Source organism: Melopsittacus undulatus, chromosome 1 (genome assembly GCF_012275295.1).
Source record: "Melopsittacus undulatus isolate bMelUnd1 chromosome 1, bMelUnd1.mat.Z, whole genome shotgun sequence".
Lineage (NCBI taxonomy): Eukaryota > Metazoa > Chordata > Aves > Psittaciformes > Psittaculidae > Melopsittacus > Melopsittacus undulatus.
Genome location: NC_047527.1, coordinates 113589629 through 113661717, shown reverse-complemented (window position 1 = coordinate 113661717; position 72089 = coordinate 113589629). Strand labels below are relative to the sequence as shown.

Genomic DNA, 72089 nt, shown 5'->3' with positions numbered 1-72089 from the left:
CTTGCCTGCAGGTCCTCAGTGCTCATCTGGAGGGAGTTGCCTCCAGGACTGCAGGATCCATGTTATCGGACAGATTTTATCCCCACCCATTCCTTCTCCCCTTTGAGTGAGAACAAGTGTATCGGCTGTATCATGGCTTTTGTTGCTTGGCTGCTTGCCCTCCAGGCATCACACCTTTCCCCAGCTACTTCTAGGTTGTCATCAAATGGGGCACAGTCATTTCTGAGCCAGGCTGGACTTACACAGCTAAAGCAGAGAGGTTCCATAGGTCAGTGCCATTTCTACCCAGGGGCAGACCTTCACCAGCTTTGGCCTAACCTGAATGCCAATAGCTGAATTTGGATCTGCTGGCCAAGGCTTTGATGTAATGTTTACTGTGCAATAAAGCTTCTCTGATATAAACCAAGTGAAAGTATCATGCTTGGCTGAGTATAACAGGACATGTTCTCTGCACAAGGAGTGTTAAGCTTTGTATTAGAGTCTAACAGCTCTTAATGTCTCTCCTAAGTGTTGCTGTTGAATGTTTGACTCATTTTAGGAGAACATTAAAAATTATTTAACTGAAATAGCATTGAGAGATTTGAAGGCTCCAAAGATCAGCTGACTTTTAAAGGGAAAAGAGAGTATTTACAACCAAACCAAGGGTTACGCTGAAGGTTCATTCTTTATTTGAAGACAGCTTAAGAATGATTTAACAGGGTTAACTTCAGAAAGAAATATCCTGAAGTCCTCTAGGAGACATATTCTTGCAAGACTGCCAGCTAGTTTATAACTGAGATTCCTCATGCTCCATGGGGGTAATTATTGCAGCTGGGTTGGAAAGGTTTTGGTATTAAAACAGCAGTCAATGTGCTACTGAATACAGGCTCAAATCCACAAGGAGATTCTCGAAGCCTGGGCTGATTAGAGCAGAATAAATCTTGGACTGGATTGCTTGTCCTTACCTTAATGTCTCACACTAAGGGGGATACTGTACAAAATGGGGTAGGCTGGTGTAAGCAGGTCATGCATTTCATCTGAGAAATGAGTTTTCCTTTTTCTGGGAGGTTGACTGGAAGAGTCACAGTGAAAGCCAGAGGTAAGGAATTCAGCACCAAGTTGGGTAATATCCAGCAGCAACATACAAAAAAAAAGGAAAAAGGAAGAAAAACCTTTCTATCTCCACCAGCCATGGATTCATTAAAACACATACAATGTCCTCCGAGCCACAGGAGCCAAGTGACTTCTTTCTAGCAAGGCTTCTTGGACAGTTTCTTATCTTCAGCAAACCCAGAGTAAAATCCCCATGGTTTAAAGCCTGTGAGTGCTCCCACTGTCTTGCTGGGTGCTTCATACAAGGGGTTGCTGCAACACTCTGCTCCTACTCTCAGTTGGATTCTTGTACTGTGGTTTTCCCAGCCCTTCACCTCTCTTGCTGACAGGCATCCCTGTCACAGGCACAGAGGTATTTTCTCCATCCTTCTAATTCAGAGGAGCTACAGGGTGTGAAAAGGAAAGTGGGAAGCTATGGCATCTGCTGACATCCCTGCTGTGCTCAAGGACCAACCCTGATTCACAAGCTGGCTCCAACCCATCATTCAGGTCACCTTAATCATTCAGGTCACCTTCTGCCACTGACCTCAGCAGCCACTGCTGTGAGTGGTGAGGACCCCGTGTCTCATGTGCTCCTGCTACCTGGCTCTGCAGTACTTGGATAAATAAAGCACTGTTTCATCAGCCGTGACCTCCTGGGTGGTTTGGCAGTTCTCAACATATTTTGTCTTGCACATGAAAGAAAGAATGATCTCTTGGGGATGTATACAGCCCTATCACTGTGGCAACCAAACACTTCACCAGGATCTTGAACTTCTTTATCCTTGTAGACCTGTCGTAAGGACAGAAGTGCTATTATCCCTTGTTTGAGGAGGGGGAATTTAGGAACAGCACAGAGAAGCCAGGAGTTGAGCTGCAGGGTCTGGGGACCCTGGCTGTAGTTGGAAATGCATTTAGTAAATATGTTTCCACATTAGAGCTGGCACCCAGCTGGCAGAGTTATTGCATTCATGTTGGGATTTGAACTCGGAATGGTCTGCAGACATGTGAGTCATGACACTTTTTCTTCAAACCTTGCTGCAGTGCTGGGTGCTGGTACACGTGCAATTCAATAAAACCTGCTCACAGAAATCAGAAAGGACATACTCAGAACCTGCGGCCTTTTTTCCCCCATCTCAGTCTTGCTCATTGATTAGCCTTGAGTGTGATTGGTTTATCTGGCATAGAAACCAAAAAAGGGTATTTTTACAGGCAGATGTATTTTACCAATCATATTCTGAAGCAAACAGTTAAAAGAATCTATTTCCCTTCTTTCTTTAGAGAGACAACTGGGAAATGATTGTTTGTGAGGGAAGACAAAATATCAGTTTGGAGATTTACGAGTAACAGTTTGTCTGGATGTGATCATTGTCCTTTCAAAGCTCATTTGAAGCTTTTTGCTTGGGAATATTGGTGAGTTATGCCATTTCCATCTTTCCCTAGACCAATAAAAGGCATTAGGCTGTGACTGCAGGGCATGTGCTCTGCCAAGGAGTCCTTTCATTCAGGTCCTTCTGGTTTTTAAAAACATTGTCCCTCAAACAACAAGAAATAGAAGCCAAAGGTAAAGCAATAAATGTTTCTGACAGAGGCAGTGTGGTGATCAGTCGGGAGTTTGGAGGGTGTGTGTCCATGCTCATCCCACTGTGGCCATAGGGAAGCATGAAGGATTTACAACCTGATGTGTCCTTAGAGCTTGTTTGAGAGTCCTCACCTCTACTTCCCATCCTTGCCCCCCCAAAAAGGTGTTTTCCATATCTGAAGGTGTTGGCTATGTCCTTGGAAAAGCCCTGCAGACCCTGGCTACGTGGAACCAGACCAGCAGGTAGGGCTCTAATGGTGGCTTCTAAGAGGCTTCCTGGAGTTTTCAACTATTGAATAGTTCATTCCCTTGCTCTTACCATGGGATCGGGAAGCAAGTCATAACAAACATGAGTGTTTCAGCAACCATTCAGTTTCAAAAGCTGGAGCAATTATGATTACTTGAATTTGTTGGCTAGTGGATGTCAGGCAATCCTTGTGGAAGGGAAAGGGTTTTTTCCCTCCTAGGTTTTGGACAAGCTGGGAATGCAGTGCCCTCCAGAATAGCTGCCATTTTTATTCTTCTGCTATTAGGTTTGATGAGACCTTGCAGCATTAGGTCAGGTTTGGGATCTTAACCCCAGAGTGAGAGCCTGGTCCTTCCCTTAAACCGCAGCCAGATCTGGTGTGGAGTATTTGGACAGAAGGGCTTTGTTATTCCTTTGTCATGGTTTGAGCATGTTTTGAGGGTGTTTTTTGTTCAAGGTTTTTTTTTTCCAGCCAGGTGGAGGAGGGGAGTCCGGGAGGAAGGAGAGACAGGGCACCTGACCCAGGCTAGGCAATGAGGTATTCCATACCATAGCACGTGATGCCCAGGAGGCATACGGGGAAAGAGAAGGCTGGGGGGTAGAGCTCTGGAGGAAAATGGAGGAGGGAGCACATGGTGCTCGGCCAGGCAGGGTGGAGTGAGTTATGGGTCGGTGGCTGGTGGGGTGTTGTATTCTTTTCACTTGCTGTTTGCTGTATCATTATTATTTGTAGTAGTAAATGGCAGTAGGGGTTTTGTGTTATGCCTTAGCAATTAAACCGTTCTTATCTCAATCCGTGGGGGCTACATTCTTTGGATTCTCCTTCCTAACTCTCCGGGAGTTGGGGGACTTGGTTTAAACCACGACATCCTTGTATAGAAGTTTTTAGATGGCAGTGTCGCAATTTTGACCAGATTCTGCTTGGGGAAATATCTCAGATGTAGGCTGGGCAAAAGTAGCCCTGCAGAAATGCCACTGATAAGGGGGGTCTGATGGCTGCCTGGTGGGATGGGGCTATCACCCTGCTCCTTGTGCCACTGGAGGTGTCTTTCTACGGCTCTGCTGTTAAAGCTATTCCTCCCTTGATTAGCAATAAAAGTCTCACAGAGAAGGAAACTTGCCCATATCACATCTCAGGGCTTTCCATGACATTGGTGAAACACCTGAGTTAAAGGTGCACTGCGCTGACTTCTACAAGCACTTTTTTACAGGCTTGTGTAGAGGTTTGAGGTTTGTTAGTTTGGTTTGGTTTGGGTTTTATTTCCTTTTTCTCTCAGAAAGATTTCCCAAGGCCTCAGCTATTCTCTGATGCCGCATGAGAACATTTTTGAGCTCTTAAAATTGTTTGCTGAGCAGGAAAGCCATTTCTTACCTGATTCCAATTCCGCCTGGAGCTCTGAGGAGGCATTGCTTGTGCCTTCCGGAACAGCTTCATCCTCTGGAAACATTGCCTGTGAAACGCTCTTTGTCTTTCCTCCCCCTTTTTTTAATCTTTAGCCTTGTCATCCTGCTTTGCAAGCTGCAAGCATGATGTTTCCTATCATTTTAAAAGAGACTGCTCATTGAAAGATATAAAAGCGTAAACAAAAAGTTCATGTTTGTTGGCACAGTTTTTAAATGCAGACATCTGGGTTAGAGATGTGAGAAAATTGTAAAGAATTTGAGAAGGTTCAAAGGCTCATGTTATTAAAGTTTTAATAATCTCCTTTTCTGCCTAGCCCCAGCCCCCTGCTAGTCTTTGAATCTTGAAGGAAAATGCCGTCTGAACAAGATTATAGTTAATTAGGGTAGGATCTTCTCTTTGAAAGCCTGTAGGAAGCTGTCCTGCCTCTTTATTTTTCAGACTAGAATGAGCCGTGTGTAGGAGGAGATACATGGCAAAAAGCACTTGAATGCAATGTTTTAATTTAAAGACTCCAGGGGCTCTGTTAAGTTTCTATAACACAGACTATGGTATTTTCACAATCACTTTGTTATGTAATCCCCAGAGAAATAATTCACCTGAGGTGAAATTCACACCTCGTAGAGGGGCCAGGGAGGGCTGGCAATAAACACGTGCACCTATACACGCACGAGCCTATACACACACATGCCTATAGACACATGAGCCTATAGACACACTAGCCTATAGACACATGCACACAAAGCCTGCTGTGCAGCTCCTCTAGGAAGGCTGGGGCAAACAGATGGGTCCAGACGGGACAAGTCCTGATCCCTGCTGCCCTCCTGGTGCTGAGTGGCAAGGAGGAGAGAAAAAGACAAAGACTTTGATTTGTCGGCCATGCATGGCTTGCCCAGGACTGGCTCCCTTAGGGAGTAGGGCACAGTTCACAGGGCACAGCAGTGAAAAGGATTTGGTGCCTCCAACCGCGGGCCCAGCAGCGCTGTGATGCTGCGCTCTTCTTGTGGCATCTGTCACTACATCTTACTCTCCATATTTTACATGTGTCCTGTCTGGTGTCTCCCCAGCAGTGCCAGGGGAGACCCCATGGCTCCTGCTTGGAGCTAATGTGCTTTCACAGTGCCTGTGCAGGCAGCTTGCAAATAGGGCAGATCTGCACCTGAATCATCCATTCCCTGCACTACTAGCTCTTGCTATTTTGCTGGTTCTTGTGGTCCCTTCTCCAACAAGTTTAAACTACTTTTCCTTCAATTGCACACAAAGATGCTGCTGCAGCCCTGACTGGCATGCAGGAGCATAGCTCCTTGGTCTGCAGCAAGCTGCTAGGTCCTAGAGGCTGCACTCTGCATTGTGTCACTTAGCCGGCAAGAACTACAGGCAAGAGTGTACAGACCACCTGACGGCTGCCCTGCATCTGTAAGGACTCTGCAGGTCAGCATTCCCAGTCAACCCAAACCAAGCCTGGATGCTGTAAGAGGTTCTTCACGACCTCCACCTTAGACATTGCCAAGTGGCGGGAGGGCTGGGGCTGACAATTTGCTTTATAAAAGGAAATGTATCTTTCTTTTTCATTTTGCTATAAAAATACAGCCAGTTATATTTCTGGTCTATTTTGTTTTTAGTGCTTGCAAAATGTCCTGAGGGAGCTATTTTGGGGCTTTTTGTTGGTTGTTGTTTTTTTTTTTAGAAAAATAAGGCGTTAAGAACAGTAATTTCCCTAACATAACAATTCTATATTTATTTCACTTTCTTTTCTTTACACTCACTGGTTTATAATAGCAGTGCTTTTCCCCATCTCCTCCCATCTCTCTAGTTTGCTAACAACCCAATTAGTGAGTGCCCAGAGCATGAAGCATTCCTGGCTTTGCTGCTGTTCCAGCCAGTCATTAACTAGGTGGAGAAGGTTTAACAAACACTGGAAAAAAAAACCCACCCTGAATTTGTTTTTTTGGAAGTTAGTTGAGTTTTATGGCATAGAAATAGAAAAGGTAGTAAAAAAGGGGAAGGGGGGAGTAAACACATTGCCAAAAATACTAAGTCAATTAGCTAAGTCGAAGGGCCAGGGTTTTCTGATGTAGCCCAGAGTCTGGAATTACTCTCACTAGTAAAACACTTCCAGAAGTTCCAAAGAGCATCTATGGTGCTTGGTTTGGGTTTTGTTTGCTTTGGTTTTTTTTATTTTATTTTTTGTTGCTGTTGGGGTTTTTTTGTTAGATTTTTTTTTGTGTGTGTTTTGTATTTTTTTGTTTGGTTAGTTTGTTTTTGGTTTTGTTTGTTTGTTTGTTTGTTTTTTTAATTAGTTCTTTCCCAAAGGATTTTGGTATTTGGGCCTAAAACTGTGATTTTAGCAAAGATATTCTTTTGTCTTTCTTGATATCGCAATATCTTAGATGCTTTATACTCCATTACTGGGGATTTGCTCCATGCACTTTTTGCTCCAAAATGCTTTACTGATTCTGAAAACAAAGTTATTCAGCTTCAGCCTCAATACCCTGACATCAAAGATTCAACAGTTTCACAACCAGCATCCCCCGTCAGTCTTCTGAGCCTTTATTTGGGTGTCCAAGTACAGTTCTTTGATGTAAGGCCACTAGCAGCACTCAAACTCTGCAGCAAAGACACACCATTTAGCAGAAAATGATACCAGATGAGTGGTAATGGAGTGATAGGGGAGAGCAGTCCATGGCTCTGAGCATCAGTAGGCAATACTGTCCCTGGAAACACATCAGCATGCAGTGTCACTGAGAGCACCTTGACTAACCTGTGTAGCACCCTGCACACTGGACATGGACAAGGGAGGCTGTTTGCAGGAGCATATATTGTGGAAACACTGTACAAGCAGGTAATGATTCCGTTGCACTGACCCTTTAGAACCTCAGCAGCGGAAGTGGACCATCATTCAATTTTCACCTCTTTATCACACAGGAACACTCTCATTGAGAGAGGTCTAAGGGAATAACTTCCTAAGAAATTCAGGATCAGAGCCTGTCATTACTTAACACACATTTCTGCAAAGAGTCCAGATTCCCTAATTCACACTTCTCAAATGAGAAGTTGGATCATTCTCCCTAAGCATAAACCCACCCATCCCTGAGGTATATTCCCACTGAGCCTCCCAAAGCAGCAAAGCCCTCAAGTGCCCTGCCTTCAGCTACCTCTGAATGAGTGCATGGATTGGAGCCTAGAAGTAGAAAGACCTGTTTGCACTGATTATCCTAGGTGTCATTAGCGGGATTCTTTACAAACAACTCCCTCTTTGAAGGACAGACATCCCCTTGCCTGTGGAGACTGCAAACACTGGCTGCCATATTTATCCTTCTTTTGCAATGACCTCTCCAGTACACGGCACCTCTTTGAGCTGACCACTCTCAGAAAAGAAAGCTGATTTTTTTGCTGTTGTGTTGACCTGTCCCTTTGTCCTTTGTGCAGTAATTTACTTGTTTGTGTGTTTATTTATTTATCTATCTATTTATTTATTTTATTTGGTTCTCATCACCCCCTTCATCCCCCTTCCCTTCTGTTTCTGGTGAGATGGTCTGTGAAATAAAACTAAAAAGAATCAATTGTCCGAAGGATTCTGTAACCCAAAGGTGCTAAGCACCTTCTAAGTGAATGCCTGGGGACAAGTGAAGTAGCTATTGGGAGAGTCTTTAGTTGAAAGTCGTACTTGGAAATTCTGATATGAAAAAGCTGGATAAATGTGGTGGTGAGTAATGCAAATGCGAGGCAGTCCCCTTTTGAGAAGTGCTGGTACACAGAGCTGCTGTTCAGAGGAGTAGGGGTGGGTGTGACCTTCTTCAGCCTTCAGTTTTGCCCTTGGCAGGGGATAATCCCGTGGGAAGGATGTAGCATGCCATTAAGATCCTCTTTGTAAAGGTAATGAGAAATAGTGTCCCTTGAAGTCTTTGCCGAAGAGGCTATAGACTATTGGGACACTTTTTTCCTCCTCTCTTATTATCTCTTGGTTTACGTGAGAAATTAAACTCCTACAGAAGAAAACCTAATGTTAGCACACGGTAGGGGAAGAGGTAACAGGTGAAGAATGTCAAGTAAAAATATGCACATCATCCTTGCTACCTTAGAGTGGAATTTAGAGTTATTTCTAAATGCTATTCTTCCTTTTCTGTGTGATTTTGGTCAGGTGGGTTTACAAGTGTGTCTTTTCCCATTGTGGACTATACCTTGGCCAGCGGGTCAGAGGCTGTGTGTCAGTGCTGTGTGTGTCCTGTTATTCATATGACATAGAGCAACACTGGTGTCAAAATTCTGTAGTAGCAATCACTTGGGTCACATCTACTCAAGTTTTTACACTAGCTCAAGTGTGCTGTGTGTGTATCTGGGGCTAGTATGACTGCAGGTATAAAAGCGTGCTCTGCGCTACTAAAACTTTTTCTCTACAGTTTGGAAGTGCAAACAGGCTTTGTTGGTTTAAGCACATCAGTGTAACACACTTTATCTAACTAAAATGGAACAAAGCCTTAGGCATAACTGCAAAACAGGTACACCATCTCCATCCTTATTAATGTTATTCTATTAAATTAAGGAATCTGCTGTTGCACTGTGTCACACAGAGATAACTTAAGGTAGGATTTGGGTTTTTTTCTTTGTAAATTTGGAGCTGAAGTAGGGAAAAAATGTATACAGTAAAGAATTTCTGAAAGAGTAATCTTTTTCTTTTAAGTGGGGTGGTGATGGTAAATACAAGTTAGTTTTCAATGCTATTGGTATGAAAAAGTAATGAAATATGGGCTGAAGAACATACTCAATTTTTCAACATTTCTTAGCAGCTATTTCTTTAATACTATTATCCTACCTGCTTCAGTTTCAGATAGGGAACTCAGTCCAGTAGCATGCTAACTTGTGTGTGAGAAGCGTAGCAAAACTGAGGAAATCAGCTGCATGAAAGGCAGGTCAAAAAGACAGAAAATGTTCTTCTAGTGGTGGTTAAAAATTGCTAGATCATGAAACTTTGCAGAAGAAATGCATATGACAGAGCTCCATAATTAATAAAAAGGACTTTTCAACATTATTTCCCTGAGGAAATGAAAATGGGGGTGCTGAAGTGTTTGAGACCTAGCCTACAGTTTGAAGGCAGACTATGTTAAAGAAAGGAAATAATTAACCATGAAAGGCACCAAGTGGTTTAATAATTGTTATTCCAAGAAGGAAAGTATCAGTACAAATGGGACCGGAAGGGAAAGTTGGATAAACATAACTGGGGTATATGCTGTGTAATGAGCTGATGGGGCGACACAGGGGAAAGATCCTTTCATTAATTGATTTGCTAAATAAAAGAGAGGTAATGTCAGCAAAAGATTGAAGTAAACCATCAGTAAACAGGCATCTGGGATGAAATGCTCCCCTTACAACATTTTTTGAATGTATAGTGCTTGTTCATCTCAGCCGGCTGCCCTCAGCTGAGAAGCTGGTGCAGATGGGCCTGTCCAGCCCTGGCCCCACACTCCCTTCAGTTTGGCTCCCTACTGCCTGGAGTGGTGATCTCAGTCCATGGCACCTCCAAAGTAGGCTGAATCTCTGTATCTGGAGAGTGCCTCTTTACAGCTTAGGTTTACAGCTGCTGTAACAGGCAGTCAGGAAAAAGGTAATCAAACCCCTGAATGTATAATGTACCTCTGAGAAAGCAATTGCAGGGTGGGGGGAAGAAAAAAAAGAGGGATATGATCACTTCACAAAGCATTACGAAGAGTGCTGTTTCTAAATGTGACTAGAGGATGAAAGAATAGATGGGCTTTCACATTTTCTGCTTGTTCTGCTTGTAAATGAAATTGAAGAATGAGGACAAGAGAAAAGTTGACTAGAGTGAATTTGCAGACCAGACCATCTGAGAGCCCTCCTTACTTCTGTCACATTTTGCTTCTTAGCACTAGACCAAATTGAAGGGCAACTGGCATAAAATGAACACAGGAAAAACTTCAGTACAGAAATGGTAGCATCATGTAGATCAGCACTCTAGGCAACTGCTGAGGTGCTGAGCTAGCAGGGTACAAGAAAAGATTAGGTTTTCCAGACTATCCAGAGTGGAAATGTTTGGATCTGGACAGTCAGGATGAAAGTGAATAAGGAATAAGAACAGCTGTGTACAGGAGGTGAAAGGAGCAACTTGCTATGGCCTGGCAGTGGGGTCGCCTACTGTTTTCCCCTGATTGCTTCTACCCAGGAACCCTGGAGCCACCTGTTCCAGATCCTACTAGGATTGGATTTGGCACTGCCTGGGCTTTTTGTTTCACCAGCAGGGAAATTAATCTTTTTCTCTGAGAAATGAGAATGCCAAACATGAAGAGGAAGAGCTAATAACTGTAGTGGAGAGCTGCTTTATTTATACCCTCTTCTTCCATGCCTCTGTCTGTTTCTTCAAACCAGATTGTGTGACTAGTGATGCGTGGAGTGTATCACTAGTAGGGACTGGGGAGCCTCAGTCTTTGGATCTAACATGAAGCTGCTATCTTGAAAAGAGCATTAGCTCTTTAATTCTTTCAAACCCTGTTTATCTAAATTTCTGGTATTGGACATCAGCTTTAAATTAATTTTAAGACTCAGCTGAAACTGTTATATCTGGCTAGACCTGGGTGCAGGCAAGTGCTGCTCTAAGGAAGGAAATGATTTAGCTCAAAAGGGAAGCAAAATTAGGCATAATAAAATTCTCAAATAAATTTAGACAAATTTCTAACTAAATTTAGAAATTTCATTTTACTACCTGGAAACTGGCTGGGAAACATCAGATTTCTTTGTAATATTCCTGGTAATTAACCAGCCTTTTTAGGGAGGTTCTGCTTCTGAATCTGGCAAACAGGGTAGTGCAGGGCTGCATGAATATTTAAAAAAGACCATGAAGCAAATGGAACATTTCCAAACCTCTGCAACATTTTCTATTCTATTGAGTTTTCAGTTCCATTTTTCTAAATGTCTTATTTTATCTGAAGAATCTCTCATCATAGTGCTAGGCTTTCCAATAGATCCTGAAACTGTGTGACAGATGGGCTAAATGCCAGGTCTTTAAAAAGACTCCAGGATCCTGGCTTTGTGTAACTGAATGATGCATAAAGTCCTTCATTGTCTTGAGCCAGCGTAGCTGAGCAATTGCCCTTCATCCTGTGTCTCACCTTATGCCAGCTCAGGCAGCTCCAAACAGCCTGTGCTCACCAGCTGAGACGGGTCAGGGTTAAGGATTTACCAAAAAAACAAGGCTCTTAGTGACAGAGTCGCATGTCAGGGAAGTTTCTTTAGCATTGTTTGTGGCTTGTTTTCAGAGAGTGGTTCCAGGCTCTCCTGTTTCAGCAGGCTTCTCTTTCCCCCCTTTGAGTCCCTCCACTTTCCCTGTTTCACTATTTGCTGCTCCTTTTTTTTTGTTGTTAGTAAGGAACTGGTCCCTTCGTTTCATGTTTAAGATCCGTTTAATGGTCTGTTGATCAATTGCATATTGGTAAAACTCTAGTCGAGGGTTCAGCTGTCCAAATGAATATGCACTTTGTTGACTTCAGCAGCACTGATTTCAGCAATTGAGGACCTCCCTCTAATTCCATTGAACAAATTCTAAGACAGGCAATTTTTTAAAAAAAAAAGAAAAAAATCCCTTGCTGGCAAAGTAAATCTGTTTTAGCAGCATTGGAAAAATGCAGTTATTGTGGACTTGGTCTCATAGTAACAGCAACAATAAGATTGTGGTAAGAGCTTTAGATTCACTGGCAATGTTGAAAACACAAGAACATCCAATGCTTGAAGAAGTGCTCTACCTTCAACAGCACCTAGGTCCAGCAGCATTGCTGGTGACGACTCATGGCCCTTTGTAAAGATGGTGGCAGATCTACAGGATGCAGATATGTATGGCTAGCTGGGCAAGGAGGTCTGTCCAGTGAGCAGATGGAGATAGCACCAAACAATGGGACTGGCAGCAGTGTCCTCTCCTTGCAGAGGCTCTCACAATGCAGCCTCACCACCCCAGAGCTGCATATTGTTCTCCTTTGGTCGAGGCCTCTATTCAATTAGTGAACAAGAATCCTTTCCGCTGCTCCATTGCCAGCTCGACGCTATCACACTGGTCCTCGGGTAACCACAGTTGTTTGACACAACACAGCTCTGGTTGTGAGCTGTGCTGCACATTAATGCAGGCTTGCTTGGAAAGGGCTCAAGGACATCTGGTCTGAATCTTCGTCCCATTCATGTCCACGTCCTCTGTCACTTCCTGGGGGACTATAAATAACTCCTGGGGTTGATACTGCATGCAAGGCTAGACCTTGGGGACTGGCTTCTCCCTTCCCTCATGTGACTGGTGGGGAGGGCAGCGTGTGTGCTCTTCTGGCGAGGCGTGGGCAATGAAGGGCAGCCAGGTGAGCATCAGGCTGAACCAGACTGTTGATTTCTTGGGCAGGCACGTAGTGCCAGGGACCACTGTCTCTGCTTCAGATCCAGTTCGCCCAGCAGGATCCTGATAGATGTCTGTGGAAGCTACTGCTTCTACATATAGATTTTAGCATGGGAGAGGTTCTGTGGGACTCAGATGGACAGGACAGATACAAAGTTTGGCTTTCTCAAAACCATCCATCACACTTTTAATTGCTTCTCAATCAGTGACACATTGACACATTTGTTAAATTAAACCTAGAAGAGGATGTGTTAGCTCTTCTCCTCCTACTCTTTGTGGTTTTGTGGGAAGACTGAAGGAAAGTTAGGTCATAGAAACATGTTGTTTAACATTTGTATTAGGATGCGTGGCTTCTGTTGCGATGTTGTCAGCCCTGTGGCTGAAGGATCTCACATTTCCTGCATGTGAAACTACATTTGAGGATTACCAAACTTGGCTTTTTGCCTCTTCCCTTTTCCTCTTGCCCTGTCTCCCATGGGTCACAGTAAAAGCTGATGAGAAAAAGATGGCATGAACTGTTAGCCCTTCTAACAAAGGAGAAAAAGGCCACTGGAACCAAGTGCAGGCAGAGTTCTGATGCCAGCGAAGACTGTGCCAGTGACAAGAAACATCCTGGATTCTAGGGAGAGGAAGGACATGGGCCAGCAGGAAGGCGGAGGAGAGACTGTAGCTGTACAATTTTGTGTACATATGATTTTTGTAGTTGTATGATTTTCTGCTTCCCCTCCAGGAGCAGGGAGTTGACGGACCTGACAATAGGACTCATCAAGGCAGACTAATGAAAATCATCAGATATGGTGTTCCTTCTCCTTTCCAAAAGTGTTTCCAGCCCCTCTGAGACTTCCTCCTCAAAGACATTGATCTGCTCCATCATATATATTATTCACAACGTCTCCCGTGGATGTCACTTTTCTGATGTTAGGGCACTTTTGTCTCTTCACTTGTTTCTGTTTGTCAAACAATGTTTTCCTCTTCCACAGTTAACATTGTGAAATCCAGGTCCAAAATCCACTGGTCCTGAGGGAGACCTTCCAGCCTGGCAAGGGTTTTGGTCAGGCTCATGAAGTGTGAGAAGTCATCCTCACAGGGCTCTGGAGACTGCAGCCGCAGGGATTCCCTCAGCCCCCCATTCCTCACCACTTCTCTGTGGCTTGGGAACAGGGGAACATTTGGTAAACTTTGAAGAAATATTCAGAAAGTTCTGTGCAGAGACATGGAGTCTTAGTGCTTTACAGTGAATAAAGTGCAATTCATCCGAGCCCCAGCTCTAGCTAAGGAGAAACTGTGCTGTTGTGAAGAGTGTGGTCAGGCCAGGTCAGATTACTGTCATTCACAAGGGGCGTGGGGATGCTATATCCTCAGTGTCTGGCATGTGGATAAATGGTGTCACCAGTTTAATCTTCTTAATAAGTACACCTTTGTTCTCAAAAAAGATCAGTGGCTGGCTGCTGGCATGGCAACAGCCCATGACACTGCCATATAGGAGACTTGGGTTTGGGTAGGAGAAGGGGAATGTTGCCTCTAGGAAATTAAAAACTATAACTACAGCCTACTTAGCAGATGTGTGACTACGCCCTTACAACTGCACCACAGTGCATCACAGAGGAAGAGCTCTTCTTTAAATGTCAAATAGCAACTTTTTTCCCTGATGGCTTTTATAGGTGAATGGAAAAATCTGGCAGCTAAAAGATACATTTTTTTAAATCCTTTTTGTTGTTGTTGTTGAAAACTTGTTTTAATGGGAATATACTGTGTTCAGTAATACTTCTGAAAAAGCAGAAGGTGCTTCAACTCCAACTGGATTTATAAACATAAGTTCTCCTGACAGAAGAAGTCTGAAGAGAGAGAGGACACATCCAAGGTATGGAATCTGTTCTGCTGGATGAATGCATAAGCTTGTTATGATTTTCTTAATCTACTCATAGCAAGTGTTGTCTTTTGGTTTAAATATTTGTCCTGTATTTCTTATTTATGCCAGTCATCTACTTTCTCAGCTTCTGGTTTGGTAGATGATACAAGTGCTTCTCATCTCCTGTAAGATGCTCTCCAGTTTTCCCCACTTCCTAGTAGCCTTCCTCTTCAGCATGCATTAACCCAGCACAAATTCTGGCACACATTGTGGTAGGTCCACCCTAGAAGACTAAATAGAGAAAGAGACTAGGCCACAGACACCAGCACACGATTTACTGTCTGCATGGGTTTTGCCTGTATTAATTAGCAGTCTCCCAAGAAATGCTTGGACTTGGTTTCAGAGCTAGCAAAGGCCTGGGACCATTTCTAAAAGGCAATGTGAACTTGACTTATTTGAGAAGGTGCAAGAGTTTAGAGGTTTAGACATGCTGTGTTCCATGCTGCTTGGCCTCAAAGCCAGAGAGCAATCCCTGACATGTTTTCATTTAGCAGCACCCACATAGCCATGGTGACCAAAACTGGGCATGGTCTTCTTGATGAAGTCTTGCCAGTATCTGGCATTTATTGATTTCAGTAATATTATCCTTCCTGTAGTGGAAATACTTCATTCTAAGTGACATTTACCTTTTCCAGTGGTCAGGTTATGTTGCTGGCTTGTCATCATGTACATGATTAGCACAAGTTCTTACTCTTGACTTCTTAAGTGCACACACTTTTATCTTATATAGCAAAAATTCCCTTAATGTCTATTGCTTCTGAAGACTATTTGGCTCTTCTTAGGTAAAATTCTGCTGCTTGTCAGTATGAACAAGGCTTCACAACCTCAGCCATCAGAAAGTTTCATTAGAAAATCTTTTGTGCCAAAATTGTTAAGGAAATGAATAGGGTTGATAGTGACTCTTGCAAAACTCTGCTAGTGATTTTCTTTCTTTCAGCTCAACCCATTGTCACCTCCCCTTCAGCCAATTCCTTAACTACTTTGCAATTCTTATCTTAATCCCCACTTTCCCTACTTGAACTAATAGTTTCCATCTGGCAGGGTATCAAATGCTTTTTTCTAGTCCAGATAAATAACATCTTCCCATACTTCCTTTGTCTGTAAAATCAGATAAGAGTATTCTACTAGACAGGCAGAAGCTGCTTTTGTTAGGGTTATGTTGCATTTTGTTCCAGTTTTAGTTTGTTTCTATGTTTTTAGTTGTTCCTTCCCTCAAAATACTTCCAAACCAGGGATTTACTCCATGGAGCCTGGAAGATCTATAGCACAAATAACAATTTTTTTTTTGTAGCCTGCAAGGAGACAGCTTTCAAGAAAGCCAGGTTGTCTTGAATTAGAGGCAATGAAAATCTGCTGCCCAAGTCCAACCCCAGTAGTACTAAGTCCATAATGTTGTTTTCCATATACCTGAAACATAGCAGATTGATTCTACTGAGCCTGCAAGCTCATTGCTGAATGATTTCTGGTATGTACTTTCAGCCTGATAGTTCTTCCCAGGGTTGTCCTGTGTGTGATCATCAAGAGCTAGTGATGCAAGGCCGAGAACACCACATCCTGTGTGTTAATCACTTCTGTACCTCATCATACTTTCTAAGTCAAGTAGTGCAAATTAGTCTGTTATACTTGTATTTTCCCTTGGACTGTCCATGGAGCAGACTTCAGCTAATTCAAGGACTAGGAGGTGTGAAGGCACACAGAGGGGCGAGCAAACCACCAACACAACCTGACACTGGTGAGTTTGTAGAGCATGTGTTCATTTTCTGCTGACACATGTTTCAGTTGATCAGTATAAATAAAGATGAATTGGCTTATAATTTGCTTCCTTGGATCAAGTTCAGTATAATGATAAAGCATGGTGAGTATATAGGTTTGGTGCTGGCTAGGATGCATCTGCTAGCACTGCCATCCCAGCTTCAGGTAAGATGTCTGTATCTGCTTTTGGCACACAAGATGTAAAAATTATTGTGGTTCTAAATACATGATCTAACAAATGTCACTGCAAATTAAAGCAACCACAGTGAAAAAGATACAAACCTATTCCATGATTATTGCATGCCTCTAACAGCTATCTCCACAGCGAAGAGAAGATTCCCTGTGGCTAGATGAAGTTTACAGTCAGGAGATAAGATCAATAATTAAAACTTTATAAGTACACTCATTAATTTTCAGCTTATGAGCTGAAGTGACATATGCTTCCAGTAACAGCTGAACTAATATTACTTCAGTTACCTCTCTGTTTTCTGCCCTCTGAAGAGATCCAGGTGCAAAAAGCATGCTAAGCCAACCTTGCTTGTACTATTTATTTTCTTTTTACCTGTTTTGCTTCTTTCTATTCTTAATTATGAAAGTAGGACTCCTTCCAGCTGAGGGTCTGTGCACTCCAGGAGAGAATAGAGATGTTTGCGCATCTCCTCTGCTCAGTCTGCAAAAGGCAACAACGGAAAACAAATTGTAGGTGCTGTACAGCAATGTCCATATGTGAGATTTCTAAAAGGGTTCACTCCTCCTCTGAAACCTTCTAGGGGTTCTCAGGCTGAACAGGGACTATGAACCCGAGCTAGAGAGTAAGGCTTTGTTCACAGTGCTCTCAGCTCCTTTCTGTAGGCTTATTTATTTATACAATCTCCCTTATCTTTTCTTGTGTGCCTTGCCATTTCCTTGAGCTCACATCTCTGCTTCTTGACCTATTCAACTTCTTTCTTTCATGACGTCAGTCTGTTTTTACATTCTCCTTCATTCAGTCCCAGAGTAAAGATCAAGTTTTTTTCCTGTACTCCTCCTGGGTGCTTTCTGTGTGTGTATATTGTTTTGGTTTCAAGAAGGATGTTGGAGTGAGTCCAGAGAAGGGCCATGAAGATGGTCAGAGAAGGCTGGAACACCTCTCCTATGAAGACAGGCTGAGAGAGCTGGGGTTCAGTCTGGAGAAGAGAAGGATCTGGAGAGACCTTACAGCAACTTTCCATTACCTAAAGGGGCCTACAAGGAAGCTGGAAAGGAGCTTCTTACAAGGCCCTGTAGTGGTAGGATAAGGGGGAATGGCTTTAAATTGAAAACAGGTAGATTCAGATAAGATGAGGAAGAAGATCTCCACTGTGAGGGTGGTGAGGCACAGGAACAGGTTGCCCAGGGAAGTTGTGGCTGCCCCATCCCTGGCAGTGTCCAGGACCAGGTTGGATGTGTCTTTGAGTAACCTGGTCTAGTGGAAGGTGTCCCTGCCCATGGCAGGGGGGTTGGAACTAGATGATCTTTAAGGTCCCTTCCAACCCAAACCATTCCCTGATTCTGTCATACTATAAAAGGTTTTGATAGTTCGTGCCGGTGCAGTGAGGGGCAGGGCTGGGAATGTCTCATCAAAAGATCTGTGCCCCAAAGGAGCCTCCCGTTTTGGCTAGCCCTAGGTCACCTATCTCCAGTTAACTGCAAGTGTTACGTGGATACCTGCTGTGGGGATTTATGTGGTGTTGTACTCATGTGAGCACAGTTGTTGTACATACTCAAGCCTCAGATGTGAGGCACGAGATGCTCTGAGCCAGCCCCTCACCCTGCAGCACCTGTACCTCATGTCTGTGGAGCACCAGTAACCTACTTCAGGCTGGGGCAGTGGGCCAGGAGGGATGATGTGGTCCCATGCTGAATCTGAGGTATCTGAAAGTGCTGTAGCCCATGTCTATTGACACCACGGGTGCACGTGTACCTTTTACATGACTCTGACAGACTGGTTACTCACTCCCATGTACCCAGTCTGATGGATGGAGGCTGGTGCTCTCAAGGGAGGCTTTGTTCATGAGGCATTCAGGAGAGTCAGGACAACTGCTTGGCATTTATATAACTTTTATTTTTATTGAAATATGAAAGACATACCTACATCTTGATTCTCATTATTTAAATCCATCTCGAGAGACTGCAGGATTTTGGCTTCTCACCTCACAACATGTGCTTCAGAGTGTGCAGCAAATTCTTGATTGTCCTCCCAGATGGCATGCAATTTCCATCCCCCAAATAAAGTACAGCAGAATTAATATTTTAGTACTTAATTTTTCTTTTAGACATTTTGAGCTGCCATATAAACTGCTTGCTTTGATCACTTGGAAAAAAATACTGATAAACTAAATTGAAGGAGAAGTCTTGACTTAAATTTAAAAACAACTTCCTTCTTGTTAAGCTTTCCATGGGAACCATGTATCATATTTATTTAAGTGTCGAAAAAAATATTTAGCCTACCCACAAAGGTTAAATTATCAGCTGATAATATTTGTAGCTGAAGTATGTTTAAATGTACTCATTAAACATAGTATGTGTTAGGTAATTTTTCAAAAGCTCTGCTTATACATGTAAACCATTAGGAAGTGGAAAGGGAAAAGTCAAAAGGAACCAAAGCATTCCTTGTGAACAAATACAGTTGTGCATTGTACAGACTGCAGCTAGCAAGAGTCAAAAAGTCAGAATAACAAGACCCAGAAGAAGGCTATAATGATACAATTTATTCTTCAGCAGCAACCAAGAGAACTAACCCCAGCATTTTGCTCTAAAAAAAAGGACTACACATTTTAGTTTGCCTTGTAATTTATGTCTATAATAATTGAAGAGGGAAGGTTGAATATAACTTATAAAAGACTCAAAGCCTGTGGAAACAAACTTTTCTTGGTGAACTTATTTTACTTTCCAGCTCTGGCATAAAGTATTTTTTCATCTGATTGGTCTTACTGGTACACAGAATGACTCCATACTAGCTTTGGCTAAAAGGAAAAAGTTACTTTTGTTTAATAAATATAAAAAGGACCTTTTAAAAACAGACTGATTGGAGTTTGTTTTCTGTAATCTTTTTTCTCTGATTTTAAGTTCCACTTTAAGCGGAAGCCAAAAATGTCAATCACTTTATCTGAAAGCATCAGACAAAAAAAGATGTCTTTTTGCTTAAACAAACCTTTTCCTTTGAAGACTCACAGCCTGGTCTTTGTGATGATGTGAATGACATCTCTGGGCAAACAAATGAGAGAGTGAAAAGAAGCTTTTATTTTATGTAGACTGCAAACATTAGAATTGAGCTCATGAGAGAGAGCAAATGCCATCTGGGGGATCTAGTATAAAGATTAGATTCTGCTGCTTTTAGCTACAAATAGTCTTGTTCTTTGGTTAATCCCACTCATTCCTCTGGTATTGTGCCTGATGGTAGACTGTACCTTGAAATGGGACCAGTCAAGGGTTAGGCTGCTGCTCCGATGGTGCGTAGCAGGATTTGGTGATAGAACTTTTTAGTAAGAATTAAGGGATCAATGCTGTATAAAGAAAACAAGCCCTTCATCTGCTGTTTGTGCTCCATTTCAGGAGTTACTGTGCAGTTGCCTATTTCTGTCTATGTTGGGGTAGGCATGAGATGGGAACATCCAAACAGGCTTTCTCTTTCAGAAGTACATGGGGACCTGATGCCAGAGATTTTTTTCTTCTTCCTCCTTTTCTTGGTTGTGCAAACAGCTGTATTTATTTTGTCACCAAAACCCAAACACCCTTGATCACATTACAGTGCACTTCTGGTCTTATGGTGAGAATATGCATGTGAACAGGTCATGTTTGTGAGGTCTTTCTTACTGCCAAACACTCTACACCTAGCCACATGATGAGGCATGAAAGAAAATTCCTTTCTCTCACCCATGTCAAGCGTGGGGAGATACCTCCTTTTTTGTTGTTGCTGTTTTATGAATGCATGTCTGTTACAGCTCAGGGTTTTTTGGAAGAAAGGATGATATGGAGTGGGCTGCAGGCACATGGGTACCACTGGAGCAAGGCTCTGCCAATAGTATCTAAAACTAATTAATTCACCTGTCCTGACAAAATTGCAACTCTCTCCAGAGTGGGATGGGACATACAGGCAGCGTGAGGTGATCATTGCTGGACCTCTGCAATACCGTCTGTTTTGTTCACTGCAGGAGAGAGAAGGTAGTCATGGATCACCTTTGTCCACAAGTCTGGCAAGATATCATCATCTAGCAAAGCACAGTTCGATGACCTCTTTTATTACATGGCTGTGGAATTGCATGTCAACTTTTTTTTAAGAGCAAAAACATTTCTTCAGCTCCTGGGTTTTGTTTGCTTTTGAAAATCATTACCTGTCAGCCTTGGTGACTCTTTTTCAACATTGCAGCAGTGTTGTGACGTTACTCAGAAAACCATGTGGAAATGGTGGAGGGACAAGTGCTGTCTGTGCCCGTGCTCTGACACAGCTGCTCCTTACGGCTTTCATCACCCCTTGCAGGCTCTGAGCAGAGAAAAATGGCTAATGGGGAGGTTTCATAACATTTTACAGCACAACAATCATGTTAAACTGGCTGTCCCATGAACCGCTTCCTTACCTGCCTTTAATGACCTTCAGACCCACACACTGAATCACAGGTCATAAATGCTCATTACCTTGGAAGCTCTTGGGCATGGGGAGGGCCCTCAATATAACCAAGGCAGAATAACGGGGAAATTTCTGGTCTTATGAAGAGAATATGCATGTGCAACAGAAAAAGGAAATTTATGTGTATGTATACACAATATGCATACATACACATAAATAAATAACATTTTAGGTACCAAGTATAGATTGCAGGTTTGGAAAACTGCGGTTAAAACTGAGTTGGTTGATGTGAAAGGGGCTGTGCCTGTCTAATCTGACTGCTGTGTTGCCTGAGGAAACGTGTTCAGCTCAATAGTTGAATGACTGGGATTTGGCTCTGAACAAAATTTTTTCTTTTCATCAGTAGATTAGAAGAGTTGGTTTTGGTTTTGTTTGTTTTTTTTTTTTTAACCATAATCTGTACATTTTTCAGTGCAGCCAAGTTATTAAATTTTCAGGGGTTCAGATTTTTTCATCAGAAGTTCAAGCATCTCAGTAGAAAGCAGAAACATGGCAAAAAAAAGTCCAGTTTTGTTGAAGACAAATTTTCACTGATAAAAAGGCTAGATAAAAATTTCCACGCAACCTTAAAATGTGTATAGACAATGATATGGTGTAAGAGATTTAAATGTTAATTCACTTGACACCATTCCATAGATTGCTGTTTCATGGATGCCTAGCACAAAGAAGGAAAAGTATTTTGGATTATTTTCTTTCCAAGCTCTTAAGACAGACCCAGTGAGACACCTGAACACATGCTTAATATCTTAGCACAGAAGTTTTGCCATTGACTTCAGTGGTGTAACTCATATGCTTACGCTTAAGTGTGTGCTGGAAAACAGAGATTAGAGTGATTGAGTTCAGAACTGCAGCCACAAAACGACCTCTGTGTTTGCAGTCAAAACTTAAGTGGAGCACAGGGGCTAAAACACTACAAGGAAGAGGGTGTTTGACTGCTTGGGTTTTGCTTTTTTCTGATTTGTTTTTCTTCTGAGGTGACACTGCTGCCATCACTGGCAAGACAAAAGGTGATCTCCTAAATCTACAAATTCCATCATGCATTTCAGAGAAAGCTAAGTGTTAAACCAGAAATTGCAGTGAGGATCCCCCCCCTCTTTTACCCTACTTTCTCCTCTGTTCCTTTTGACATCTGAGAGGAGCAACCACAACTGCATACCATTTATAGATTTGCCTGATTAAAACCAGTTTTCCCTATAGGTCACATCATGTAGAAGACACAAGGTTTTTGTCAAGAGACCCGCTACTGGCAGAAACTGTTTTGCTGCTATTGCTAGTAAGAAATTAGTAACTAGATCCATGTCCTGTTTTATGCCAGCTTTATAATTATACCATTTCTGTGGTAAGCCAGACATTTGGGCCAAGGGTAATTTAGAAATTCTAGATCTCTATTCAGTTTTGCTTTTTATGTTCATCTTTACTGCAGCTATGTCTTATTGCAGCATATAATCTTCCTGCATTTTCCTCCCTGGTTTCTGTGACCCACTGTCATAATATAACAAATGCATTTTATTCAGCATAGCTCTGTGAAACCATAGGAAACAATTACTGGCTTTGAACATCATTATTTTCATGTTCTTTGTATTTCTGTCCTCAGATAATTATGCATAGCTCACACTGCATTGTGTGACTGGCAGGGCAGGATTTGGCCCTTCAGTTCAGAAATGCTTTCACTTTCCTGTCATTCCTGTCATTTCAAGAGCTCTTTGGAGCCAAATTGACTTTCTTGAATGCAGTTTTTATAACCTACGAGACTGTGGTTGGGTGGGTTATCCTTTTGGTGTGGTAATGGTCTCTACAGTCCTTACTCGGACCATGATTACACAAAGTATATATTTGTCTTTTTCAGCTTACATATGCTGTGAATGTCATGAGCTAATGGTATCTCTAAGATGTGGTTTTTGGAGCACTAGTGTGTCCATTATTTAGTGTTTGCTTTCTACAATGAAACATACAGCCGAAAATAAATCTTGCCCATTTCCTTCTGGGCAAGGTTTCCCCTCTGCTCTTCATAATTTTCTTCTTGTTCCTTTGCTATTCCTCATGGTTGTTTTTGTGCATTTATGTTCTTTGGACCTCTGAAAACTAGTCTCTGAAAAGCCTCTGTTTCAGCTGAGGCCCTTCCAAACCTTACAGATTTCAGCTGAACCATTTCTCCCATTGCCTATGATAAACTGAAGATCATTCACTGCTGACCAGATTTCTTTGTAGCCTACCTGGAAAGCCCAGCTCCCCTCAGTTCTGATGTGTCACCACAGCCGAATGCCAAAACTCTTTTCCCATGTTGAATAATGACTTTGTTGATTGAATTCCCTTGTGCCTTCTTATTTTCAGCCATTTTTCTGTTTCTGTTGGGTCTGTATCGCCCTGGTGGAGTGTGTAGAGCACTGTACATACAGTCATGCATGTACAGTACTCCAGGGAAATAAGGAAGAGAAAATATAAAGTCAGGTGAGGTGACTTGTGTCCATAGCCTTCTGCAGAAAGCCACGTCTTGGGCATACACCTCTTTCCGTCACTGCTCACCATCAGGGCAGGCAGCGCTTCCTCTGCAGACAGTTGCTTTCTGTATCAGAACTCTCAACATTATGGATTTCTTATTGTCACTTCACCTCCAGGTTCAGTTTTAGTTCCAGCTAAACAAAACTGACTATTTTAATAAGGTATTTAGTGCCACTGATGTGATGTGTCTGCATGTGGGGGTGTGCCTGCCCATGCGTGTGCATAGGGCTTGTATAACAAGTGTGCTTGGCACATGGGCATGGAATAAACCTTTAAGTAATTTTCACCACAAAAACTGGTAAATTAATTACTTCTTTTTTTTTTGTGGCTAAAGGTATATGCAAAGCATATTTGACAAGCTGGTCTTGAAATACATCTAATAAACACAGCAGCTTTTCTGTCTGCCTCTTCTTCCTCCCGTAATGCAAATGGTCCTAGGATCTCCAGGCCTCACAACATGGGGACACATGTGTTCAGCATTCAACTCTGGGGCTCCCAGTCTAAGAAGGACATGGTCTTGTTGGAACAAGACCAGAGGAGGCCACAAAGATGATCAGAAGGTTGAAGCACCTCTTCTGTGAAGAGGCTGAGAGAGCTGGGATTGTTCAGTCTGAAGAAGAGAAGGCTCTGGGGAGACCTTAGGAGACCTTTACTCCTTCTGGTACCTAAAGGGGCCTATAAGGAAGCTGGAGAGGGGCTTTCTGCAAGTGCTTGTTGAGGTAGGATAAGAGGGAATGGCTTTAAACTAAAAAAAAAAGGGTAGATTTAGATGAGGAAAAAATTCTCCACTGTGAGGGTGCTGAGGCACTGGCACAGATTGCCCAGAGAACTTGCAGATACCCCATGCCTGGCAGTGTTCAAGGCCAGGCTGGATGGAGCTTTGTGCAACCTGGTCTAGTGGAAGGCGTCTCTGCCCATGGCAGGGAGTTGGAACTAGATAACTTTTAAGGTCTCTTCCAACCCAAACCATTCTATGATTCTATAAAGCAGAGATGCTCAGGAATAAAATCTAGCGACTCTCTGTTGCATCCTCTCCATCACAGCCCCAGCTACTCCAGCTTACTACTTCCTTTCCTCTTTCAAGCAAAGGTGTTAATACCATGTTGTTCTTTCTGCAAATTAATCCATTTATTAAGACTCAGTAGCTTTTCCCTGTCTTCCATAATCATCTGAGCTACCAGATAATCACATGGTGAATCATCTCCCCACAGCATGGGTTCTATGGATAGCAGAGCATTAGCTCCTGCACTGCACTTGCTATGGAACGACATGCATTGAGACACACAGGGGATGTCTTTTTTGCAGGGCTCCTGCAGGGCCCGTCCCAGGAAGGCCTGTAATTATTGTAAATGTTTGTTTGAGAGACATTACCAGACCAGTTCCAGGGAAGCTTTTTCAAATAACCTGGGGTATTGTCTCTGGACTGAAACTGTAGGGTGTTGCTCATCACCAGGTTATTGCTTCTCTATATAGATTTAATTCTTCTGGCTCCTAGCAGATAGACAATAAAGTCTGCTGTACACTATCTTCTGCCTAAAGGTTTCCATTTGCAGCATTCTCCTTCTGTTCCTAAGTACCTGGTGTCAGCATTTTGGCATGTATCCCTTCCTGTGGGGTGGTCTGATGCAAGAGAACGAAACCACCAGTTTTTCAGCCATACATTTATCAGTTCATGTGTCCTGCCTTCATATCAGCCTCCAATTATTTATTCAGGCCTTAGCTTAGATTCTTGGTGGCTGATTTCTTTTTCCAGGATAACTCCCATGCTTTAGATGATAGCAAGACCCAATGTACAAAAAAGATTTCTCTTTCATAGAGGCAGGATGATTGATGGTGGACAATTTGTTTTACTTTTGCTTTTATATTTCTGGAGAGAGCTGTTAACATGAGGGGTGTTCTGGCAGAGGTAAGCGGGAGAGGAATCCATCCCTTTGATTCCATGGCATTTTAGGATAAGTTTGATTTCTCGGGGGGAAAAACATTACATGAATGTCCCATATGCACTGAGTCAATGGCAAGACTGAAATGAGTAAAGATCTTACTCCTCTGTTACAGCCTGAAATTATTTTCTCACAGAGGAATTTCTGTCAGAGACATAAGTAAAGAGTATCTATCTGAACATTTGTTTATTTTTAGTGCCATTTAAGCTGTTATCATTTGGATTAGTTTTATCCCCTCCAGGGTTGAAGCTCTGCTCTAGCATCAGCAAAAATAATAGATTGTAAACTGAGAAAGCTGTGCTATGTGTGTTGGCTGGAAAGCTGGGGTATAGTGTGTTCCAGTGAAACACTTAACTTCTGGATTTTTTGTCACTTCTAGGGAATATGATGAGGCTGAGTTGGGAAACTGGCTGAGCCATTAACTGATATCCAGACTCAGATAACGTGTAAAAGGGAGCCTGATGCTTTAAATATGTAATTTCTCATTAGTCCTTTTGTTGTTGTTGTTTTTTCTTATCTTAATTTTTACTGAACTTCCCCACCCATCACAAAAGGAGAGTTAAGCATCTGATCTGACCTAAGCAGCTCTCCTCTGCCTTTTCAACTCATGACTGATCAAACCCAATCTGTGATCTCTGGCACAGGACCTCAAAGGCTGGCCGGGGTCTGAGGAGCTGCAGAAACTACTGTCAAGCATTTGCCTGGCCTCTGCAATTTTACCCCTCCCCTTCTCTTAAGGACATGTACCTTGAGATCAAAGACCCTTCAGCATTTTTATGGGAAGTCAGCTGGAGGCATGGAGGCTGATTGGGAATACCAAGAAAGCTCTGGATGTTTTTGTGGAGAACTGGTCAGCTGCCTCCGCAAAATGTGTCTGCCTGCACTGATGAATCCTTCTCCCCCTCTTTGACTTTTTTCCAGGATCCCTGCTTAATATAGGGCTGTGTTTCAACAAAAATATGATAAGGTTTCTCTGACAGTATCATAAGGCTGTGATTTGGAAAGAGCCAAATTAGGAGAATTGATAAGAAAGCACATGACTGCTATAAGACACAGCTGTTTCTGTGTCCTACTTGCTCAGTCTCTCTGTGAAGGTTTGCAAAAGGGACTGTTGGTGCTTCTTGTCTTGGAAATGGTGGCCCATGATCCTGCAGCTGCCACATTTGTTCCTGACTGTGACCAAGCCAATGGTAGCATCCCATGGAGGTGACAGTGGTGCTTGAAGACTGGCATCCTGGTGGGGTTGCAGCTTATCTGTTTCCCTCTGCTTCAGGGCCACTGTGGAAAGAGCTGCCTCCATCTGATACAAACCTTAACTGGGACAATGAGAAAATAAAAATAGTTGGGAAGTGCTAAGGTGGGCTTGATCAAGGGGAGGGAAAGGTAAAGCAGGCCAGGCCCTGTTCCAGTATGGAGTTTGGCTGCTGTGCCATGACATCGGCACTGTCAGCTTCAGGGACTGTTTGAATATCTGCTTCAGGTGAGCTGCAGCAGTTATAGATGGAGTCATAAACCAAGGCTGCTCCAAACACAGCTACCACATATGGTATTCCTCCTGTAATCCTCCCAGATGTCTTTCAGACCCCAGGAGCCTCAATGAAAGATTTTATGACTATTACTCCCAGTTATTTCACTGTACAGAAAAAAAAATCCCAACCCCAAACCAAAGTTACATCTAAGATGGTTGGTTTTATAGGTACCACTGTATGCCTGAACTGCATTTTACCTGTAGTTGGGAGTGAGAGAGATTTTTTTCTTCTCTTTTTTTTTGTTCCTTATGAAGGTAGCAGAATGAACTGCAGTGTAAATTGCCTTCTTGACCACTCAGGGGACCAGCAAAAAGCTGATTGCTTCACAGTGGTCGTTTTCTTGCAGGGTAGAGTAGAGCTGCAACTAGTAAATTTGAGGATACCCTAGGGGTGGTCCTTTAAGACAGGCAGGGACAGAACATGGTGGACTCTCACACAGGTTTCCCTGTATTCTTAGAGCTAGATAAAAATCATAACAAAAATACAAACCCAACCCAAATTGTGCAAATAATTCAGTTGGGACAAAATCACTCTGACGGCCTGTTTATGCAAATACAGCCTTTAGAGGTGCTGCCATGGGGAACTGCTGCCCTTGGACTGCAGCTGGGCTGTCACTGCAGAGCAGCAAGGGGTGGCTTCCTGGTGAAATATACAATTTGGGTGCTGAAATTTGAAGTGTGAGAAGTAGAGGCACCACTGGACAACAGGTCAGGGAAGACATCTGAGCCAGGACACATTTTCTTCAGCTGAGATGGATTTTAAGGGCTCATTGAGGACAGTATTGAAGGGGACTGCCTGTCCTTGCGGTTGGATCAGCACGTGTGGCCGTGGGGTTGCGGTGACATTAAACCCTTGCTGCTCTGGTGCATCTTCTGTTCAGCCCCTCCCTGAGCCTCCCTCCTGGCCCCTCACTGCCCCCATGATCTTTTGTTTAGATCAGTTGTCAGCTGCCATTTTTAAAGAAAAGCAGCTCCCAGAGCTTTCGTACCGATAACACAGTGTGGGATGTGATGAAGTAATTTCCTCCTGTATTTATTTTTAATTTTTTGGCTGAATTATTTGTAATGCTTGCTCCTTTATCCATTCAGTAACCTCTGTGTGGCTTTTTGAGTCCATCCTTTAACCCTTCCTTCCCATTCTAGCTCTGCATCTGCATTTTCTACAATGTGCTTAGATAGCATTGACTTAAACACACTCCTGGCGAGAGGATTCTGCAGACCCTTTCCTCTGACCCTTTCCTATGCACAGCTATAGATACAGTTGCCTGTGCTCTTTGTGGAAAGCACGCTGTGTTATCCATCCCTCAGTGACAAAAATTAAACCCAATCATAACACATTATTTATTGACCACAGAGAAAGGGTTATTTTCTGGTACTTCAGATAAAGCTGGGGCCAGGAAACAGCTTGCAGTTGTCTCTTCAAATTCATCCCATCTTTACCATCATGTTTCACTATTTCCTCTCTCCTTATCTTCAGAGCAGAGGCTGTCAGGAAGAGGCAGGCTGGCGAGGGCGGCTCAGTGTCCCTGTAAGGGTCTTTTCCCACATCCTCAGGATCCTTCCAAGGACAGCAAGCCAGGCTCTGGTGCCCTCCTGTCCTCTCTCTGGCAGCACATAAAGAAAGTTGTCCCTTTCTCCCCACTCAGCTGAGTAGGCTCTAAGAGCTTTCTAATCAGCTCACTGTCAGCCTGTTTCCTCCCATCATTTAAAATGAGCCCGTGCTAAGTTTACAGCTGCCAAAGCTTTTGCTTGGATTCAAAACACAGGAGCATTTGAGAGGCAGGTTGTAACTGCCAGGGCAGATTACTAAGGAGGCAGCAGTATGGGGAAGACAGGCCTTTTCCTCTTGTCAAGAATACTCTGAGTGGATGAGAAATCATCACCTTGGCTAACAAGTTTTACTTGCAATTGTTGTCTTTGAAAACTGGCTGCTCATTTGTTGCTTGTTGTCAGATGTGTACTTTTGTAAGTGAGATGACCCAAATGCCTGTGTAAATAAGTGAAATTCCCACGGGAGGGAAACAGTTTTGGGCTTTCAGATTTGTTCATACATTTGTAGGAGACTGCAGGTTTCTTCTGCTGATGCTTTTAGAAACTTGACTGATGTATTAGTGCTCAGTGTACACACTTGATTGGCCTGTTTGTGCTGCTCCAAACGTAAGTAGTTGCAGGGATGAATGATGCTAAGATACATCCTGGCTATGAAGAGGCAGTTCCAGGTTTTCTCACAGGTCATCAGGATGCCTGTGAGAACTATGGAAGCCAGGCAAAACCTACCACTTAGTATATGCTTTTAGGGAAGTGTTATTGTTTAGACCACTAAAATAAAAACCAAATGCCCCAAAGATGGTACCTCTACAGAATGCACAGCAAAGCATGGAAATGGGGAGAGAGACCCCTTGTGCTGCCCACTTTCAGCATTTGTTAGAAGAGACATGCTCTTGAGAAAAGGGCTTGTTGTTGCGGGCAATGACATTATTCCCAACACATTCCATTCATTCCATTTTCATGTGGAAAAAAATTCCTTTCTGCTGGGATGTCATTTAACATTTAGCATCAGTTATTGAATGTATTTGATCTTTTATGTTTGAACTTTCATGAAAATCAAAGTGGATATATTAGTCTTCTTGAAAGTGTCAGACAGCTTCAAACACAGAGGTCGTACTATATGCAGCAACCTGGGGTTTACACAAGAAAATGCTGCAGCTGAAAATACACGCTGACATAAACCACCCGGTTTTTATGGCTCTCTCCTTTTGCCCTACTTGGGTTGTCTGAAAACATAGTATCTATAGTAACCTGAATGTTAGAGTGATGATACCAACATTAATAGGACAAATTATGATGCAATATCTAGGCTCCATTAGTTTCTTTAAAGTACTTCTTTCACATTACAACATTTAATTTAGGAAAACTGGTTCTGTTTTTTGATGTGGGTTAATTCCCCTCCACCTATGATTACTGAATTTACCATGTAAAAAGAAACAACTGTTCTTTCTAACACCAGACTACCTACAGGATCAGCAAATTAGCTTAATTTCTTCTGGTGCTAGAAATATATAAGCTTTAATCAGGAATCAGATATACACCCTCTGAAATATGTTAACTCATCAAAGCAAAGGGTCCACTAGCCTTTAAAGGGAAGCCTTTATTATACATGCTATATAATACCTGATATTTATATTATGTAGTTTGGTTTTAGTTATACAGTTTGGTGTGTATATACGTGTGTTTGATGTGTGTATATGTGTATACATTGGTTTCAATCCAGGTGTAATGCTGACCTACAGGAGGTTGGGCTGGGCCATCTGATGTTACCTTTTAGCCTCCTCCTGAAATGTGGAGAAGTAATGTGGCTGCTCTGCTTATAGCAATTCTTCATGGATTTTCTATTTTCCCAATCTCAGTAATGGCTTCAATTAATCCATGTTCATTTTTGACAATGACCATTCCAAGGAGTGAAGCAAATATCCTTTGTTGCACCTTCCCTTTGCTGCACTGCAAAGGAAGTATACAGAGGGTGGAAGCAAGGACTGGTAAATTGGGAAGAACTGAGACATTAGTTGAGCATCCAGGAATGAAATTAGGAAAACCAAAGCCCAGATGGAGTTAAATCTGTCCAGTAATGCTAAAGACATCAAGAAGGGCTTTTATAGGTACATAGGTGACAAGAGGAAGTCTAGGGAAAATATGGGTCTATTGCTGAATGAAATGGGGGACCTGGTAACACAAGATATGGAAAAGGCTGGAGAACCAAATTCTGCCTTTGCCTCGGTTTTTTACTAGCAAGATCAGCCTTCAAGAATCCCAGGTCCCAGAGACCAGGGGGAAAGGCTGGAGCAAGAAGGATGCACCCTTGCTGGAAGAGGGTCAGATCAGAGAATACTTAAGCAAACTGAACATACATACATACATACATCCATGGGCCCTGATGAGACGCCCCCGTGAGCACTGAGGGAGATGGTAGATGTCATTGCAAAGCCACTTTTGATAATCTTTGACCATGACAACTGAAGTAGTACCCAAAGACTAGAGGAAGGCAAATGTTGCTCCTATTTTCAAGAAAGCAGGAAGGAGGACCCGGGGAACTGTAGGATGGTCAGCCTCCCTTCAGTCCTTTGGAGATGGTGGAGCAACTATATCCTGCCAATCCTGGAAACCATTCCCAGGAACATCATCAGAAGAAAATCATCAGAAGTAGTCAGCATGGCTTCACCAATGGGAAGAGCTCCCTCCAAACCTCAACCATTCTGTGCTTAAATTAATTTGTATGTTCTTGCTTATGTTCAATTTTTCTGTGATTACTGTGTCAGGAAAACCCTTTAAAAATCAGTTGCATCTGCAAAAAGTGCTGCAAAACTTTGCCCATCTTGTCCCACTTTGTGCATAGGGGAGAGCTGGGTTTACTTGTGCAATGGATGTAATTTTCTATTTTTAAAAAATCTGGCCCATTGTTTTGCTTCTACAACAAATCATCAGACCATCTGAGTCCATCTGCTTTTAAGAATCCTTATTGTTCCTCTGGGAACAATAAACAGCATGCTACCAAGAGCCCATGAAACTGGATTGTAGTTTTCATATATTTCTGTTCCCAAACAGACAAGAAACCAAAATGTTTGTGTGCAGTAGAAGCATCACTCCCAAGTTGCCTGGAGGTGTTTGGTTTGTCCGTGCTTCCTGTGGGTGGCAGGGAATGGGGGTCCTAACATGACCTCGTACCTGTCAGAGAAAGCTTCTCCCCACATCCCAGCGTTCGGCATTAGGAACTCATCTGCTGGCTCCATTTTGATAGCAAGAAATATCCTCTGACCTCTGGAGGTCCAAACCACTGTTCCTAGGGCAGGTCCTCCCTGCTCCATTTGGATTTGCCATCTCCAGACATCTGACCCATCTTTAACAGCCTCACTCAGATGACCATGAGCTAACATGAGGGGAAGGTTCATTTTGCCAAGGGGGTACTCTCATTACAAACTCAGAAACAAAGAGTCAGAACTCCAAAAATGCAAATACAAACTAAGTCAAGACTTAACCCCCAGGATGCCTGGTGCTGCTCATCTGCAGCTTCTGAGAGCCATCCTAGCCCCCCAGCTTGACAGCAAGTGGGTTTGTCAGCCTCTTTCTCCCTAACCCCTGCTAGCTACTGAACAAATGAAATGAACTACATGATCTAAGGGACTGACAAAGGCAGGAATGATGTTTTTGTTTTCTTAATACTACACACTACTTAACCTCAATGTGTGATGGATGTGGGGAATGGATGGAACTGCTACTGAAGGTCAACACCCTCAGGCCCTCAATTAAGGCATCTGAAGTCACAATAAATTTTTCCAGGTGAGCAGAATGAGAGACAAGTAGTTCCCAACAAATCAAATGCACCTTATCAGCCACATCATAGAGCTTCCTTATGCATCACAAGGACACAGAAATAGCTCGAAACAATGAAATATTTTCCCACTATCTGTAGTTACCTGGAGGTCTTTGACTTGGTTCAGTCATGAATGCCAAGAAATTGTGTTTGTAAAATTCCCAGCTACTGACATGGGAGCAACTCTGCGGGCACAAATTGAAATGTGACCTAATCAGAGAGCTGTGGGAGAAGCAAGATGATTAAAAAGGAGGCACATTAGGTCTGATGGAGAGCAACGCTAACAAGAAAGGAAAAGAAGATCAGCAGTCTTTCAAAGCTTGCTTAAAATAAGTCCTATCCAGTTGGGAATACTGACATGAATGCAGCAGTGAGTTCTGAAATGATGAGATGAACAGTTTATGTCAAAATAATGCAACAAATTCCAGCCACAAGTAAATGTACAAACCCAAGTTCTCTGCTGTGCCTGAGGCCCTGATCCTGCGGACGATTACATGCATGAAAAAGCCCAGTGAATGCAGGTCTATTCATGCATGCATAAACACTCACAGGTCTGGGGTTTTATTGTGCATCCCTTGCAATCTACTGGATGGGATAGACATCAGCATGAACTGTAGCCTATGTTTTCTCAGGGAGAGCTAGAAAACTAAACAAAACATATAACAAACCTGAGGCACATTTCACATCTGAGTCACTGAAGGTTTGTACAGTAAACACATGTATACAAAACTAGACAAGTTTATTTTCCACAAGGCAGGCTGGTTTTGTATTTTTTTTCTCTTACTTATAAGGAAAAGGAGGAAATTCCCCCTCCCTGCTTCCCTGCCCATACATTTCCCTTGTTCGTGAGTCTTTAGAAGGCTATGAAAGTGCACCAGGAGCAACCCAGGACTTTCTTTAATGAATAAATATTTACAACAGACAACTTGGATATCTAAGACTGAGGCTGATTTCTCTGAAACATGCACCGGAAACTCTCAGGGCTTGATCCTGCGCAGTCTAAAACATGCTTCCTGGAGCAGCAGCTGCTCCTCATAACACATGTCTGAAATCCTGAGCAGGACGGCAAAGCACTTTGATGGAAGTGGGCTGAACAATTTGTGCTGGATAATTCAAACCTTTCTATATGTGCCATCATAATGAATCTGTTTCACTTTACTTGGGGTTCCTGATGTAATTATGTATGTAAAGTGGCTCGTTTGTTTGGCCAGTGCTTTCCTGGGGCCAAAAAGTTGACCTCGGAAGCATGAGATTGGTCAGTGACAATGGAGGTGAATCTGTTCCCATGGGGCTGAGCTTGATGCTGCAGTATTCAGCTGGGCACCTGTGGGACAACGGAGGGTGTGTCAGGGTTTTTCCTGATGCCCTTGGTCAGTTCTGATTCCTGGATGGTAAGAGCATAGGGATCGAGGGACAAAAGAAAATATTTTCTTTTTTTTTTTTTTTTTTTTTTAGATAGAACCAAAGTTACATAAATTAAGGACTGAAAATATGAATCTGATACAAGGCTGCTGGTAATAAATAGAACAGAAGATCATTGGACAAATCCCAAACTGTAATGTAAGATGGTCCCAAATGAGGCATATTTGTAAGCCTACTGGAATGCCATTATCTGAGAAGCCTTCTTTTTTATTTATGATCCTGAGTCTCCACAGCATATAATTTAAGGTTTCATCAAGTTGTGCAAAGGGCACAGGATCAGCATTCACAAGACATGAGATAACTTCTCCACTCCTTCAGTGAGCGGCCTCATCAGCCAACTGCTGCCACTGTGCTCTGTCCAGCCGTTGCTCCTTGGTGAAAAGGGCAAGCACTGGGTCTGGGTGGCAGGTAGCTGTTTGCATGGAGCTTCATTTCAGCTCCCAGTGCTAGATACAATATGCTCAAAATGCTCAAAACCTTACAGTATGTTTCTTGTAGATGAGATTCTAGCACTCCCTGAGTCTCCAGATCTCAAGCCTGGAAAGATAATACATAAATTTTCCTACATGCAGCAGCCAGAGTGGAAAAGGTGAGGGGGTTACCTGTCTAAGCTGGGGGCAGTCCTTTCTGGAAGGACTACTTGCATCAGTCTGGAGTTTCTTGTTTCATTGCTCTATTTTTTTTACTTCTTGGTATAAACTGAGTTGCTCAATATTTTAAGCAACAAAGATTTATGGAGAAAATAGTTCTTCTCAATTCCTTGTGAGGGAAAATGTCACCCCAAGATTATTTCCACCTTTACTTTCCATCTGCCTCTCCTTTTCTGTGCACTCAGATGTTTTGGCCATGGCTTGGAAGGCCGGCCCTATTGCCACATGAAAGCTCAGGGAGCCAGGAAGGATCTCATCACTTTGAGAATCTGAACTCGTAGCAGAGCTGGAAAAGCTTTTTGGTTCTGACTCAAAACATTTCTAGAATGGAGTTTCAGGGCTCATGCTGGAAGCAGTTTGCTGCAGCCAAGCTGTGCAAGGTGCTGCCAAACACTTCTTTGTCCATCCCCTCAGTGCCAGCTCACAGGCACCAGTGTCATGATCACATACAGCACCGTACCACTGCTGCTGTTTCTGTCCTCTGCTTGTCATCGATTAGCATAAGGCAGGTGACACATCTGCCCCCAGTTAGTGCCCTTACATCTTCCCTCCCTATTCACTTTAGCAGCCAGTGTCTTCCCCATCACACCAATTACACAGGATGAAAATAATGCCAAAAAGAGCAGTCCCTCCAAAGTTATCAATGTGAATGTGCCCGCCTCTCTTACCCTGCAGGTAGCTGAGGTCTCTTCAGTGCCCTTTACTCCCACCCTTCACTCCTGCCCCTGCCGGGTCCTCCCCAGGTGTACAATCCCTGTTAGCAACGACCAGTCACGTCCCTCTATGGAAGTGGCACAGCCATGCTGCCTGTGGCCCCTGCCCTTTGTCAGGGCCATGCCTGACTGCACCCTCCCAGTGCATCCACAAGTTATACCTTTGTGTCCAGGTTGTGGATTTGCACATGCATCTGCTGGAAATGTGGATTGAATATTGAACATGCCCAACTCAGTTGCAGAGAGAGCTCCAGTGGCAGCATATGGTTGTGTATACAAGGATAAAATCCTCTGTGGAGGTTAGCATATTCATTCTTCACTGGTAAACAACTTTGAACATAAAATCCTCTCCACTTGGACTTCTGAGGTGCAGGTCCCACCTTTCAGCTGTAGGCTCTGCCTCCCCTCTACCTTGCCCTGCCCTGGCTGATGAAATCTGCACTGCGGCTCATACTCAGTTTCAACTCTTGGTAGAGAAACACTGACAGACAACTTATTTCTCCAATAGTCAAAGGAATATAGTAAATTCATTTGTTAACTGAAACATCAGTCCAAACTTTAGAGCATAATAATTTACTGCAGATGTACCCCTTGGATACTAACCACTGCTTCCCTCCCACAATGCAGCATACTTTCTGCCACATTTGTCACTGAAAAGCTTTCTTTCAAAAAGGGGGAAAACAGCTAGGTCAGTCCAAAATGTGCAGTTAGTTCTCCTTTAACTCTGAAATGGCAGCTAAGTGACATAAACACTTTAAGAACTAATGAAAAGCACTGAAAATCCCCTTCTCACTCAGCAGGTTGTTACTATGGAGCAGTACAACTGCAGAATACAAGACCAAAATAAGCAAATGAAAAAAGAAATCCAGAAGATAGTAATGCAGACCAGCTTGTTCTGTGTATTAATCTGCATCTTGCTGTAACATCCTCGGCCTCATATTTTCAATCTGAAAAAAAAATCATACAGTACAGTTAGGTTATTCAGAATTTCTGATTATTCTGAGTGGGGTCATTAGCTCCCATCATGTGTTTCACCAAGGGAATTCTCCTTGCCTCTAACGCTGCTCATCCTGGGGAAGTTTATGTGAGCTGGATGCACAGAGAATGCCTTGTTCTGCAGTTTTCAAAGCATTTTCTTGTTATGTGTGTGCTGCACAGTGGGAGAGGAGTTGAAGTTGGGGGAAAAGACGTTTCATGTCGGGGCAACACCCCAGCCCTGTACAGGCAGGAGTCTCATGGCTTTGGTGTATCTCCTGTGGCCCACTATGCATTGGAGAAAAGCTCACATAGACTCAGTGCTTCAAGCTTGCTTGCTTTCTTACTTACTTATGCAACTCAGATGATTGCTAAGAAGAAATGTGGGTAGGAGCATTTGCAGTGCTTGTTTAAAGCACAAAACAAACCCCCAAAATCTCCTCAGATGATCGCTAAGAGGAAACGTGGGTAGTAGCATTTGAAGCATTTGTTTAAAGCACAAAACAAACTTCAAAAATCTCTCTGACCGAATGGCCCTCCCCTTTATTGAGATAACACACATCAGAATGAAATGTATGGCTAGCCTTATTTTTTCTCAGCTTAAGTGCATACTTGCCTGTTGCCTGCTTACCGACCACATCCAGTGTAAAAAATAAACCAGCTGTGCTGCCACTCTGATAAGTAGCAGTCCAGGTTTGCCCCTGGGCAGATATTTACTGCTACATCTGGCTTTGCTTTGCCATATTGTTAACCTTCCTTTTCCTTTCTACATTTGTTTTGTTTTTATTAAATTTCCCGTCTGAATCCTCTAGTTTGTATTTCTAATGTCAACTACTGCTTTTATCACAGATAATAGCTTCCTTTTACAAAAGCTGTACCATCCTACGTGCATTTCAAATTACATTTTATGGACAAACATTGAAGTACAGTATTTGTCAGTGCATGCAATTGTATGTATTTATAGTAATCAAATTCTAAGTTATGAGAGCCAAGAATTAAGTTGGCTGCTGTTTTCTTAATTATGTATTTAGTTGACAATGTAGTTACTTCTACTAAAGCTTAATGAAGTTTTTACTGTGATACTGTGATGTTTCTGAAGTAAATGATGTGGTATGCTTAAGCATGCTATAAAAACAGTTATGAAAATACAAACTTCCTTTAACTCACCACAGTAAATAAAATCTGAAATAACTTCAGAGGGTAAACATCTACTGATACATACAGTGGAGAAGGCATCTGGGCATCTCGAAATAAAGAAGACAGATGAGTTTATTTTTATTAAGTAAGACCCAGAAATTTTATCAAGTCTCTTTTGCCAATACTGACACAAGTTTTATGCAATTTATTTACCCTTTTGGAGCTTGATCTTGCACATACACAGTAGGTCACAGAGAGACTGTGAGACGGAACCGTGCTTGTAAGAAATATTCAGACCTTCTTTTGGAAGGTCCCAGAAAAGGCCTAATTTATGTGTTTGGTTCATTTCGGTTAGGAATTTCAGGTGATGTAGCCGTTTCCGGCAATTCTCCTGTGGGTGTTCTTTCTCTGAGATAAAACTGCCTTATCAGAAATAGTCTGCATCCACTCTGCTAACTTGTGTTTGCTTCTCTCATACACTAAGTGAAGAAAAGTAGGATGTCCATACTCCTTCTTTTTGATGTAGCATCCATTAGCATGGACAGCTCAGGAGAGCAAGGAACATTGCCTGAGGTGAAAATATAATTTTTTTTCCAGTGAAACACTTCTGTGCCCACTGTGCTGCAAAGGAACAATTTCCTTGCATCACGCACATAGTACTGACATGACCCATACCTTTTTGGCATCTGCAGCAAGGTTTATTGCTTTCCCTAATTCCACTGCTCAATATAAAAGCTTCTCAGTGATAGCTCTTTTCCTAGATATTTTACTGACTAATTTCTTTTTACCTTTTGCAAAGTATTGCTCTCTATTGCTAAGGAAGTATGCCTTTAGACATAACTCCACCTAGCACTAAGTCTGTCTCATCTTCCTAGCAGAGCTTGGGAATATGCTGCCTTGTCTTCACTTAGCTCATAGACACTTTTCTACAGCATCTTATCCCCATCAGTTGCATTAACAGTCCTGCTTCATTTTGTCTGTGAGCTGACAAGATTTTGTTCTTCAGATCACTCCTTGAAGTAGGAGTTCTGTTAGGCATCTGTTTGATGCTCAAGTGAGTGTCTGCAGCCAGAACATATCCTCTTAACTCATATGTAGGCTGCAAAGCTGAAACTTGCAGCTCAAAACCTCATCTCACTATTGTATTTTCTAGCCCCAGTGTTCTTACAAACTGTGCCCTTTCCCATGTGCTTTTTTTTCATGCAGACATTTTTCACATGCTTTCTTGGATCACCTCTGGAAACCTTCTTCACCTTCTTATCTGCATTGCTCTGTATCAGGTTTTTGGAATAGCTTAACAGGAATAATGGTCCCAGTTGCTTTCAGGCTGAATCCTTTTGTTGACAGTATCTGAAGTATCTACTGCTTTGATAACTAATGCCTTGTTTCTCTTCTAACACTATGCTCAGATCACTGCAGAAACATTAGACCCATTTGCTTCTGTGTGCCATTCTTTGTGGACCCTGATCTTGAGCTTGACATGATTTTATGCCTTGGGTCCATTCTCTGGCTATTGCCTGGTAAATTTGAACAGCAGAAAAAAAGAGTGGAAGTCAGTTCCAAGTCTCTGGATAGTCTCTTCCTCTGAGCATCTTGTCCTGGAATTGATCCCATCCTACGCTCCAAAATGGTAATGGCTCCATTCGGCCAAGGTGCATCTAGATGGCACAGTGAAAACATAGGCACCACAGGCAGTCTAGTATCATCTTTGAAAGCCTGGCTAAGGAGTGGGTGATGGTGTCTGAGAACAAACCCAGCTTCAGAAAGTAAAAAAAAAAAAAACCAACAAATTAAAAAAATCTTACATTTTTTGGAGCTGGATCGGCTTCTTAATCTGTATTTGAGTTTGCCACATGAAGAGTGGTGCTGGCACAAAGTCAGTGACTGCACAATACCGTGCCAGAGCGGGAATAAGAAACTGGAATGGACATTCAGGAGAACACCCAAAGCTGATTTTGCTGCATGTTTTACATTATGAATCCATGTAATGCCAAGCTGATCTGAACTCTCTTTTCTAAGGTGAAGAAAAAAGTGTCCATCCTCTTAGGAGCTTCTAGCATTCCTGGCCACATCATGCAGCAGGATCCAAGTACTTTTTGACATCACTGGGATGATGGCAAAGTGCTTTCGGCATTTCTGTTTCTATGCTCTCTGAGGTCACTGGTCTGGATGCTGGGGTGTATCTTCTGCCTTGACAGCATGTGAGCAGTTTGCAAAAGGAGAAAAATCTGTTTTGCTGATGACCACGGGGATATGGGAGTGGATGGCATGTTGCTGCTTATCATCAGAGAGCTCATGGATCCATCCTTGGAGGGGGGATGGATGGGAACATTCTCTGCATGTTTTCACCTAGAATAGGTGTGTATTAGATGTTTCAGGAGAAAACACTTGTTAATTAGTGATGAAGCCAGAGATGGGCAGACTGGGAAAGGTCAGAGCTCTGGAAAATGTTTGTCAACTTAAATCTAGTTAAAATTGGGCAAAATAAGCATGTGTGTGCCTGTATATGTGTGTGTTTGTGTGGCTAACTGGATGGTTTGCTTAGAGAAGTTAGGTTTTCAGGGGTTTCAAATCTGTCATAACTGGAAGGTGTTTCTGTCAGCACACCATAAGTCCTTTTCCCACTTATACAAGGTGCTGTAGCAAAACTTTGGCCACATTGCTGCCTGGGCTTTTCCAGCCACTTACTCTCTAAAACTCAAGTCAGAACCCTCATGTTATAGCCCAAGTAGTGGCAAGGCCCTTTCTGTCATATGTGTTTGAATATCAGTACATTCATTTGACTTGGCTTATGTGCTGTCCCATCTCTTAGTTTGTTCTGTGTTTGCTGATAGAGTCAGCCAATTCCCTTATCCAGTTCACAGAGCAGTTGAAAGATGCTCTTGAGATGTGCAAGCAGCCAGGGAGAGATAACTATTTAAAGGGAAGCAGAGTAGCAGCTCAATAGGATTAAAGAGTTTTAGCAAATGTTTTAAATTTGTTTTTCTCAACTACCCACATGTAGATTTTTTATCCTCATACACTGTTAGGCAGTTATGAGATGTATTGGTTGGGTGTAAAGTTTAAATTGCGCTTCATCATTTCAGAGGCACATTAGAAAATCCTGTGTGTCATCTCTTTTTTTCAACACTTTGCAGAATTTCCTGTCTGATTTAGTTGCCTCTGGATAAGAATCTAGAGACACTGTTTCCCAGAACCTTCAGGAGCCTCTTACTTGATACAAAATCTATCATGCTCAGGAAGATCCAAGCACATGAGTTTAAAATCAGGTTTCCACAGCTGTATGGTGGAGGGAACTTAGAGGAGGACACAAAGAGACCAGAACATGACTGAAGCAGTATCACTTTGAATCCAGAGTGAATACTTGTCATATGTGCTCAGTTTTAGATTGGAGTCAACCTGACACAACTTGTCTATCAGTTGTGATAAAAGTTCCAGTTTTGTTTTAAAACCAGTTAATTCATTTTACAGGTTGAAAAAGGTTCAGCCAAGTTGTCTACATTATGGAAGCAGATTCTTGACACATCCTAGCTGATGATGGCAAACAGGCAAACCCTTTGTTGTTTTGCTTTGCTTTCTTACAGGCATGTTTTAGAAGCTCAGTTCCCATCTTTAATGTTTTCAAACGTATCACCACCCACTTCAGAGCATTGCTGCTGAGGAACTGGGAAAAAAATTGTGTACACATTAGAAGAACAGAAATGATGCTCATTTTGCTGCTTTTCTATGGCATTTTTACTTGTGGGAGTTAATATTTTCCTGCTGGCTCCTGTTGAGCCTAGAAGAGGAAAGGCAAAGGCAGGCAGCAGCTCTGTCCAGAGCAGTGAGGGATTTTGTTCCCTGAGCATTTGGAGGTGTTTGAAGTGCAGGTATGGGTGCATAGAACCCCCTGGTATTGTGCTCCTCACTGTAACTCCATCAAAGCCGGTGACAGACACCATCCCTCAAGCAGCCACAGGGATGCTGGCAGAAGCATGCTGCTGGCACTGTGCTGATGGGGGGTGGGCAGGAGGAAAGGGGAGAGAGGTGTAAAAGCTCTTGAAATTTCCCATGTAATCCCAAGCCTTCTGACACTGTACTAGCCCCCTCCCAGGATGGTCACCACAAGCAAGGAACCCTTCATGAAGATTGTTGATTCTGTGAAACCTACATCTAACAGTATACAGCTTGTATTTCAGTGAATCCTGGATCAGGTAAGACTGCTTTATGGGCCTGTTGTTGCAGTCATTATTGCTAACAGATTTCCCACTGCTGCATTCAAGCAGTGGCATTTCATATCTCTGCAGTTTAGAGTGTAGTGACAGGACAAGGGAGAATGGCTTTAAACTGAAAGAGGTGAGATTTAGGCTAGGTATTAGGAGGAAGTTCTTTACTGTGAAGGTGGTGAGGCACTGGAAGAGGTTGCTCAGAAAAGCTGTGGATGCTCCATCCCTGGCAGTGTTTAAGGCCAGATTGGATGGGGCTTTGAGCAACCTGTCATTGCCTGTAGGTGTCCTTGCCCATGGTAGGGGGTTGTAACCAGATGATCTTTAAGGTCCCTTCCAATTCTAACCATCTATGACTTTATGATATTTCCTCTTCTTGCGTTTCATGTTGAGACATTTCTAGCCTGCTGATCAGAAGATATGAACATTTCTAAGTTTCCTTGTCAGAATAACAGCACTGGGAATGCTGAAATGGTGAGAGAGGGGAAAAAAAACTTTTAGCCAAACACTCCTGGCTGGAAGGTCATTGAAACTACTGCTGACATAAACAGTTGTACATAACCATGAGCTGTTTTAGGTGGATAAGAAATCAGACTATGTCTTTCTTCATAGTCTTCACTTCACTGATTGAAACCTACGAAATGGGTGGGCCTAAGAAGCTCACTCAGAAATGGCTGTGCCTTGAAAGCCATTGTGATATCCTGTCTTCTCACAGTCCACTCCTTACCAGTCTCTGGTCAAGACAATTGCAGAGTTGTTCTCTTCCTCTGGTGCAAGACCATGATCCCACCCAGAGCTTAGGCACTGCAATAGTGTTTTCCCCAGGACATCTGAATAGCAAATAAATAATGGTGGGAAGCATGTTATTTAGTTTTAGTAATTGCATTGCTGAAGCAGAGTTAGATACCCCAGACTCTCTTGATCATCTGCCAGAGAAACTGGAGATTTCTGGGTGGTGTTTCGGATGGAAGGAAGCATGTGGAAAGAAGTCAGTGCTGCTTATCCAGACACAGACATCTGCACTGTGATTAGGTCCCAGCAAATTTGGAGCTAGTTATCTTTGCATTCCAGGGGAAGCAGACTGGTGATTACAGTGGATGGTCAAGTGTCTTAGAGGCCTCCCATTCACTGCCCAAAGAGGTAGCCAAGAAGACCCCAGCCTTGCTCTAGCATGGTCCATGCCAGCAGAGCTCTGCCTGTGCCTTCTGGGAGGTGTCATCATGTGAACTCCACATCATCCATTTGGGTCTGGAGAAGGCAGTGGTATTCTCAGGATGTGGCTCATGGTCACTCCTTTGATCAGGATTTGAGGGAGGTGAACCCCATCTCCAGCCCTCTGTGAGATTTCTTATGTTGCTCTAGGCAAATCCTTTAGCTGGGGATTAACAGAGACCTCTCGTGGGCTGGCAGTAAAAGTCTGTGCCAAGGGTCTCCAGTCCTCTACAGTGAAGCAGTGTTGGAAACCAGGGTACTCCCATGATGGAAATAATTTGTTTTCATGTTAAGTTAGATGTGAACTTAATTCCGAATAAAAGACTCACTCAAGCCTTACTTCTGCAGAGCCAGAAGTGGGCTTGAGTGTTTTTCCCATCTTAGAATCACAGAATCTACCAGGTTGGAGGAGATCTTTAAGATCAAGTCCAACCATTACCCCAGGACTGCTATGAAGCAAGGCAGCATCAGGAGGCATGTCTGTTCTCCAAAGTACAGGGAATCACTTAAAAACTGCTAAGGGGGGTAGAAGCTGAGGGAGTAGAAAATGCTGGACTTTGCTTCTAGATAAGAGTTCCTGCATGCACTGAGGGAGAAGGTTGTGTGTCAAACTCACCCTCCTGCTTTAATGAAAAATGCATTAGGGAGGCCAAAACATGAAGAGCTCTGTAAATAAAAGGAAAATAGATAAGATGCAGTTTCCTATGATCTCTTCAGAGCCGTGTTGTCTCATCTTCATCATTTAATTGCAGAGGCAAATTTGAGTAAGTTGCCAAAGTAAACTGTCCCGAAACAGAACAAATATTCTGGGCACAGAAGCAGTCTTGTGATAAGGTTTTACATTTATCTGTGAAAAGAAATGTGAAGAGATTTGCTGGCAGGATTTCTATTTTTTTATGTGCAGTTCTTTTGGGGTTTGTTTACTGGCCTGGGTCTGCTATCTGCGTCTCAAGGGCCCTCAGCAATATCGTTATATTTTGTCAGAACCTTTATAAAAGCCATAATATAGTTACTGTGTTTCAAATCACCTTGCACCTTAACTAAACAATCCAGAATGTATTTGTCACAGCTTGCAAACATTTCTGTAAACAGCTGACTTAATTTCTGCTCACTCAAAACCATATTCAACAACTTTCCTCATTATTTTTGTCTGAAACTCAGCTTGAAAGTATTGCTCTGAATTAGATGCTGGGGGGATGTGTTTGAAACTTTTTCCTGCTAGTTCATTAACCCAGTTTAATAGATTCTGTGGGAGATTATTTTCTCTATAGAGTGGTTATTTAAGCAATAGTTTCTATTTTTTTCAAATATTTATAAACCAGTAAGTTCCTCTGATATATTTATTGGTACCTTGGAGCAACTTATTGCACATATAATGGAGAGGAATGGATAAAGTTACATCTATTATAAAACTGGGGTATTTTTATTTGTACTTTAAATACTTTTGTGCAGCTTCTGAGGCTGGTGTACAAAGGACAGGGTTGTGCTCTTATACTTGTTTATCTTTACTTTGTTGTTAGTGAATTCTTTCTGGTGTCATGCTTTGTGTGTGTCTGAAAAATGTCATTAGGATTCGAGTCAAACATTAACCTTATGACCTTCTTGTTTATATTCCTACTGTAAATCTGTTCTCCTTGTATTTCTGCAGTTAGTAAAAGCAAACTTGTGTGCACAGTCCCTGGATGGCAATGGGCAAACTGAAATGTTTGTCAAGATCACTGATACCACATCCATTCAAAACCAAAGCTTTAAAGGCATGTGACTTTTTTCAGCAGTGGCTGAGATTATCTGAGAAGGTGGCCTCTAAAATATGTGTCTGCCTCCTTTCCAAAATAGTAAGCTGACAAAAACAGCATCTTAGCCAAAGGTGGTGATGCAGAGTGCAATGAGTAGAAGATGAATACACTTTTAAGATCTGCCCAGCTTGGTAAATGATTACAGGCTGTAAAATTAAAAAAAAAAAAAAGACATACCATCTGTCCCTGTCATGAACCCCAAGACAATGTTCTTGGGAAAAACTGAAAAGGACTGGAAACCCCAGATGTTCCTGCTGATTTTGCAAAGCTGTTGTTTTCACCGTTTCTCAGGCATCTTTGAATGCGTCTTCCTCTCCATGTTCAGGAGAGGGAAATCACTGGCCAGTCTTAGGTTGGAAAATGTTTGAATGTAGCTATAGTGGGTAATACCAAAGGATGATGCCTTGGCTTCTTCATCTCTGTTTGTAGGCACCAGGTTTTCCTGAAAAACAGTAAATTCAGAAGGTTCTAGAGAGTTTTTAGGCTTGTCCATTTTAACCAGTAAAACCCAATGGGAAAAGATCAGCATGCCACAGTGCCTCACATAGCTATGCTGCTGAGGGATGCTACCAGGGCAAGGGCTGGGTGCAGATATTGCCATAGGGTAGAGGACTGCAGAGTGCTGGTGTTCCAGTCCTACTGCCAAGGCTGGGTGCCAGCCGAAATTGCTTTTCTGGTTCCTTGGCTCTGCAGCTACAATGACCAAACATCATGGTTATGTCTCTGGTAATCACTCTAGGGTCACTAGCTCCTGGTGAGCTTGTCTGGCACAGCTGCCAAATGAACCCCTGTGTCTGTTGCACTTGTGGATCAGCTCACCTTTGGGAAAGTGGAAGGAGAAAGACAAAAATCAGACCTCAGCTGATCTAATGTATTTGTTTGTGCTGTGGCAGGCAGAACTGGATCATGCCCTGGCTTGCCAGAACAGACTTGCTCTCATGGTTGGACACGGCCAAAGGAGATACTGGTGCAGAGGTGCATTGATCAGCCAGCAGCTTCTCACTTGAAGATGTCCCATGAGGTCCTGCTGGGAGCCTGGCTTCTGAATGGCTGATGAAGCTCAGTTTCACCGTGCACACCTTGACTAGGTACCTACAGACACAGGCTGCTTTTGCTACATTTAATTTTATGGCTTGTAGCAAATGGTTCATCTTATCTCAGTGAGAATGAGAGCTGGATTCCTCCTCCGCATGCTTGTCATCTTGTGTTTGGAATAAGGATAGCTGATGGCAAAAAGGCAGCTGTGAAGCCAGCCAAATCCCACCAAACCTCCCTGTTCCTCCCTGTTCCTCCCTGTTCCCCTAATTTGTCCATCTGACTGGGCCACCTTTTCCTTAAAAGCTCCACCACCATGTTGCAGCTGCCTCCTTCACTGGTTTTCCTTTTCATCCTAAGGCAAATGCCTCTTGCCCTCCCGCTTTCCTTTCCTTGTGTGCACGCTCATATGTCAGCTGTGTCAGACTCAGAAGACAATATTTTATTGCAGCAAAGTCCTTTTGAGAGCAGTGCTCTGTAATTCCATTATCAAACACATAACGTGTTTTGATCACATAGGACATTAATCCAGCCCACCGGTGCATGTTTATTATCAGCATGAATCTCAGCAAGAGATTAAAAAAATCCCTAACAAAGCACTTTTTTTTTCTACATTTTAAAATTTATATACTTTTTACAGTCAGCTAAAGCTGTCAAGTCCCCAGACACTTAAAACTGCTTGCTGATTCTACTGATAGCATGGCAAATTATGAGCACATCCTTGGTATATGAAATACAGTTATCAATGCAGGAAGTGTTTGAGTAGGGCTCCTCTTTGGAAAAGTAGAGTCTATCAGAGACGACTTACTGGTCAAAAGTAATCTTTGTAAATAATTATTTGTGCTTTCCAGTGAATAAGGGATACTGTCTTCAAGGTAAGACCTTTCAAAGGGCAGATGGACACAAGCCCAGCCTTTTTTGTCCTGGGAAAAGACCTCAAAAGCCAGGGGAATACAAACTCAGGTTAAAGTTTTGCTCCAGTGGAAAGCAAGCAACAATTTTATGTTGTTTTCTTGTCTTATAGGGCCAGCTTCTGAGACATTCAGACCTTATTTAATTTCTGCTCAATCCCCAGCAGATGTGAGAGTGACAGATGAATTACAAAAGGGAGAGGTCTTTAGGAGATGACAGATGGCTCTTAACTGTAGACAAATTTCTGAGGGATGCAAAATAAAAGGACAAAAGAGAACAAGGAGCCAGCCTTGAGTTAACAAGGTACTGATGTTAAAAGGAGCTGTGACGACAGAGCAGGCTATGCCTGGGGAGCCTCCGAATGCTTAGGGAGATGCAGAGATGGAAGGGACAAAGGAAAATTGCTGGAAGCAATGAGCTTTGGAAACCACTGCCTGCTTTCTGTCCATATCCTGTCCTATCCTGTCCTGTCTTGTCCTATTCTGTATTGTCCTGCCAGGGTCCTCTTCCCTATTCCCAAGCTGTTGTTTGGCTCATGCAAAAAATTTATCTTCACTCCTTACTACTCTTTAAGACCTAAATGGTTAACTCCAGTTCTGGGTCAGATGTTGACTCTCCCAGTTAGAAAAAGGGTATACTTGCTGTGTGGAGAAAATGTTTAGATTATATAGGCAGACCTCCTGTTTGTGTAAAAACAAAAAGAAAGTTTGTTAAAGAATGGCTGTTATTCATGTGAATGAGATAATGTATAGAGATAGTCTAGGCATGTATGTATGCCTATGTTTGTAACTCAAGAGCAGCCCTCCATTTGTATCAGACTCCTTTGTAATCTTATGATAACTTTATTGGAATGAGAAAACAAAGGGGAGTATTGTTTTCTAGCAATACTTTAGCACTGTAAAATAAATACTTCAGCAAGTATTTACTAGCAGGAATACTATTACCATAGTTAATGAAAGTGTAATCAGTAAATGGAGCCAGCTGCAAGCATTGGTTGTGTTTGCTTGTTTTGTTTTTTTTTTTCTTAAAATGCCTAAATGTCCTAACATGTGTTTTCATCCCTCAACTAAAAATATCTATTTTTAAAGCTACAAAGTGATGGCTATGAGACCCTGAATGCTGTGCTAACAATCAATAATAAAAATACTATATAAAATGTTAGTGGAAAGTATAAACTTCACTTCCGACACGAAGGTTGAACCTTTTTTAAGTCCTTTGCGGTGTTAAAAAGAAGCCTGAGTCTCAGAAATGCTAACTAATAGAGAATATTTAGGGTATGTGGTAAGTGTCTGTGATATGCTCCCAATAAGTGGGCTATCGAATAATTGACCTGAACATTAATGGCACCCTGTGTTGGGCAGAAAGGCGGAAGGATACTCACTAAAAACACACATCTTTGCAGCACTGCCCACTTGTGACCACCGAGGGCAGCCTCAGGCAGGTTTCTGCCTGCTCAGGATAAATAGCCTGAAGAGGATTTTCTCATTTACTCCAGCTTTCTAACATGGTATTTCCCAGTAGCTGTGTGTGGAGGTGGCCTTGGAGAGCATGGACTGAGTGCTTTGCAGCACTGCACGAACTGCCTCCAGGAACCATCCATTTAAAATACAAAGTTTGTCTCTTTCTCCCCCAGCCTCAGAGCCCTCCATCCTATTGCTGGGATGGTTTACGTCCCTTTGGCTCTATAGAGCTTTCATGCGAAGCCTGCATTCGCCTGTGTGGGTAATAGCTGTCTGTGGGTTAAGTACAGCTGTTTTCCAGTTTTGTCCTAAGTGAATTTGGGGATGGGTGAGGGACTGTTTGCATGATCTAACTTCAAACATCTAATCAAGTGCTCTCTGGAAGAGCAAACCTTTCTGTGTTGGACTCTGGAGAGAAATCAGGATCTTAAACTTAGGGGCTTTAACCTACCTTCTAATCAGAAGTCTACAGTAGGTGGTTGGAGTTGCTCCCTTTGTGGGAAATGTCCCAGACATCTCTAAACATATCCCCCTCTGTCATAGCTTTAATTGCACGCAGAGAACTGAGTGCTACATATCAACACATTAATGTTTCTGGGGAAGGAGAATAAACTTTGCAGCCAAGGGTAGTTTTCCTAAGATTGTTTTCCCAGTGTAGCTCCCTGCATCCTTGGTTGTGTTTATGAAAAAGCATTTTTGTTTACATGGAAAACCAAACCACAAGAGTTTTCTCATTTGTCATCCCTCTTTTCTGAAAGTAGACACATGTCCTCAGCAAGAGCCCTGTTGGGGTTCAATGGCAGTGTCATATGTCTGCAATGAGCAATCACATACCACCAGGAGTAAGCAGTTGATGCAAACAGTTAATGAGTAACCCATAAGTTTGCTATGGGTCATAAATGGCAAATCCAGTGCCCAGCTAAATCTTTCTGCTAACTTCGGGAAGGTTGATGCAAACGCTTAAATTGCCTGTAGTTAATTCATTGAAAATTAGAAGTGGTTCCAAAAATGGTGATACAAAGGCCAAATTTCCTGCTCTTCACAAGTCTTTCAAGTGGGGCAGCAGAGCCAGCACTGTATTTTTCATTTTGAGTTCCATGATGGAGTTTATATCTCAGACCTTTATAAACCAGTAAGACATCACATCACCACCATAAATAAGGATGCTTGTTTCTCCGAGTCGTGTGGGAAAGCTTGCAGGAATAGCCTCTGAGATGAGGTGTGTAGACCCACAGGCACATGCTTGCTCCCTGCCTCCCAGGCAGGGCCTGGCAAAGGCACAACCATCCACTTGTGAGGCGCAGCCAAAGCAAGTAGTAGACCACATACAAGAAGGACTCTCATGTTAGAATCAGCTAGTTCTCCAGGTGACACAAGACCCCCGTGGATGTGTATCACACCTCACAGACCAAGGTGCAGGCAGGTGTGGGGGAAGGCTGTGGCTGTGTTAGGAGCTGATGGATGCCATGGGCGAGTGGGGAAAGCAGGACAGCAAGGCCAGGCTGGTGCTTGGGCAGATCCAGATACATGCTCCCTGGCAGACATCTTCACCAGGGTGGCCCTGGGGATGACACACTGGTTTTACACTGTGCAGTGAAACTCTTTTTTGTTTCAGGTAAGTCCTTTGACAGCCTTCAGCTGCAAGACCATGAGGAGAGGACTGAAAATGTGCATAAGGTCTCTATTTTTTATTATTTGAGCTCCTATTTGCTTAACTAGCTCTTAGGAAGCTGTTCATTGTAACCAGGATGGGGTCAACATGCAGCAGTGGCCTTCCCTCTGGTCACAGCCTGTGCTGGCATTTCGGCCCTGTGCAACCTACTCCTTCCTGTATCCTTACAATCAAGTATCCAAGTACGCTGTAGGCTCAGGAAAAAACCACATGGCTCGTGTTTTGTACACTTCATGCTTTAGAAAGACACTGTTTTAAGACTGAGTATGTTCAACAGAATTCTAGAAGAGTAATTTATGTTGAAACAGAAGATGCGAGTAGAAAGAACCTCAGAAACTACAGACATTTTTGGCTAGAAATTGTATTGTAAGTTCTTTCAAATCAGAGGTAATTTTTTTTGTCCAGTTAAAAGTTACAGAATATGGTTTCAGGTGTTTTTTCAAAAATACTTAAAAGACATTATTCAAATATGTTGTGCACTTCTTTCAAGTGAATAACATTCATGTCTGTGTCATCACCAGGCTATGTTGCAAGAGGACATTTCTGAGTGCCAGACAGCCATGTTACATAATGAAATAATTTTTTTTCTTTTAAAGCTAATTTATATTTCATGCTTTTGGCTCCTCAAGTACATACTAGAGGAAGAACTGGGTGTGTGCATTTAGCTTTCCAAAATATGAAGAAATTAAGAAACAAGTGATCCAAAAGAAAAGAACAGAATAAGGAAATATTAATTAAAAAAAAGAGAAAAAGAAAAGGAAAAAGAAAAAGGAAAATAAAAAGAGAAAGAAAAAGAAAAAACAGAAAAAAGAAAAATAAAAGAAAAAAGAAAAGGAAAAAAAGGAGAGAGGAGACATGAAGTGGGGAAGAAGGAAGGGAAGGTGATAGTGTCCTCCATGTGGGCAGGGAGAGCCCAACAGCCAGATAGCCCAGACCATGGGAGGGAGGCAGTAGCCTGCACTGGTGAGCAGTGTTAGCAGGTGAAGAGGGAGTTAGTGTGCCCCCTGGGATATAAGGATCTTTGTAGATGTTAGGTTCTTGTTCATCCTTCTGTCACAGGAACTGGTGCCAGTTTGGGACCCTCTCAGGATCAATTATGAACTTTCTAAACTTTCCCTCTGTGCAGTTCCTACTAAATTTTGTTGTTTCCCACCCAGACTGTTCCCGTGCCCCGCCCTGGCAGGTCCATTTCTGCATTAGAAAGGCAGCATTTCTACCCTGCTGTGGCCAGATTCTGGGTCCACATCATAGAGAGAAGCTGGCCTCAGGACTTCTTTCTCCCACTTCCCTGGGACATCTTGCTGGGGCTGGCTTCCCCCCTGCAGCATGCACCAGACCTGACCACAGGCTTTGCAGCATGTGGGGAAAGGAGCTCAAAAGGAGGTGAGAAAAGTCTGAGTGAATGTATGTGGGCTTTCACTGTGCAACCAATCCCTGCAATGTTGGTCCATGGCTCAAGCTGCTGGAGGAAGGCATTGGCAGCAACACTACCTGTTTAGACATGCCATCATTAGAGGTGTTTGGTCCTGGCACTGGCTGAAACTGGGCAGCTCCAAAACAATAAGCCTTGTCCTTGTGGAGGAACATTAACAGCTTTCTCTGTTTTAATTACCCAGACTTATTCTTTGAACCTCCAGACCTGTAAGCCATGTAATGGAGTTGGAGTCCCAGTCTATTGTTCAAAGAGAGAAGGAAAAGCTGTAGCCCACACGCTGTGGGGAAGAGATGTGAATCAGGAAGTGTAACAAGGCAGTGTAGAAAGGAGAAGTCCCTGTTTATTCTGAAAAATGATGAGAGCTTCAAAACACCCAGGAACTTTGAGTGTCTTGGTGTTGACAGAATTGTAATTCAATAGGGACACAGGAGGCATAATAATCATTAGGAGGTCCAGTCTCCTCTGGGATGCAGCAGTACAGACACAGAGTTTTGAAACTACAGATAATTTGAGACTCAAAGGGATGGCTGTAGGCAAAAACTCAGAACAGCCTTTGAATTGTTGTCATCGCACTTCCTGTGTCCTTTGTGCTGACTGAAGCTTTGGTAATACATGCAAGAGCCATGTCTTGACATTGCATAGGAACTCTTATTTCAGTCCATGGGATGCATTTTCTGGGTGCAGAATGTATCATGGTGGGAATGCCAGCCTGGGAGGGCTAACCATGTACCCTCCAAGAGGATCAGACATACTCAGTGAATGCTCATCCATCAAAGCTCTGGCTCAAAGCTCAGCAACAGGAGAGGTCACTGCTACCTCCTTCCCTAGCCATGCCAGAAGACAGGCTCAGCTCCATGGCCCATGCACTAGTGTTGGAGTGTTGCATCACATTTCCTGTTTTCTGTCTAGCCTCTCTCTTTCCTCACTTCTTTCTCTCGTTCTCTCCTCTGTTGTGCCTTGGTTTCATCAAATCTCAGAGGGACGTCCAGCGAGCAGCGCCACATCAGCGCCAGTGCTCTGTGGTCTGAACTTTTAGAGTTCTCTGGAAAGACAATGGCTTGGGTTTGGCACTGATGCTCCTGTGTTTTGCAGCTATAAACAACTGTAGCTGATAGCTGTGTATGTCTGCTGAGGGAAGGTGAGCATGGCAAATATCCACCCTTGCCAAGCTGCCTTCCTGGGTGACAGCAGAGCTCCCTGGCCATTCGCCAGCACTCTCTGCAGCCACAGGAGTGAAGCAGTAGGACACAGTTAACTGCTAGCTGGGACATGTCAACACATGGAAACATTTATGCCCATTCTTAAAAAAAACCCCAACAAAACGAGCAGAAAACAAAACCCCAAAACCTCAACTCTCAGTTCACAAACTAATACCAGATTTTTCCTATGGCAATGTTCTTATTCAGGACATTTACAGTTAAAATGTTATTGGAAGTCAGACAGGAAAATCAAATTGAAGATAACTTTAACTTAATTATGAAGGCAAAAATGCTTTTTTTTTAAAATGTAAACATGGTAATCTATTTCCTTCTAACTGAATCAAACTAATGTTCCATTATTTATATATATTTCTCCTTCTTGCTGTGTTGTGATCATTGGTTATTTTCTTGAAGTTCACTGTCACCTGAAAAGATATTTTCCTCTTACTTCTCTGAGTTATTATGCAGGTCTATAGAGAAGAATTCAGTTGCCAGCTCCTCTCTTTACTTTTTTGTCCTTTGAATTTGTTACTGAACATAGTCACTTTAAATAACAAAACCAAATAGAGAGAATCTAAACCATGAAAATTAACCCTATTCTACCATGAGCTACAAAATATTTGTTTTGCCATGAATTCAAAGTAATATGTGTTTTTATTATGCCAGAAGTTGTTATTAATTTGATTGAAAGAGGTTAATTCATGGGCTGTTTTACAGATACGGTGTCTGCATTTCACATATATGACCATGTAACAAAAAACAATCTGTGTTATCTCATTATAACATCTCAAACATGTATCAGATTAAATGTCTTCTTTATGATAACTGATCACATATCAAACTAACAAGATGACCACCTGGCATTTAGTTCCACCTGACAGCTCAAATTTGGAGTTAGATAAATGCTACTAAATGCATTTATTTTTCTTCCTACCATTCGTTTGTGAACATTCACTTGTGTAAACACGAATGCTTTGGAGATGGTCTGAACTGAAAACTGTCCATGTTTCAGCCCAGCAACTGTCCAGACTTTGCTTTGTTCATTAGTTTTTCCATCACTAGTATTTGCCCAAACCAGTCCTTATTATCTAATTTTTAGCTTATTTCATTAAAGCGGTTTCAACTTAAGTTTTTATTAAAAGCACCACTAGTCAACCCCAGGCCCTAAACTTGAAGTTTTCTGCTTTCCAAGAGGAAGGACAAGGGTTCTCAGCAGGCATCATTGTGGTTTGAATTGTGCCTCCTCTGCAGACCTGCTTTGTGTCTTGCTTTGGCAAGACATTAACTGCTATTTTTTAGCAGAGGAGACTTTCAGGAATTCAAATGTCACCAGGATTCACCAGGAAGCATTGTTTTGTACTCAGGACTGTACAAGGGGCTAACAGCCCAGGTAGAGACTGGGTCCTTGCCTTGAAGTCATAGGGTACTGCTGTGTTATCCCTATACTCTCTACAAAGGACATAACACATTATCCTCTGACTCATCACAGCATTTCTATTGTGTATAAGATTGTGATGGAACCATATCATAAACAATAGTGAAATCACTATAGTGGCAAAGCACCTTATGGTTTGAATAAAAGTACATTTGAAAACATCTGTAGTCTTTTTTCACAGTAAAGCTTTTAAAGAGACAATTAGCTTCTTGTTGCTTTCTTAACAGTCATGAGTTAATCCTAGGAGGAATTGAGGGAGGAAGAAAAAACAAAATGGTGCTACTGCCCAACAAGACAAAAGACCACAGCAGCTCTGCAGACTGAGCTTTTGACTGATACCTCACCTGAGGTTTTCTCCAACCGTGAGCTAAGTTCAGTGGGTGACCAAAATCATAATACCCAAAAGAAGGACTTGGGGGTGTTAGTCAATGAGAAAATGAACATGAGCCAGCAGTGTGCACTTACAGCCCAGAAAGCCAACCGTATCCTGGGCTGCATCAAAAGGAGCGTGACCAGCAGGTCAAAGGAGGTGATCCTGCCCCTCTACTCTGCTCTCGTGAGACCTCACTTGGAGTATTGTGTGCAGTTCTGGTGTCCTCAACATAAAAAGGACATGGAACTGTTGGAACAAATCCAGAGGAGGGCCACGAGGATGATCAGGGGACTGGAGCACCTCCCATATGAAGACAGGCTGAGAAAGTTGGGGCTGTTCAGGCTGGAGAAGAGAAGGCTGCATGGAGACCTCCTAGCAGCCTTCCAGTATCTGAAGGGGGCTACAGGGATGCTGGGGAAGGACTCTGCTTTAGGGACTGTAGTGGAGGACAAGGGGTAATGGGTTGAAACTTAAACAGCAGAGGTTTAGACTGGATATAAGGAAGAAATTCTTTACGGTTAGGGTGGTGAGGTACTGGAAAGGGTTGCCCAGGGAGGTTGTGAATGCTCCATCCCTGGCAGTGTTCAAGGCCAGACTGGATGAAGCCTTGGGTGATATGGTTTAGTGTGAGGTGTCCCTGCCCATGACAGGGGGGTTGGAACTAGATGACCTTGAAGTCCTTTCCAACCCTAACTATTCTATGTTTCTCTGATTCTATGACTCAGCCACCTAACCTATTTGTAGGTACATTTTCCTATCTTGGTTAGACCCAAGTACTTCCTTGTTCTCCTAACGAGGTTCAGCACTAGAACACATATTTTACAGGAGACCTAGTTCCACTTTAGTAAAGGGACTAGCCAGACTGCAAGACTCTACGTGCCAGTTCAGAGGTGCTTATGGTTTGTCAAGGGAGATGATAAGCAGACTTGCTGTAGCACGTTTACTCTTGTAGTAAGTTTGTAAAGGAAACAAGCTTGGTAACTCAAGAAGTAGCAGTGAATTTACAAGCTAGCCCTTAAATAGGGGAGGTTAAATACAGAAAACTTAGTAAATCGGATATGATCTCTCCTAATATTGATAAAACATCCAGGCCTCCACTGAGGAAGCAGTTGCTTGTGTTAAGTTCATGTCTCCTCAGGATAGCATGTAAGAACTTCCCTTCAACTCAGAGCCTCTGCGAGTGCTGCCTGGAACAAGAGTGCTGTGGTATCTGGGCTGACAACACTGCTACTGCAGTCACTGGTCTTCCCTTGAGAGCTGATGCTGGTGTAGGTGTTAGCAAGCCTTAGAAGGGCAAGGGCTGTCTGCAAACATTGACAAGATGACCCTTGAGTTAATGACATCCAGAGTCATTAATAATGGGATTATGACTCATGACAGCTGCTTTTTGACAACTCCATTAGCACACTGGTCTTAGGATAATGAGTTTTTTAAGACACTGGTTATGTTACAGTTTGTGGTTGCTCTGTAAAAATCGAGATCTAAAGGCTGAAATAATTTTAAAACACCTTCTTTTCATCCTGAAAACCATACATACATAATTGAGCATTTTGGGAACTGTCTATGCTATACCCATCCTTACTTTTACCAAGACAACATCCCACACTGAGGGGTGAAAGCAAGGCATGAATAAGCTATATTAATATACTGAATTACTGGAAAACATGAAAAAGTGGGAAATTACTGGATTGAAAAATTCATGGTTCGATCCAGCATAACCAGATTGATATTTAATTGTTTGCATGGATCGTTCACTGCCCATAATTGGCAATTGGTGTCTTTGGACATCTGGGTCTTCACATGCCTGACATTTACACCAGAGTTTTTATTGGCATACAGAGATGTGGAGGTGGGGAGATTTGGACATGGATGTGAGAGGGAAGGAAAAGCAGAAATTGGTTTATTTCTTGATAGAAGCTTGCTTCTAACCGGGCTTTTTAAAGTAAACTTAAGGGTAATATAAACACTCTAGATTGGATCAGGAGTAGTTTAATTAGCATCACCTGTGAAGTCCAGTCTTTCCTGAAGCCTGTGGACTCAGTAACAGTGAATTGTTTCAGGCTAGAAATTGCTTCAGATTCAGTGTTTCCTTTTTTTCAACACAAAACAAGAAAGGATCGCCTGCCCGCCCCCTCTTTTAGGACTCATACATGAATTTTGCTGCTGGAACTATATATTTCAGTGATCCAGGAATATTAATTGAAAGAAAACTTTCAAGCTAACTTTTCTGTGATCACAGAATCTTTCAGTTTTAACAAAACAAAGCCTCAAGGGAAAAAGATAGGAAAGTCAAGTAAAGGTAGAATTGTTTTCAAGTAAAAAAACTTGAGAGTTCCCCACTCTGAAGTATTTTTGTGATCAGTGTAAAAAAATCCCAGTTGGGGGAAAGGTTGGGAAAAATAACTGAGAATGATATATTCCTGGGGTTTTTTGTTCTTTTTTTTCTTTAAATTCCTTTTTAAATTTACCATTTTTGATTTTTGTAAATGTAAGTCTTTCCATTCCATACCACCTCAATGACAGACCAAACTGAAAAGGTTCCACATCCATTTCACAAGTGCAGGATGTTTTAGAAAACTTCATCCTTTAAAGCCTGGGGAATGGGGCTGGAAATCTCATGAAGGCATGGATAACTTGTGGGATTTCTTTGGTGTTTTCTTAATCAGGCAAGTGACAGGAATGAACATTTCTGACTACGAGCTGTACGGAAGATATTCCCAGCCCTGGCAGAACCAAAATAGACAGGAATGACTAAAAATTAGAAGAAAAAAAAAAAAAAGAAAACAAAGCTTAGTTGGATTTCCATTGCTGTGGTACTTATGTTTGAGTCTCTTTAATCTACCCTAGCTCTTAAGTTAGCAATTTTCAAAATCTGTTTATAATTTTTTTCCCTTGCAACTTTTATATTATTGTTTTCCTGATCATTTTTGAAAGACTGAATCAAGCTATCTTTATTAATAAAATTGCTCTGTCTTCTCACTACTGGAATAAATAACATAATTCTTTGCCTTTGACCTGGGAAGTATTTGTGGAGCCAGTTCCCAAGACTTCACAAAAGAAGACTTAAGATGATAAAAACATATGTCAACATTTTAGGCTTTCCTTCTACTGCTTCGTTGCTACTTCAGTGATCAAAAAGAGAAAAGTCATTGTTAATTTTTAATCTAGCTGATACTCTCATGGTGTTCCTGTTTGACTTGGCTCCATTTACTCCATTTGCTTTGCCTGGGGTAGTTTGATTTTGCCATGAATCCGTAATCATAGAAAGAAAAGATATTTATTGGTTGTGATGGATCATAATAAAGTGTCACAAAAACATGATGAGGTAAATAATTTTATTAAGTTGGACATACTAGAAATAAAATGATGATTTGAAAGAAACTAAGGAAGAGTAAGCTGGAGGCTAGCTATAGAGCTTTGATTTTTATGCAATTTCAAAAGCAGCTTTTCTTGGAAAAAAACATAAGAAGGGTTAAGCACAGCCATTGTTCTGGGAGGTATCTTCTAGTCTGAATTTGGATGCTTGTAGCTTATTTTGAAACACTGCTGCATTGTTTCTAATAGTGAGGTTATGATTGTTCCGGGCTAGGAAAATCTCTTGTGGTTATGAAGTTCTGAACTGAAGAAACAGAAAGCTTTCTGAATTGAATGCTACAAGGGATGGAAGCCAAGGCTACCTCTGACCCCTGTGAAATCCAGGAAAGTGGTTCAGGATGCAATGCTGAGCATCATTTGTGCATCCTGTAATTCTGGGTGAGATAGCTGGTGCCTCGCCTCAGCAGGATTTTCAGAAGGCTTTAGGTGGCATTAATTGGAACTTACTTTGGCCTCCTAAAAGCACAGTCGAGACTACCTTTCTAGACTGACTGTGTATTCAGGTTAGTGAGACTAGCACCTCTGAAAGGCAATCCCACCCATCTGGAATAGCCACCTGGGGCAGGGCAGGGATGAACTGCTTTCTAGAAAGGCTGGAGATGAAGCCTGGTTTACTTAGGTAAGGATCAAAATGTATTTGCTTAATCTGCAGCTGCCTTGCATATGTGCACCTGAATAAATTGCCTTTTATTTTTTTTTTTTTAAGGGGGATGTGCAAGTCGGTGCCTAATATTTTTGAGAAATTAGGCATAAGATAAAATTCTGCCATGAGGTGCCTGTGGTAGAAAACTGTTAATAGCCCCATTGATGCCGGGTGAGCATGGTGTGATGGCTAAACCAAGGATAATTTGTGCTCTTCCTGATGCCAAAGCCAGCTCAGTCTTGGTGACCAATGGCACCATCCTAGCACAAGGAAGGGTTCCTTTTCTTTGTGGAAATGCGAATCAGCAGGATATCAACTTCTTTACGTCTTCAAGACTGCAAATATTTAGAAATTTTGCCTGCTCCTCAGTCTGCTTTTTCTCCTTGGTATTCATCTGTTACCACCTCCTGCTCCCTTCTTTCCCACTGGCCTCCTTTGGAAGCATAGCTGAGGCCACCAGTTCTGACCCACAATGGTGGCATGTGCCCAGCACCACAGGCTGCACCTAGGGGGATGGACAATCAGCACTGCTCAAGATCAGGCCCCTACCATGAAGCACAACAGCTTTGGCATTTATTCTGCCACATGAGATGGATCATCTGTCCTTAGCTACTAGTGTGCAAAAATTCACAACGTTTTCATTAAGATGAAATGTATAGGGAGAACAGGGAGGGAGTGCATGTGCTCTTACACTGGATTAGGCTAATAATCCCATACACTGTTTAAGTATTTAGTGTGCTTGTTTTGCTTATGATATCAACTAGAAGCCCAGACAGCAAAGTCTCAAGATTACAGTTTGCGCTTTAGCTAAGTATTTCATCAGAAATGTTAATAATCTCTTGGTTAAGTACTTTAGCAGCAGATTAGGTTTAACCACGGGGCTTTTGCAGCCACAATCCTATCATAACTACAGCTGCAAGATTTGTGACGGGGGAAAAGCACTTCTTATTAACCCCTTAAGCAAAACTATTTAGGTGTTCCTATACCATTAACACACTCTTCCAAAGTATTTTATTTTGAAACTATCTGAAATGCCCATGGTATTGTAAATGGGCAGTGCCCAGAAGGCTGAGGAACCTGCTCTGCAACTGGGGTCCAATGTCTATTAATTAAACACAATACCTTTTACATATTGACAGATTTTTGTTGGAGGGAGTAGAAAGTGATGAGTATGGGCCCTCAGATCATCAGTTTATGTAGCATCTTGCAGTTCTGCAGGGGTGAAAAGTCTACGTCTCACTTGTCAGGCAAGAATTAGAGCTGCTTTCCTACTCAGAGAAGGGAGTAAGTCACAAAGGCTCAACTGTCACTGTGTGTCCTCAGTTTGGAAATGTACTGCTGTGTGCAGGGAAAAAATGCTGCTATAGGATGTGTATTGATGTTTATATCCTGAAACATTGACAGACTTCCACTCAGCACAAGTAAAGTTTCAGTGATAGCACGGTTTGCCAATGTAGGACATATGGAAAAGAGTGGGGAGAATGATCTTAAGTCTACAATAATGAGTTAGGCAAAGGATTAAACAAATTAGTGTTGTTCAGCCTAAGGAAGAGAAGAATTGGGGAATAGGGAGAAGAAATAATCTGTTTGATAAGACAGAGTAGACCTGAATTACAGCAGGGAAGAGATAGCTTAGATGGTGGAGAACAACTTCAAAGCCATGGTAACCATCTCTATGATAAAGTTATCTGGCTCTCAGGTGTGGGTTGTTCTTGCCTTGAAGCACTCGGTGAGTGTTCATGAGCAGTGGCACTGAGCAGGTACCCAGTTAGGCTGCTGCCTTCATTCCTGTGCTGCTCTCACCCTGTAGTTTTAAAATCCAGTGCAGAATCCCAGACCACTCCAGTGAAATCAAGCAGAAAAAGTAGGAAGTAGAATGGACACCTGAGAAAATTCTAGAAGCCACTGATACTTCTTAGAGTATTTAACAGGCAGCAGCCCTAGATGCCAAAGATCTTAGACACACTATGATTCTGTGATCTTTTTCCAGAATGTGTCAATATCCTGCTAAGAACCACTTCAGAAAAATGAAAGAAGGAAGAGGTATTTTTGAAAAGGAAACAAGCTATTTCTTTTACAGAACAGAGGTTGCACATATGCCGCAGACTTTTCCCTAGATCCATGTGGGGATGAAAGAAATGACCCACTTTTTAAGGGGCACAGGATTTTCTCCATGCTATCTGACCTTAATCCTCAATGACCTTTTGAACTGGTAGTTATGTGTCACATTTGGTGTACTCTTTGACATTCTTTTTTTTTTCTGTATTTAAAAAAGTGTGGGGGGAAGTAATGTTAGCTAATGCCCTCATTATAATGATCAAGAGGCAGACAAACTTCATTAATGGATGAGCTTCAGATTCATTTGCTGTCAGCATGCATGAGAGAAAAGATTTAATATTTCAGACCTTTAAGCTCTACAGGAGAACGTATCATTAATACATGGTTCGCTGATCATGGAGCGCTTGGAGCTCTGTAGGACTGTGGGTGTTTTAGACTATAGAGAATTGTCTGATATTATTAGCTTAAGCAGGCCAACACTTACGGTGACTTGAACTGTTAACGCTTCCTTTTCCCTTTGTTTCCCTGTCCTGTTCTCCCTCCAGCATTGTTAGTGACAAAAGAGGAGACCAGAAGCCGTAACCTGCTCCCTGTCTGTGGGTATTAACCAGTTTACAATACTAAATTTAGAAATTTATCTGAAAAAATAAAAGGAACCAACAAGACCTATTGACATTAATTCCTTACCTAGCTGCTGCTTTTGAGCTAACACCCAGCTTGGCTGCTGCTGGTTAAACAGCAGTGCAAAAAACCCTGAGATGATAAAAAAGAAATCTTATTATGTGGACAGTTCCTCAGCAAGTGGTTGAGTGATTTAGTTGGAGTGTTGTGCCTTAATGTGGCTAAAAGGAAAATAATGAAGCCAAGCAGGGGGTCAAGACGAACGCGAAACAGTGATTAAAGCTGTTTATATCTCTTTGTTGGCATGGATACAATCAAATAAGCTCATTAGACATTGCAGAATTGCAGAAAAATAGCTCAGAAAGCAGCCTGAAATAATATCTGCTATTGCACTCGTGTAGAGCTTCCCTCTGTGCCTTGCCAGCTAGGTTTAGCCTTTTGATAGGCGATATATTCTATTAAAGGGATAAATGAAGTGAATGCAGATATGTTCAAAGATTTTTAAGAAATTCAGAGTGGACATGAGCTGATGTTGAACAAAATACACATCAGATTTTAAGATATAAGGGGAAAAATACTGAAAGCTACCTTCAGAAAAGGTTAGTTTTTCTAAAATGGTCCTTTTCAAGGTAACCTGATGAAATGAGATATTCCCCAAGCACACTTACGTGTACTGAACTACTTACATCCCCCTGGCAAACATGCCCTTAAAGGGTGCTAAATTAAACAAGTCAGTGCTAATCTAGTCACTGTCCAAAGGTTTGCAAAGTCTACCCCATGACTGCAGAAATACAGAGGGAGGAGAGAGTGGTGTCCTTATGCTGCTTAGCTAAACTTTGGAAGCAGAAGGCTTTTGTACTATATCCTTTAACTGTACTGTAAATTTTGTGCTCTTCTTAATTATGCTTCCTCTGTCCTTTGTATGCTCTGCGTGTAGGACTGGATATATTTTGTGACTGGTTTTGGAGAACTGGTGAGACTTTTGCCAGCAGTCATGTAAATGAGTAACTTTAAAGTTAAGCTATTGATTTTAAGGACCATAAAGCTCGAACAGTGACTTCTTTTCATTCATACTAAGCCTCTCATGCATACAAGCTCACTAAGAATTAGAGTGGGGACTTTGCTGCTTATTTTCTCTACCAGTAGATGCAGGCCAACATAAATACCAAAGATGGTTGTAAACTGTGCAATCATGCACCGTGGTAAAAGATGCTTTGTGTTTGAAGAACAGTAAGGGAGTTAGGGATGAAATTCAGGTGTGCCAGATTCTATTGAATGAGGTTATATCTAAGTCTGAGGAGGAACTAAGACACTCCTTGGGTCCTCCACAGTGATGCGTGGGACTGTGTCCAAGCTATGCAGACTTTCAAGTGTGTCCACAGCACCTTGGGAAGGGGAACCTGAGTTCACTGCCTTTTGAGAGATTTACTTGCTCTACTTCTATTTCCCAGACCTGATCTTAAACACAAGTTTGAAATGGTTGTAAAAAGTAATGCTTACAAGGAATGCTGCATGGACTTCCTTTGACCACAACATCTAAGCTCCTATGCATCAAATAAGAGCTGCAATTCCAGGCTCTGCAGGAGTGTCTTAAAACTGATTAGGACTAATAACTGCAGAGTGGTAAAAAGGATGGATTTCAAATATATACACACCTGAACAGACCACCTGTATGCCGGACATGACTTAAGTCAGTTCCCTATACCAGCAATGCCTAAGGACTGTATCTCCTAGCTCTTCCCCAGGTTAGTATCCTGGTTCAAATTTTACTCTTTCATGACCAGCAATGGTACAAAATTACTTTGAAATACTGTATGGCCGTGTGTCTACCAAGTTTCCAGATTTTTAAAATTAATTTTTTATTAAATATCTATCTGATTTTTAGGCCTGGAAGGCAAATATGGAGATAATTGCAACAACCGTGAGAGTACTTTCTCCTGCAGAATTTATGGATACTAGAAACTTCGGCAGTTGTGGGTACTAGAGCTCCAGCTGCCTTTATGTGACATAAGTGCAGATGAGACTTAACAAAAGACTCATTTAAAGATGTTGAACCTAATCAGGGCTCAAAAGCTCACTATGCTTGTAGGCAACTCTGTGCATCTGACTTCCTTCATCACATACTTGAGACAGGACAGTGGCACAGTGGCCAACAGCTATTCTTCAGATGGAACATGCATTCAATTCACAAAGGGACAATCTCCACCTCTGGCAAAGATGGGAGATTCTTAGGCTTTGTGTTTCTTAGGCTTTGTGAAACTTTCCAAATTCAATGCAGTCGCTTCCAAGGGAAGCTCAGGACAGCATGACTTGGTAGGGAGGAGAGCCAATTGCAGAGAGATCTAGAGAGCTGAAATGTTCTTCCTCAGGTGTGGGGTGTGGAGCTGTGGAGGGCTCAGAGCAGCTCCCTCCTTTCCTCCTTTCTGCGATATATGAACTCCTTTGGCAGCAGCAGTGTGGTGTAAGTCTATCTCTGTCCAAGCAGCTGGATATGGACAAACAGCAGTGCATTATCTCACCCTCTTGTAACATGTGTAAGTTGGAGTTGTAAAGGGGGGTCTTTGGTAGACACAAAATGCATCCAACTAACAAAGAATGAAAAAGTCTAGTCTTGGTCTAAGGAATACAGGAGGGCAGTGAAATGCCTTGGTTTGGCTGCCTCTGTAGAAGGGTCTGCTGACAATTACTGAATAATTACTTTGTCCCAATTAAGTCAAAGAAGTATCAGTCTGGTTGAGTTGAGTCTGCACTCCAGACCTGGCTTGGGGAAAGCAAAATCGTGGTCAAACTCCTGAAACGTGCTGTCAGCCCTCAGCCTTGCAGGGACATCATGCAAGTAGGAGCAGGGATGGGCAACCCAGGTGAACAAATAGACAGAAAAAATAGAGAGATAGGCTGGGAAGACCTTGAAAATCAAATCTAAGCCTGTGAGGTTTCCAGTTAATTCAGACTCTTTCTACAATTGATGTGGGAAGCTGTTTCCCCACCATAACTCAGTTTGGATTTTCCTAAACTCAGTAGTGTGGCTACTGTGGCCACAGATTTTATATAGCACCATAAGTGTACATATTTAATGCCTCAGCAATCAAACAGGAATCTGCAGACTGTGAGTACAACAGTAAGCTGTGTCACCAATGGTGTGTGCTAGTGTGCTGAGCACAGATAAAGTGGCTGCCTCAGATGCTCCAGAAATAAAAGGGACAGGAGGGTGAGTGAGGGCAAATCAGAGGACTGTGGGACATGCAGGCTAAGCTGCATATGGAAACTGCTGTACCATGACAGCTTTGCTTTGGTGTGTACTCCTTGTATAATTACCATGTTAACTAGCTGACAGAAGAATGTTGTGGTGGAGAAAAGGAATGACTCAAAAAATGTCACTGATATCACTGGGAGAGCAACCAAACAATGGGGGTGGGGAGGGACAAAGGAGGCTGGAGAAGTTGAATATGGCTCCAGCAGCCACTCAGTAGAGCATCTGGAAAAGACCATATTCAGCAGGGACAGCCCACCAACATGGGGCTGTCTCTGAGCAGAGGTGCTGGCAGTGGGGATGCAGCCTTTTCCCTGCTCAGAGATGGCCAGGCTGGGGTGTGAGTGTCAGACACAAACCAGAGCCTGCCCAGTTTCTTCATGAGCATGCTTTGAAAATTCTCCATCCAGGAGTCAGGGCTGCCTGAGGGGTGGGGTAGGAAGAACCATGGCAGCAAAGCACGTTGCTCAGATCAGAGCTCCCTAAGGAAAGGGAAAACTCCTGCCAGGGCAGACAGACTGTTGGAGCTGCAGACTGGCTCCATGGTCCCTCAGGGATCATAGAATTATGGAATAGAATTATAGAATAGTTTGTGCTGGAAGGGAACTTCAAAGGTCATTTATTCCAACCCTCCTGCAATAACCAGGGACATCTTCAACTAAATCTTAGAGACAACAGCACCTCTCTCTTCATCAGCATCACAAGTTTAGCAGGCTCAGGTCAGGGGAAAGAAGATAGTAAACATGCTTATTGAATGTTTTCAGCCAGCCTTGCTACACCCAAGAGCAAACAGGTGCCCTGGAACTTACCCTGCCCTAGGATTGCAGGTAGGGCTGCCTTGCCATTGCCACCTCATTGCACAAGTCCCATCCCTGCAGTCATTACCCTCCACCTTGGTGCACCCACATCAGGACATTTCCTGTCTACTTTGATCTCTCCTGCAGCTGGGAATAAGTATCTCCTGCTTTTCTAAGTAATAGTTTGTGCCCATAGTTATTATTAGAAGTGTATCTGATTCTTGCCAAAAATAAAAGTAATTACAAGCTCCAGGCTGGCACCTTTCTGTCTACCTCCTACAAATATTTAAATTGGGATTTTGTTACCCAATGCTTTTGGCAATTAGTTGGTCGGTAGTATTTTTCCACTGCCCACAAGTAACTATAGGTTTGAAGACCAGATCTCCAAACCCCACACCCAGAAGGGCAGATCTAAGGGCTGGTCTTAATTCAGGTCTCAGTGATGGGATTCTCTACCAGATATTGTTTTTTGCTGCTTGTGTTAAAAAGTGCTTGAAGGAGATGTGTTGGATGTTCAACTGTTCTAGTTTTCTGGTTTGGTTTTTATTTTCTTGTGCATTACAACATTGGCATAGGAGATTGTCTTTTCAGGGTTTTTTTGTTTGTTTGTTTTGGTCTGGTTTGGTTTTTTTTTTCCATGTACATATACACACTTATTTTTCAGCTTGCTATAAGAACAAGTGTCATATGACTTTTTCATAGAATAGAATCATAGAATCATAGAACCAACTAGGTTGGAAAAGATCTTTAAGGTCATCGAGTTCAAATTGTTAACCCAACACTGCCAAATCCACCACTAAACCATGTCCCTAAGCACCACATCTGACAGCTTCTGGCTGAAAATGCTATTGGCTAGGTATTAATGGATAAACAGTCAGTGGCAGAGACTTTTATATACATATATTTAACATAGCTTTCCAATTGTCTGCTTTGTTTTCTTATCTGTAGCAGTCCATCTCTATCCTCCCAAGCCAGCACTGACCCAAAAAAAGGATCAATGGCAGCCTGATTCCTGCCTGTGGTAGTGCCTCCACCAGATACAAAAGCATTTTTTGAGGCTTTCCTCTGGTTCTGCTCAGCACTCACCTGACCTTAAGGAAAAGGATCCCTTTGTGTCTTTTAAAAAGTATTGGCTTTGGCCACATAATCATGGATCTACTTCTGATCTTGATTTTGGATGAAACAGGCCCTCTTCTCATGTGCTGGTTCTTTGCTATTAAGCATTTTGTAGAAGCTAGTTAGGCTGTGCTTCTTTTTGCTGTGCAAGGCCCACAAAGGGTGTTAGCTCTCTCTGCCACTGATGGTAAACTTTCATAACCCCTGTACTTACAGAATTTGCTTCCTAGGACATCTATGCAGAGAGTGAAAGAGATGTCACTGCTGTAAAGCCTCCCTGACCAGTGTGGATGCTAGACTGGAGGCCTGGAAACCATGTGGTTTACCAACAGCAAAGCTACACCTTGCGTGAAAAAACACGCAGAGTGCACCTTTGTTCCTGTCTTGTGATCCAAAGTGCCAGACTTAGCAGCCATGGAGAAGTGAGGCACCAAATATGACCTTGCCAGAAATTTTAGGCTGTTAGGCTCATCCCATGTACATGAACATGACATGATGGACAACAGCTCCACCTAAACACCATACTTCTTAGCTTGCTTGCTCTCATGTTGGAATACACAGATTCTACAACTGTCAGACTTTGTACCTTTTACCCAGCCTCAAAGGGATATGCATTAAGAAAGACCCCATCCTGCAGATCCCCAAGATAATGTGAATAACATAGCTTGGCAGCAAAGCACGTCACAAAATGAAAGCTCTGAGAAATTTTGCCAGCTTCTGAGTTATTTCTAACTTGGTTTCCATCATAGTGTGGAAAAGGTTTTGGCAAGGCAGCTCTCAACAGGAGCTGAATTCAACAGGCAGAGGCTGCCAGGCAGTGACAGTGGGTTACTTGGCACCCTTGGAGCAGAGTGCAAGTGTGGTATGTGGAGACTGACACCAGCTGCAGAGAGAGGAATGGGCTGTGGAGGCAGTGCAAGAAAGGGCATATGGAACACAATTAACAGGACAAAAGTCAACTGGATTTCCAGGTGGCTGCTAGTCTACCACAATTTAATGCAACTTGTCTAGGTTTCTATTTTCAGGAAGCCACCAACGTGTGTGTATATTGTGTGTATAATATTGTATACAAAATTTTGAAGGACTTGCAGGAAGGCAGAGGGGAAGGAAGGCTTAAGAAATCCTTAGAGGACTAGTGGAGCTGTCATGGATGGTACAATTATTCAAATAGTGTTATGTTTGCTTAAGAATACCTGGTTTTCCTCTGAATGACCACAAAAGGAACTATTAGTGGTAAAAGTCCAAGGAGGCTGTGCAACTTCCAAATGCATTCCTAATGATCCCTAGTGGGCAGCATGTACTTTCCAGGCTCTAGTTAACCCCACCAGGGTAGGAAATGCAATAAAATTACAATTTTAAGTCCTGTAGTTCATACTTCATAGGAAGAGCTTTTGTGTTCATTTCAGAGTTCCAGTGTACAATTTAGACCCCAAAATGAGACACTACAAAGCACAGAAGCTGGAAAAGCTGCTGGGAAACCAGGCACACTATTTGTATCACCTAGTAGTGACACTTCTCCACACTAGGTCAATTTATTCTTCCTCCTGATGTCCTTGCTTTAAACTCACAGGTCTTACATTTGTCTCCTTGTACAGATGCGGGTTGTAATTAACAACTTAGGTATGTTTGAAACATTAATTAAAACAGAACAGCTTTTTTGTGACAGGAACCTGAAAGCAGTGTCTGCTGGCTGGGTATATTGAACTTATTTTACTTTGTCTCACTGTTTTCCCTCTGCTATCTTTGATTTATGCTGTTATCATGTGCTTCTCTGTTCACTCTGCCAAGCAAAGGCAGCAGGCACAGCTTCGCTTCAACAGCATGGTGAACTTTTCACTTCAGTTTGGATCCTTATCTAAGCCTCCCCTATGCTGCCTAAGTCTGTTCAGGGATGCTGGGCTCTGCCATGACTTGGGGTCCCACTGGCATCCCATGCCCTCATCTTTCCTGCAGAGAGGTGGCCCTGCTGCTTGTCTTTCTCCTTAGTGTCCGAAGCACACTGACTGGCAACTCATCTGAAGAGGGAGCTTGGAGCATTGACTAAAAACACCTAAGAAAACCCATCCCACGTTTGCAAATGCTGTGCTGGCACTTGGGCAGCCAGGGAACAGCAACAGGCTTGTCCCAGTGTCCCAGCCTGAAAGCGCTGATCCCTGGTGAATGAGATGCGGCTGCTGACAGCCCTGGCACATGACCCACTGGAAAGCAATTCTCTGCAGCAGAACAAGTGACCTATATGAAAAGGAAAAAGGGACTGACCAGTCTCGAATTTCAGCTATCAGCTGACTGCAGTGAATGTCTTGCCCTTTTTCCAGTCACCAGGGACTTCACTTGTCTGCCATGACTTCTCAAATATAGAGAGTGTCTTGGCAACTACATCAGCCAACTCCCTCAGGACTCTGGGATGCATCTCATCAGGTCCCATAGTTTGTGCATGTTCAGGTTCCTCAAATGGTGACAAACCCGATCTTCACTTACAGTGGGAGAGACTTTGCTCTCCCAGTTCTCACCCTGTAGTTCATCCACTCAGGAGGTGTAGGAAGAGAGATTGCCAGTGAAGACAAAAAGACAGTGAGGCAAAAAAAGTTGTTGTGTACCTCAGCTTTCTCCTTGCCTGTTATTACCAGTTTATCTGTCTTGCTCATCATGGGGGGCACACTTTCTTTGACCTTCCTCTTTTGGCTGACATACCTGTAGAAGCCCTTCTTGTCATTCTTTTCATCCCTTGCCAAGTTCAGCTCCAGATGTACCTTGGCCTTCCTGACCCCATCTCTGTACAACTGGGAAGTGTCCCTGTGCTCTTCCCAGGAAACCTGTTCCTGCTTCCACTGCCTATACATTTCCTTCTTGCCCTTTAGTTTGACCAGCAGATCTCATCTCATCCATGCTGATCTCTTGCTTTCCTTTCCTGATTTCTTACACCTGGTGGTTGAGAGCTCTTGTGCTCTACAGAAAACGTCCTTAAAGATCTGCCAGCTCTATTCTGCTCCCTTGTCCCTGAAGGCAGTTTCCCAGGGGGTCCTATTGACTAACTCCTAGAAGAGCTGGAAGGTGGCTTTCCTAAAATTTGGGGTCTTGGCTGTACACTTTACTTGTCCCACCTCTCTCAAGACTGCAAACTCCATGAGTGCATGATCATTGCAGCTCAGGCTGCCTCCAATCTTGATGTCACCAATTAGCCCACTTGCATTGGTTGACCATCAGGTCCAGTATCACATCCCCCCTGGTAGGGTTATCTTTTACCTGGCTTAAGAAGTTACCCTCAATGCACTCCAGGAATCTCTTGGATTGCCTGCAGCTGGCTGTGCTACTTTCCCAGCAGATGTCAGGGTGGTTGAATTCCCTTGCAGAATAAGAGTCTGTGAAGATAATGCCTCCTGTAGCTGGAGTAAGAAGGCTTCATCAATAGTCTCCCCCTGGTTGGATTGGGTGTAGTAGACACCAATGACAACATTTCCTTTGCTGCCTTGGACTCTGATTCTTACCCATAAGCTTTCAACTTGCTTGTGGCTATTCTTCAGAGACAACTCTTCACACTCTGTACCTCTGTTGATGTAGAGGGCAAAACCTTCACTCTTCCTTCCTTGTCTATCCCTTCTCAGCAGCCTGTAGCTGTCAATAGCCAGACTCTAGTCATGGGATCTATCCCATGAAGTTTCAGTAATAGCCACCAAGTCATAGCTTTCTAGCTTCACCTTGGCTTCTAACTCTTTCTGTTTGCTGCTCATGATGCATGCATTGATGTAGAGGCACTTCAGCTGGGATGCCGGTCTCGACACCTTCTTAGAGAAACAACTCTTAACTCTTCTGAAGTGTTTCACTGGTGTTTCCTTGTTGGCTCCTGTTACCCCATGTGCCCCTTTCTCGTTTTCTTAAGTTTTCAAGTATGCTTCAGTGTGATGAAAATGTCTCAGAGCCACTGGTTGAGGGACCTCACCAGCACCCTGCCTCTCTAACCTTATCATCTTATCCCACAAATTCTCACAGGTGAGCTTGATCATCCCCTTACCCCTTCATGTCTCGTTTAAAGCTCTGTCAAAGAGCCACACTAGCTCACAAGCAAAGACCTTCTTCCAACTTTGAGAAAGGTGAATCCCATCCAATATCAACAAACCTGGTGACCTGTCAGCCATCCCATTATCAAAAAACCTAAAAAGCCATGTATTAATGGACCGGGTCCATCTGTTTTTCTAATAGGGAAATGGGCTTAAAAATGCATGCCAACGGAATACAACACTGCAACATCATTACTCCTTCAATACCTTTCTCTTCTGGGACACCCATTCTCCCAGAGGACATCAGCCTCAGCACCAAGAAGTCACACAAATTAGGGTTAGGGTTTAGAGAGCCGAAAAGACTATGGATGCGGGTATACTTGGGCTGAAATAGGCACGCCCAGGCGATCATGGCTCTGCACCAGCCTTGCTCCTTCAACACCTTTCTAATCTGGGACACCCATTCGGATGGAGGTCATCAGCCACACCTCCAATATGCAATGCAATTTAAGGTTAGGGTTAGCATTCAGAGAGCCACAAAGCCTACAGATGCAGGGATACCTGTGCTGCCAAAGATATGTTAATTGGATCACTGCACTGCACCAACATTGCTCCTTCAACACCCATCTCATCTGGGACTTCCATTCTGGTGGAGGAAGTGGCATTGCCAGCTTGCCAGCTGAAGAGGTTATCTCCGCTGGTGTTTATTACCCTACCAGAAGGTGCTTGTATATGGTATACACCTGGTGTAATTTTATGTCCTCTGCAGTCGGCAGGAAGGTTGTAACAATGCTGATGCAGGTCCTTTATGCATCCAAATGTCTGAGGCTTCAGAGAGTACCAGAGCCTGTCTTTGGTATTGGATAGCAATAGGGATAGCAGCAGTCTCAGATGTGGCTTTAGATCTGCTCAGCCTGGTGGCAGAGCTAAAAGAGGAAGTGGAAATTTAGGAAGCATTATTGAGTCTGATAAAGGAGATATTCTTGTGGTTACTTCTCTGGCCTCCCTAAGAAACAGCAATGTCCAGCTGAAAACAATCAAGATCCAGGGTGTTTTGGGTCCTCCCACTGCCAGACTGGAGGCAGTAGCTCAAGGGAAAGTCCATGACTGGGGCAGGCAAAATGCCCCCTTTCACACCTCACCCTCCCAAGTGCAGGTGCAACAGGCAAGAGTCTCTGGGTGTGGGAAGCCAGTCAATGGACGAGGAGGATGAAGATCCATCTGTACCAGAGGTGGTGACAGGGTCAGGAAAGCATAGCCCCCACCTTCACGAAGAGCAAAAGGCGGTTAATAGTAGTAGGTGATACCCTTCTGAGAGGAACAGAAGGTCCAATATGCTGAGCAGACTCTCCTAGGACCCAGGTTAATGCTCAGGAATTTCCCTAGCCTGGTATGGCACTCAGACTGCTACTTATCACAGGTATTGACATGGGTAGTGTTGAACCTGTAACCCATGGCACAAGGGAGATCAAAAGACTTCACAGCTCTGTGAATGGCTACGGAGGAGAACCAGAGTATAAGTTATTTTCTCCTCTCTCCTGTCAGTTATGAGCAGATCTGCAATTGTAGGCTTTATGGCTAGTTGAACTACAAACCTAACCCTAATCTGCATGGCATCCTGGAACTGCATCTGACATCCTCCAGCTAAATGCGTGTCCCATATGAGAAATGTGTTGAAGAAGTAATGTTTGTGCAGTGCCGTTTTCCCCATGGCATGCCTTTTGCAGTACCAGTATCTCTGGAGTTTCAGGCTTTGTGGCTCTTTGAACACTAAACTAAACCTAAACTTAATTTGCATTGCATCCTGGATATAAGGCTGACATCCTCCAGCTGAATGGGTGTCCCAGAGGAGAAAAGTGTTGAAGGAGCAATGTTGGTGCAGTGGATTGCTCTCCTTAGCATGCCTTTGGCAGCCCTAGTATCCCTGCATCTCTAGGCTTTCTGGCTTTCTGAATGCTAACCCTAACCCTAATCCTAATTTGCATGGCACCTTGGAGCTGAGGCTGACATTCTCCATCCAAATGGGTGTCCCAGATTAGAAAGGTGTTGAAGGAGCAATGTTGGTGCATAGCTGTACCTTCATTTACATGCTTTTGGCATCACCAGTATCCCTGGATTTGTAGTCTTTCCACCTCTCTAAAGGCTAACCCTATACCTAACCTTAATTTGCATCAAATCTTGGATCTGATTCTTGCGTCCTCCAGCTGAATTTGTGTCCACATGTGAAAGGTGTTGAAGGAGCAATGTTGGTGCACTGCCATGTTCCCCTTGGCATTCCTTTGG

At 42.8% G+C, this 72089-nt stretch overlaps 1 long non-coding RNA gene across 1 annotated transcript; it reads left to right on the top strand.

Annotated features, from left to right (window-relative positions):
- Positions 1-14189: 14189 nt before the first annotated feature.
- Positions 14190-49514, top strand: LOC115947148 (uncharacterized). Its single transcript, XR_004081106.2, has 3 exons — positions 14190-14543; positions 45324-45518; positions 49453-49514. It is a non-coding gene; the product is annotated as an uncharacterized lncRNA (long non-coding RNA).
- The last annotated feature ends 22575 nt before the right edge of the window (positions 49515-72089 follow it).